Source organism: Mustela putorius, unplaced genomic scaffold, assembly GCF_011764305.1.
Source record: "Mustela putorius furo isolate JIRA1106 unplaced genomic scaffold, ASM1176430v1.1 tig00001009_pilon_pilon_pilon, whole genome shotgun sequence".
NCBI lineage: Eukaryota > Metazoa > Chordata > Mammalia > Carnivora > Mustelidae > Mustela > Mustela putorius.
In genome coordinates this window covers 2,392,804-2,464,892 of record NW_025421529.1, presented here as the reverse complement: position 1 = coordinate 2,464,892, position 72,089 = coordinate 2,392,804, and the positions used below count along the sequence as shown (strand labels likewise).

Genomic DNA, 72,089 nt, shown 5'->3' with positions numbered 1-72,089 from the left:
ATCACCCATAAAATCAGCCTGAGATCAGAATTATACATGTCTGGATCTCTACAGGGGCAGAAGACGCCAGTGGGCAGGTAAAGTGGAATGGGACAAGCAGACTGATATCAGAAGATAAACAAAAGGGGGAGGGAGCCACCAGAGGCAACCAGTTGGAAAGTAATACCCCAATCCAAAAGTGCCCTGTGTCTGGGGACCAGCGTTAACTTGGAGACTGGTTGAAAGCACTCAAAAAGAGCAAAGGATAGCAGGGGCGGGGGGGGGGGCGGTGTAGGAATCCTGGCGGCTATGGAAAGGGGCTTAAGTCCCTGGTCCAAGGATAGCCTCCCCTGGTGCTGAGCCAGAGAGTGCAGCAGAGAAACAAGGTCTTGTTCCTAACCTGCCAGCACACCCTAGAATGCATGGGTTCTGGCTCCTGTGAGGGGATGGGAGCCATGCTAGGCAGCAGAACTTGCAAGCCCTGCTACAAAGCCTGAGATATGAGCCTCATACTCCCCTGAGAGAGTTACAAAGGCCCAGCAGGTGCTCTTTGACCCGTGCCATTGTTTCAGAGCCTAAGACACAGGTCCCAATCCCTCCTCTGATAGAGGTGCAAAAAAGCCCAGCCTGGTGCTTTCAGACCTGCGCCCCGTTCTCAGTGCCTGAGAGGAGCACTTGAGACCCATAGCCTCCCCTGAAAGAGGTGCGCACAAGCTGGTCACTCTTAGACCCAGAAAGACCAGGCACTCCCAGTCCAGGCCATCAGGAAAATCTGTGTGCGATCCCTGCTTGGAATCTCTTTGGCGGTCTGGAGCTCCCAGACTGCCACTGATGCCATGGTTTTTGGTACAAGCAAAAGAACCTGCTCTGCCAGCGGCAAAGGAGAAACTCATCTGGGATCTGCAGCCAGACTAAGGCTTCTGTCTGAGAGGGAGGTCAGGGTGCAGTCTGTTTTCCTCTAAAACTACAAAAACCATCAAAAGCGGTCAAGGTGAGAGAAAAAAAAAATGAACAAACATAAAAACCGCCAGAGAACAAAAGCCTGAAAAAAAAAAAAAAGTTTCCTCAGAACATACCCCCTTGAGGGGGGCGGTGGAACTTAACTCAGGGAATATCATTGACTGAAAACCCAAGTGGCAGGCCCATCCCCCAGAAAACAAACCAAAAAAGGAAAAAAAAAAAAGCCTGCAAGAGAACAACCACCACTACTTCATACAACAACTTTTATTTTCAACTTGTTCCCACTATTCTGGTTCACTTTTTTTATATAGATAATTTTTTAACCTATTTACCATCACAGTGAGCTGTCAAGTACATCAAATTCCATAATAACCTTCTAACCTGAACTTTTTGATACATACACCTGTGGTTTTCTTTTACATTTCTATTTTTTGAATTTCTTTTTTTAAATTTTAGTTTAGTTTAGTCTAGTTTATTCCTTTTTATTTTTATTTTCTAATATTCATATAAAGTTAAACTTCAAAGTAATCCCCTTTCCCCAATCAATACTACCCCATAGGTAAACCGATTTTTAATCCCGCTTTATCTTAGAAAAATTGAGTCCTTTAACAAAGTTATCAAGATGCATCCGGGAAGAATCAAACAAATTTCCTCACCCACACTGAGAATTTATAACCACTCTCCCAACTTTTTCTTCCACAACTGTTTCTGTGTTTTTGTGTTTGTCATGATATTATATAAATCTTATACTTGGTGTTCTTTTTGATAAGGTTCTTCCTTTATTTGCATATATATTTTTTCTTCTCGTGACATATACTTTTATCAGTCTTTTTGTTTGTTTTTGTTTATATACTTCATAAATCGTACATTTGGACCCATTTGGGCTGAACCTTCTCTTCCATCTTTCCTTTCTTTCCTCTCTCTCTCTCTCTCTCTCTTTTCTTTTTTTTTCCTTTTGTCTCTTGTTCAGGTGGGGGATCCTGATTGCTCAGACGTGTTCCACAGTGCACCTTGACTGCACCATGGTCGATACATCCAGCTACATCTGTTCAGTCATCTCTCACCAAAATGACTAGGAGGAGGAATGCAAAACAGAAGAAAAACACAGAGGATGGACCTTCTGGAAAAGAGCTAACGTCTATCAACATAGACAATATGTCAGAAAGAGAATTCAGGCTAACAATTATCCAGGCAATAGCTAGGTTGGAGAAAGCCATGGATGACCAAATGGAATTGATTAGGGCCGAACTGAAAGAGACCAGACAGGATATTCACAATGTTAGAGATGAGCTGAAAGCTACCAGGGATGAACTTCACAATGCTCTCAATGAGTTCCAATCTAATTGAAATTCTCTCAAAGCTAGGGTAACTGAGAGAGAAGATGGAATTAGTGATCTGGAGGACAAACAGATAGAGATAAAGGATAAGGAGGAAGCCTGGAAAAAACAGCTTAGAAATCATGAAAGCAGATCAGGAAAATAAATGAAGCCATGAAACATTCCAAAATCAGAATTATGGAATCCCTGAAGGGGAGGAGAAAGAAAGAAGACTAGAGGATATAGTGGAACAAATTCTTCATGAAAATAGTCCCAATCTTGCAAATGGAACCAGCATTCATGTTCTAGAGGCTGAAAGGTCTCCACCCAAGATTATAAATTCCAAAAAAACATCATGACACCTGATACTCAAATTGAGGAATCATAATTGTAGGTATAATATCTTGAAAGCCGCTAGGACAAAGAGGCTCCTTACTTACAGAGGAAAGCCCATCAGAATAACGTCAGACCTGTGCACAGAGACCTGGCAGCCAGAAAGGGCTGGGAAGACATATTCAAGGTTTTAAATGAGAAGAACTTGCAGCCAAGAATACTTTATCCAGCAAGACTGACATTCAAAATGGATGGAGGAATAAAGAGTTTCCAAGACCCACAAGGCTTAAAAGACTATGCAACCACCAAGCTGACACTGCAGGAAATATTAAGGGGGGGTTCTATAAAAGAGGAAAAATTGTAAGAATAACATTGATCAGAAATATAGAGACAATCTACAGCAAGAAAGACTTCAGAGGTAACACGATGTCAATAAAAATGTATCTATCAATAATCGCTCTAAATATGAATGGTCTAAATGTGCCCATAAAATGGCACAGGGTTGCAGATTGGTTAAAACGACAGGACCCATCCATATGGTATCTACAAGAGAGCCATTTTGAACCTAAAGATACACCCAGACTGAACGTGAAGGGATGGAGAAGCATCTTTCATGCCAATGGGCCTCAAAAGAAAACTGGGGTAGCGATTCTTATATCAGATTAATTAGACTTCAAACTAGACTATAGTCAGAGATACAGAAGGACACTACACCATTCTTAAAGGGACTATCCAACAAGATGATCTAACAATTTTAATATCTATGCCCCCAATATGGGAGCAGCCAATTACATAAGAAAACTGTTAATCAAGATAAAGAGTCATATTGATATGAATACACTAATTGTTGGAGATATTAACATGCCTCTCTCAGAAGTAGACAGGTCATTGAAGTAGAAAATCAATAAAGAAACAAGAGCATTGAATGACACACTGACCAGATGGACCTCATAGATATATACAGAACATTCCACCCTAAAACAACAGAATACTCATTCTTCTAAGGTGCACATGGAACCTTCTCAAGAATAGACCACATACTGGATCAGAAATCAGGACTCAACCAATACCAAAAGACTGAGATGATTCCCTGCATATTCTCAGATCACAATACTTTGAAACTGGAGCTCAATCACAAGGAAAAGTACCAAAGGAACTCAAAGGAACAACTGGACGCTAAAGGCCACCTTGCTTAAGAATGCTTGGATCAGGCAGGAGATAAAAGGAGAACTGAAACAATTCATGGAACCCAATGAGAATGAAGACACTCGGTCCAAAACTTATGGGATACAGCAAAGGCGGTCCTAAGGGGGAAATACATAGCCATCCAAGCCTTCCAAAAAAAAAAAAAAAAAAAAAAAAAAAAAACTGAAAAATCCAGAACACAACTGTCTCTGCACCTTAATAAACCAGAGAATCAACAACAAATGAAACCAAGTCAACAGATAAGAAGGGAAATAATCAAGATAGAGCTGAGATCAATGAGGTAGAAACCAGAGATACAGTAGAACGTATCAATGAAACAAGAAGCTGGTTTTTTGAAAGATTCAACAAGATCAATAAACAATTGGCCACACTAATCCAAAAGAAAAGAGAGAAAGCCCAAATTCATAAAATTATGAATGAAAAGGGAGAGATCACAACAAACACCAAGAAAGTAGAAACAATCATCAGAAGTTATTATCAACAGTTATATGCCAATAAGCTAAGCAACCTAGATGAAATGGATGCATTCCTGGAAAACTATAAACTCCCAAAATTGAACCAAGAAGAAATCGACAACCTGAATAAACCAATAGCGAGTAACGAGATTGAAGTGATGATCAAAAACCTCCCAAAGACAAGAGCCCAGGACCTGACGGATTCCCTGGGGATTTTTACCAAACTTTCAAAGAATAAATAACAACTATTCTCCAGAAGATGTTTCAAAAAACTGAAGCAGAAGGAAAACTTCTGGTCTCTTTCTATGAAGCCAGCATTACCTTGATGCCCAAACCAGGCAAAGGCCCTACCAAAAAGGAGAATTTCAGACCAATATCACTGATGAATATGGATGCTAAGATTCTCAACAAAATCCTAGCAAACAGGATCCAACAGCACATTAAAAAGATTATCCACCATGATCAGGTGGGATTCATCCCTGGGCTACAAGGATGGTTCAACATTCACAAATCAATCAATGTGATACAACAAATTAATATGAGAAGAGAGAAGAACCACGTGGTCCTCTCAATTGATGCAGAAAAAGCATTTGGCAAAATCCAGCATCCGTTCCTGATTATAACACTTCAAAGTATAGGGATAGAGGGAACATTCCTTAACCACATGAAATCTATCTATGAAAGACCCACAGCAAATATCATCTTCAATGGGAAAAAGCTTGCAGCCTTGCCGTTCAGATCATAAACACTCTCACCGCTCTTGTTCAACATAGTATTAGAAGTCCCATCAACAGCAGTCAGACAACAAAGAGAAATAAAAGGTATCCAAATTGGCAATGAAGAAGTCAAACACTCTCTCTTCACAAATGACATGATTCTTTATATGGAAAACCCAAAAGACTCCACCCCCAAATTACTAGAACTCATACAGCAATTCAGCAGCATGGCAGGATACAAAGTCAATTGCAGAAATCAGTGGCTTTATGATACACTAACAATGAAAACACAGAAAGGGAAATTAGAGAATCGGTTCCATTTACTATAGCACCAAGAACCATAAGATCCTGAGAAAAACCTAACCAAGGAGGTAAAGGATATGTACTTGAGGAACTACAGGACACTCATGAAAGAAATTGAAGAAGACACAAATGATGGAAGACCATTCCATGCTCTTGGATTGGAAGAATAAACATTGTTGTCTATACTGCCTAGAGCAATCTATACTTTTAATGCCATTCTGTTCAAAATTCAACCAGTATTCTTCAAAGAGCTGGAGCAAATAATCCTAAAATTTGTACGGAATCAGAGGAGAACCCAAATCGCTAAGGAAATGTTGAAAAACAAAAATAAAGCTGGGGGCATCAATAAAGCTTGATTTCAAGCTTTATTACAAAGCTGTGATCACCAAGACAGCATGGTAATGACATAAAAACAGACACATAGACCAGTGGAACAGAGTAGAGAACCCAAATATGGACTCTCAACACTATGGTCAATTAATCTTCGACAAAACAGGAAAAAATATACTGTGGAAAATAGACAGTCTCTTCAATAAATGGTGCTCAGAAAACTGGACAGCTATAAGTAGAAGAATGAAACTCGACCATTCTCTTACACCATACACAAAGATAAACCAAAATGGATAAAAGACCTCAACATGAGACAGGAATCCATCAGAATCCTAGAGGAGAACATAGGCAGTAATCTTTTCGATATCGGCCACAGCAACTTCTTTCAAGATATGTCTCCAAAGGCAAAGGAAACAAAAGAGAAGATGAACTTTTTGGACTTCATCAAAATCAAAAGTTTCTGCATAGCCAAGAAAACAAAGAGGCAACCCACGGAATGGGAGAAGATATTTGCAAATGACAGTACAGACAAAAGGTTGATATCCAGGATCTATAATGAACTCCTCAAACTCAACACGCAAAAAAACAGGCCAACATATCAAAAAAATAGGCAGAAGATATGAACAGACACTTCTCCAATCAAGACATACAGATGGCTATCAGACACATGAAAAAATGTTCATCATCACTAGCCCTCAGGGACATTCAAATTAAAACCACTTTGAGATATCACCTTACACCAGTTAGAATGGCCAAAATTAACAAAACAGGAAACAACATGTGTTGGAGAGGATGTGGAGAAAGGGCAACCCTCTTCCACTGTTGGTGGGAATGCATGTTGGTGCAGCCTCTTTGGACAACAGTGTGGAGATTCCTCAAGAAATTAAAAATAGACTTTCCCTATGACTCTGCTATTGCACTCCTGGGTATTTACCCCAAAGATACAGATGTCGTGAAAAGAAGGGCCATCTGTATGCAAATGTTTATAGAAGCAATGGCCAAATGGTCGCCAAACTGTGGAAAGAACCAAGATGCCCTTCAACGGACGAACGGATGAGGAAGATATGGTCCATATACACTATGGAGAATTATGCCTCAATCAGAAAGGATGAATACCCAACTTTTGTAGCAACATGGACCGGACTGGAAGAGATTATGCTGAGTGAAATAAGTCAAGCAGAGAGAGTCAATTATCATATGGTTTCACTTATTTGTGGAGCATAACAAGTATCATGGAGGACAAGGGGTTTTAGAGAGGAGAAGGGACTTGGGGTAAATTGGAATGGGAGGTGAATCATGAGAGACTATGGACACTGAAAAACAATCTTAGGGTTTGAAGTGGCGGGGGTTGGGCGGTTGGGGTACCAGGTGGTGGGTATTATTGAGGGCACAGATTGCATGGAGCACTGGGTGTGGTGAAAAAATAATGAATACTGTTTTTCTGAAAATAAATTAATTAAGAAAATAAAATGATACAAAAAAGTCACATATATATGTATATATATATATATATGTAGATATATACGTATATACATATATACATATATATATATATCTGCAGGAACAAGAAAAAAACAGAAGGAATTCTCTCTTCCTCAGAATTAATGGATATGGACGGAAGCAAATATTAGGGATAAATTCATGGTAGCAACTATGAAGTCAACAGGAAGGCTTTAAAAAAGCATTATTATAGTCTAGAATCTCTAAGGGCAGAAATAAGATGTAATCAGGACAAACTTTAAAATGCTATGAATAAGATGAAGTCTAAACTGGATTCTCTAACTGCCAGTGTAAATGAGGCAGAAAAGTGAAACTGTGATCTAGAAAATAAGATGATAAAAAGGAAGGAAGCTGAGGAAAATAAGGATAAGAAGCTTGTAGTCCATGAAAATAGACTGAGAGAGATCAAAGATGCCATGAAATGTTCCAACGTCAGAATTATTGGGATGCCCAAGAGGGTAGATAGATAGATAGAGAGAGAGGACTAGAAGGTATATTTGAGCCAATCATAGCTGCGACATTCCCTAATCTGGGGAAGGATATAAGCATTTGTGCCCAAAGGGCAGAAAGAATCCCTCCCAAGATCAATAAAAATTGATAACATCCCGACATATAATAGTGAAGTTTGCAAATCTTACACCCAAGGAAAGTATCCTGAAAGCAGCTATGGGGAAGACATTTCTTACTTATAGAGGGAGGAATATCAGAATAATCGCAGACCTGTCCACAGAAACCTGGAAAGAGTGAAAGGGTTGGAAAGACATATTTAGGGTACTGAATGAGAACATGAATCCAAGAATAGAAGAATACTTTATCTAGCAAAGTTATCATTCAGAATCGACAGAGACAAAGAGCTTCTGGGACAGGCAGAAACTGAAATAATATGTGACCACCATGCAGGCCCTACAAGAAATATTAAGGGGGGGTTCTATAAAAATAGAAAGACCCCAAGAGTAATATAGACCAGAAATTTACAGAGACAATCCATAGAAACAAGGACTTTACTGGCAATATGATGGCAATAAATTCAAATGTTTCAATATTTACTTTCAACATGAATAGCCTAAATGCTCCCAAGAAATGGCACAGGGTTTCAAATTAGATAAAATGACAGGACCTGTCCATATGTAATTTACAAGGGCCTCATTTTAAAACTAAAGACACCTCCAGATTGAAAAACTGGGGAAGGAAAAGGCCCCAAATCAATAAAATCATGGATGGAAGGGAAGAAATCATGACTAACACCAAGGAAATAGAAACCATTATTAGAAATTATATGCCAACAAATTAAACAACCTGGAAGAAATGGAGGACTTCCTAGAAATTTAAAAATTACCAAGACTGAAACAGAGAGAAATAGACAGCCTGAATGGACCAATAACCAGTAATGAAATTGAAGCAGTGATCAAAAACCCCCCAAAATGCAAGAATCCAGGGACAAATGAATTCCCAAAGCAATTCTAGCAAATATTTAAAGAAGAAATAATATGTATTCTACTGAAGTTGTTTCAAAAAATAGAAACAGAATGAAAACATCCAAACTCTTTCTATGAGGCCACCATTAACCTGATGCCAAAACCACGCAAGACCCTGCTTTTGTAGAGAATTATACACCAATATCCTTAACATGAATTCCAAAATACTCAACAAGATTATAGCCAATATGATCCAACAATACATTAACTGGGTTATTCAACATGACCAGGTGAGATTTATTCCTGGATTCCAAGGATGGTTCTACATTTGTAAATCCATCAGTGTGATACAGTATATTAATAAAAGAAAAGATAAGAACAATACTACCCTCTCAATCAATGCAGAAAAAAGAATTTGTGAAAAGAAGGTCCATCTGTACCCCAATGTTTATAGCAGCAATGGCCAAATGGTCGCCAAATTGTGGAAAGAACCAAGATGCCCTTCAACAGACAAATGGATAAGGAAGATGTGGTCCATATACACTATGGAGTATTATGCCTCCATCAGAAAGGATGAATACCCATCTTTTGTAGCAACATGGATGGGACTGGAAGAGATGATGCTGAGTGAAATAAGTCAAGCAGAGAGAATCAATTATCATATGGTTTCACTTATTTGTGGAGCATAACATGTAACATGGAGGATATGGGGAGATGGAGCAGAGAAGGGAGTTAGGGGAAATTGGAAAGGGAGGTGAACCATGAGAGACTATGGACTCTGAAAAACAATCTGAAGCGTTTGAAATGGCAGGGGTGTGGGAGGTTGGGGGAACCAGGTATTGGGTATTATATAGGGCACAGATTGCATGGAGCACTGGGTGTGGTGCAAAAATAATGAATACTGTTATGTTGAAAATAAATTTAAAAATTAATTAATTAAAAAAAAGAACTTAGCCAAATACAATGTTGTTTCCTGATTAAAACTTTTAGGAGTATATTAATAGAGGTAACATTCCACAAAGTTATAAAGGCCATCTATGCAAAGCCCACAATGAATGTCATTCTCAGTGGGAAAAATGATAGCTTTTCCATTCAGGTCAGAAATATGACAGGGATGCTCATTTTCATCATTATTATTCAACATAATGTTAGAAGTTCTAGCATCAGCAATCAGGCATACTTTACGTGGAAAATGCAAAAGTCTCCACCCCAAAATTCCTAGAACAGAAATTCATAAATGTTGCCAAAGACAAAATTCAGTTGCATTTGTATGCACTAACAATGTAACTGTTGAAAGAGAAATTAAGGAATCAATTCCAGTTTCAGTGGCACCAAAAAACACAAGATACTTAGGAATAAACTTAACCAAAGACATAAAAGATCTATACTTTAAAAACTATAGATCACTTATGAAATTGAAGAAGACACAAAGAGATGGAAAAACATTCTATGTTCATGGATTGGAAGAAAAATCATTGATAAAATGTCTATGCTGCCCAGAGCAATCTACATTTTCAATGTCATCCCTATCAAAATACCATTGGCATTTTTCAAAGAGCTGGAACAAAGAATCCTAAAATTTTTATGGAACTAGAAAAGATCCTGAAATGCCCAGGGAATGTGGAAAAATAAAAACAAAGCTGAGAGTATCACATTGCCTGATTTCAGGCTATATTACAATGCTTTGATCCAAAGGACATCATGGTATTTCCACAAAAGCAGATACATAGATCAATGGAACAGAATAAAGTGCTTAGATATAATCTTCAACTCTATGGTCAACTGATCTTTGAAAAGGCAGGAAAAAATATCCAATGGAAAAAAGATAGTCTATTCAATAAATGTTGCTGGGAAAATTACATAGCTACATAATGAAGAATGAAACTGGATCATTCTCTTACACAAAGATAAACTTTAAATGGATGAAAGACATCCATGTGAGATAGGAATCCATCAAAATCCTAGAGGAGAACATAGGCAGTAACCTCTTTGACATCAGCAACAGCAACTTCTTTCAAGACACGTCTCCAAAAGCAACAGAAATAAAAGCAAAAAGGAACTGTTGGGACTTCATCATGAAAAAAAAAATGCTTCTGCACAGCAAAGGAAAAAGCCAACAAAACTAAAAGGCCACCCATGGAGTGGGAGAGAATATTTGCAAATGACATTAAGGCTAAATAGCTGATATCCGAGATCTATAAAGAACATCTCAAACTCAACACCCCCAAAAAACAAAGAATGCAGTCAAAAAACAGGCAGAAGACATGAAAAGACACTTCTCAAAAGAAGACATGCAAATGGCTAATAGGCACATGAAAAAATGTTCATCATCATTAGCCGTCAGGGAAATTCAAATCAAAACCACAATGAGACAACACCTTACACCAGTTAGAATGACCAAAATTAAAAAGGCAAGAAGCATTAAATGTTGGATAGGATTAGAGAAAGGAGAACTCTTTTACAATTTTGGTGGGAATGGAAGGTGGTACAGCCATTTTGGAAAAGAGTGTGGTGGTTCCTCAAGATTTTAAAAATAGAGCTACACTATGACCTAGCAATTGCACTACTGGGTATTTACCTCAAAGATACAGTTGTGGGTATTACGGAGGGTAGGCATTGCATGGAGCACTAGGTGTTGTGCATAAACAATGAAATCTAGAACACTGAAAAATGGAAAAAAATTAAAGATACAAATGTAGTGAAAAGAAGGGGAACATGGACCTTAATGTTCACTTCAGCAACGTCAAAAAAACCATACTGTGGAAGGAGCTGAGATTTCCTTCAAAGGAAGAATGGATAAAGAAGATGTTATATATATATATATATAATGGGATATTGCTCAGCCATTGGAAATAATGAATACCCACCATTTGCATCAACATGGATGGAACTGGAGGGGATCATGCTAAGTGAGATAAGTCAAGCAGAGAATGACAATTGTCTTATGATTTCACTCATATGCAGAACACATCAAATAGCACAGAGGACCATAGTGGAAGGGAGGGAAAACTAAAGAGGAAGAAATCAGAAGTGGAGACAAGCTGAGAGACTATGGACTCTGGGAAATGAAGAGGGTTTCAGAATGGAGGGGATAAGGGAACAAGGTAGCCTGGTGATGGCTATTAAGGAGGGAAAATATTGTGGTGAGTACTTGGTGTTATACACAACTAATGATTCATTGAACACCACATCAGGAAATAATGATGTACTAACTGATGACCATCAAAAAATGAAGCCCTATTTAATAATAAGAAAAAAAAATAAGAAAAGAAAAAAATGAAAATTTGAATAGATAAGGAAATTAGAATTGTTAATGGAATTTTGCCTAGAAAAACCTAGAGAAGAGAAAACCCTAGAAAGAGTTTTGCAATTAATTTGAAGTGTCTCTTCAAGGTCCACAATAGCCGAACTGTGGAAAGTGCCAAGATGCCCTTCAACAGATGAATGAATAAAGAAGATGTGGTCCATATAGAAAATGGAATAGTACTCAGCCATCAGAAAGGATGAATACCCAACTTTTGTATGAACATGGATGGAGCTGGAGGAAATTATGCTGAGTGAAATAAGTCAAACAGAGAAAGTCAATTATTGTATGGTTCACTTACTTATGGAGCATGAGGACTAACATGGAGGACATTAGGATAAGGAAAGTAAAATGGAATTGGGGTAAATTGGAGGAGAAGACAAACCATGAGAGACTGTGGACTCTGAGAATCAAATTTAGGGTTTTAGAGGAGAGGGAGGTAGGGACTTTGGTAAGCCTGGCCATGAGTATTAAGGAGGGTAGGTATTGCATGGAGCACTGGATGCAATACCTAAACAAAAAATCTTGGAACACTACAGAAAGAAGAAAGAAAGAAAGAAAGAAAGAAAGAAAGAAAGAAAGAAAGAAAGAAAGAAAGAAAGAAAGAAAGAAAGAAAGAAAGGAAGGAAGGAAGGAAGGAAGGAAGGAAGAAATCGCAGTCTCTAATTCAAAAGTTTCCTTAAGGTGGCCTTCCTTCTTTGTCTGGATAACCCCTTGAGATGGCTATCAATATCTAGAATAGAAAATGTTACTGAGCCTCAAGAGGATCCATATGTGAAATTTTGTGTTCTTCACACTGGGCCCCATTAAAGTGCTATCTTACTCATGGTACAGGAAAAACTGCCCCTGTCTCAGTTGATTAGGACAAGTCCCCAACAGATAGAATACCTCCATCTTAATCTTTAGTGAGTGCAGTTATGGTTGAATGAGACATGCAGATCTAATATCCCTTCTCTCTCCCATAGAAAGAGAAGGGACATTAGAGTAGTCTGTGTGGCTCCCACCTCATAGAGTAGTCTGTGTAACTCCCACCTCACAAACTTAACAGGTATACATGTCACAGGCAATTCCCCCTCCCAGAACTTGGCAAAATAATGGGTATTTCATTTATTGTCCAACTCCATACATAAAAATGACTGTTGTTTCAGTGTATATTATGAACCAACATTTCTCTAAATATGGAACATTCTGTTATGTTCCTCATTTATTAATCTGGACCCTGAGTTGCACAGCTGAACTCCTATACTGCAGGAACAAAATAACAAAACAAATCAAAACAAAAACCAACCAAACAAACTCTCCTAGGTACCAGCTCACTCCTGTCTAAGATGGGGACAATCAGAATGTATGGGAAAGAGATGAAAAACTTCCGGGTTATTTTGACTTTGATAGTGGCAGGCTTCTCTACCCCCATTCTTGTTTCTATCCTACATAGACTCTTCAGTTCCACTTACGGGATCTCCCCATTGGCAGAACTTGTGATCAGTTGATCCCTGTGGTAGTCAAGGATTATTACACATGGCACTGTGAATGGCCCCTTCGGATATTATTTCACTTTTTGAAGGCCAGACCTCCCTCCGTCTTCCATTTCCCTACAAATGTAACATGCTCAAATGGGTCATTAATAAGAAATTTCCAAATAATCAAAATAGTCTCTCTCCAAGAGAGACTGTCACACAAAGAAAAGTAAGGCAGGAACTCCAAAACCAGGCAGATGTTGATAAATGAAGGAAAAGCCCGGTGGCATTACTGACTCTCTGATTAACTAAATTGATCCAGGGAACTATTCTCATTATCAGGGTCCTTCAGTTCAAAAAGTTTATATAAAACTTGTCCCTGATTCTTGCTGAAGTTATTAATAACAGTTTGCCTCCAATTTTGGAGGCAAAAAGAGTGAGATTTAATTCTTTGGTCCCATGATTTTTTTAAATTTAATTTTATTTTTTCAGCATTCCTAGATTCATTGTTAATGCACCACACCCAGTGCTCCATACAGTATGTGCTCCTTAATATACACCACAAGGTTCATCCTACACCCCCCACCACCTCCCCTCAAAAACCCTCAGTTTGTTTCTCAGAGTCCACAGTCTCTCATGGTTCTTCTCCCCCTCTGATTTCCCCCAACTCACTTCTATCCTTCTCCTAATGTCCTCTATGTTATTCCTTATGCTCCACAAGTAATTGAAACCATATGATAATTGACTCTCTCTGTTTGACTTATTTCACTCAGCTTGATCTCCTTCAGTCCTGTCCATGTTGATACAAAAGTTGGGTATTCATTCTTTCTGATGGAGGTGTAATACTCTATTTATATATGGACCACATCTTCTTTATCCATTCATCTGTTTAAGGGCATCTTGGCTCTTTCCACAGTTTGGTGATTGTGGTCATTGCTTCTATGAACATTGGGGCACAGATGGCCCTTCTTTTCACTATGTAAGTATCTTTAGGGTAAATCCCCAGTAATGCAATTTCAGGGTCATAGGGCATCAGAATTTTTGAATAACCACATAGTCCTTGACTTCCTGGTGGATAGCCAAGACCTGTCTGTACAATTGCCAACACCTTCTGCTGCACTTGGATCAATGAAATGACAAAATAGAGCAGTCTATTGCGTGGCTTATAAAATAAGCCTTCAGGTTCTCTAAAGGAAAGATTTATTATGGGGTGTTTTTTCCTTGACTTGGTGATGATTGGAGCTCATGGTGCAATTCAATTCTCCAGGTCAGCCTTAGAATACTGCTTGGGGTGGACTTGATTATGACTTTCCTCACTGTGGCCTCAGACTAATCACCCAGTTTTTGTCACAGCTCTCCAAAGACAAAACTATTTGCCACAAGGTTGAGTTAACCTGTATCTCATTTGAGCCCAAGAAACTAAGCAGGTAAATTAAGGTTAACAGACTTGGCTCCAGGCCAAAATTCTATTTTTGCCCTTGCAAGCCCAGCTGTATGGTATTACAAATGCTTTGCCTGGTGGATATTATAAGAAAAAACTGCCTTCTTTCTCCAGACTCAGTGCATAGCCAGTGCACTGAAGAATATGGAGGAAGTTAGAGTTAATACTCTGGCCCTCCAGCCACCATACTCTTATAAATATCCATGTTCCTAGCACAGGTGTCTTCAATCAGAGGCCTCTTAATAAGATCCATGGCTAAATTCTTTCTCAGGTACCTCTGAGACACCTACTCATTAGGAGCTCTCACAGACCCCTCTCTCCAATGTGATTCATCATTTAGTCCCTTACAGCTCCTAACCCTTCACACAGGCTTCCCCTTGCATTAAAGCTCATGGAAAAAGAAAGCCTTTAGTTGAGAGGGAGAGTATGTTCACAACCCTCTTGGAAGCTATCTTGTTATAATCTGAAATGGGCTCCTCTAAAAAAGAGGCAGGACACTCCAGGTTGGTAAGTGACTGTTTTAATAATAACAAAGGGAACATAACAACTGAAGCTTGGCTTAAGTTGCAGCAAGATGAATGGATCCCTGTCCCCACTTTATTAATTTTAAATCTTAGAAAGAGACTTTAACTTGGCTCAGTCACATAAACAATGTAAATGTTTCCAACATCATATCATATCTCAAGTTTGTGTCTTTGTAACAGTCTGTGGGAGCCACAAGGCAAATGAAATCCACTTTCCAAGGATGGGGCAGGGAGAAAAGAGCCTCTAAGTATTCAGGTCTAACTCACTCACAAGTCAATTGATATCCATGTCTTTTTGATCATGTTCCCCAAAATGGTAGGTACTTTAGCAGTGAGATGACTCCCCCTATCCTGATCCATCCATATGACCCTCATCAAGTGCCATTCCATGGGAAAAAATGAACACTGGGACAGCTGATACCTCCTTTCTTGCCTTTGGCTAAAACTATTTCAGTAAATGAATAAAGCATCTTTGTTGTTGTTGTTGTTTTTGCTTGTTTGTTTGTTTTCCAGTTTGCACTATAGCCTTAGTGGACCAACTAGACATCTGATTCTTAGCTCATCTCAGAACTCTGATGTTATTAAAAGATTATCAGGGTTGTAGAGTACAAGATCAGTATGCAACCTTCATTTGCTCTCCTAAATACCATCCTTGAAAAGTTAGAATTTAAAAATATAGGGGATGTGGCACCTGGGTAACTCAGTGGGTTAAGCCTCTGCCTTCAGCTCAGGTCATGATCTCAGGGTCATGGGATCGAGCCCACACATCAGGCTCTCTGCTCAGTTGGGAGCCTGCTTCCTTCTCTCTCTGGCTGCCTTTCTGCCTGCTTGTGATCTCTGTCAGGTGAATGGATGGGATCTTAAAAAGCAAACACACAAACAAACAAAAAGCAAAAACAAAAGCAAAGACAAAAACAAAACCCTGGATGATTTGAACAAACTGATTTCAAGACACTATAAAGCTACAGAATTTTACATTCTACTATCTACAATGACAGAAGATGGTCTGGCATTGGTAAAGTAAAAGCATATAGGCCACTAAAACAGAATAGAGAGCCCAGTAATATACACCTACCTGTATGTTACAGTTAGCTAATTGTTAACAATGGCTTAATGGCAACTCAATGGAGGAAGGTTATTCCTTTCAACAAAATGTACTGAAGTGAAGTGATTAAATATACATATGCAATAAAACTCTGGGCACTCAATTTACATCTTTTTAAAAGTACTTAAAGCAAACAAAAAATAAATAAAAATAAATAAATAAAGTGCAACATTATAGAACTTCTAGAGAAAAAAAGATTAAATGATATTTTAAAAATTATGACTTTTTTTAGAAAAATCATTGAAAGAATGATACATGAAAGGAAAATGTTTAAAGATGGATTTTATTAAAATTAAAAACTATTGTTGTACAAAATATATTATTAAGAGAATGCAAAACTGCAAAACCAAGACAGTGACTGGAAAAAAATAATTGCAAACCATGTATTGAATAAGTTTATACCCAAACACACAAAGAACTCCTACATTTCAGCAAAAAGAAAACATAAAATTAAATTAAATTAAATTAAAATCTGTAAAATACCTGAGTGGACCTGTCAGAGAATTTTTGGAGGTGGAAAATGAGTATTAGAAAAGATGCTTGGGGTGCCTGCGTGGCTCAGTGGGTTAAGCCGCTGCCTTCGGCTCGGGTCATGATCTCAGGGTCCTGGGATCGAGTCCCGCATCGGGCTCTCTGCTCAGCGGGGAGCCTGCTTCCCTCTCTCTCTCTCTGCCTGCCTCTCCGTCTACTTGTGATTTCTCTCTGTCAAATAAATAAATAAAATCTTAAAAAAAAAAAAAAAGAAAAGAAAAGATGCTTGATGTCTGCTTTCAGCTCAGTTCATGACCCAGGGTCCTAGGATCAAGTTTTGCATCATACTTTTTGTTCAGCAGGTAGCCTGCTTCTCCCTCTTCTTCTGCCCCTCCCCTTATTTATTTTCCTTTCTCTTTCTCTCTCTATCAAATAAATAAATAAAATCTTTAAAAAAATAAAGAAGGGTCACCTGGGTGGCTCAGTGGGTTAAAGCCTCTGCCTTTGTCTCAGGTCATAATCCCAGGGTCCTGGGATCAAGCTCTGAATAGGGATCTCTGCTCAGCAGGGGGCCTGCTTTCTCCTCTCTCTCTGCCTGCCTCTCTGCCTACTTGTGATCTCTGTCACTGTCAAATAAATAAATAAAATCTAAAATAAGTAAATAAATAAATAAACAGAAGATGCTTAACATCTACGATTGCTATGTAAATGGAAATCAAAACCACCGTCCTGCAGCTCTTTTAGAATGGGTAAGATCCAAACAAAACAAACAAATGACAACAACAACAACACAAAAAAACACACTAAAAATACCTATTGCTGACGAGGATGTGGAACAACAGACACCATTCTCATTCATTGATGCTGAGAATGTAAAATGGTACAGCTATTTTGGAAAACCATCTGACAGTTTCTAAGAAATTTAAACTTAATCCTATTCAAACATTTTATCTGCAGGTTTATGTATTTCTCATCCATGAATACTAAATATCTATTAATTTTTACCTCAGTTTCCTAAAGCTTGCCCAGCACTGTGTCTGTCATCCTGCTTACAAACACCAGTGTATGCCATTATTTCAGGTATGGTCAAGATACCAAACTTATAGAGTAAATATAGGTGAGCAATCCAGCTCATGAAAATAGTCTATAAAATATTAGGTTTGTTTCATATACTTAAAATATATATAGACAAAAAGAGAATTAAAAGTGACCTAGACATACACTCTGGAATTGAAAAGTTGAGTTTTCCTCATTTGAGCTGCACCTAATTGTGTTTTTCTCTCCCTTCCTCACCCTTCCCTGCACCCAGCACATATACTTAAAGCTAACAAGGCTCGCTAGGGACTGGGAACTTAATTTTTTTTTTTGTTGACATCTTAAAATACAGAGATGTGTGAAATCCTTTGAATTCTATATGATACACAAGGAGTTCCACTTATTTCTGCATCATCTCACCCAAACCCCTACTGCACTTCAAAGGAAGAAGCGGTCAGCAAAGATGGTTCCAATATGAGGCAGAAAAAATGGAGCCCAGACATCACTGACTCCAGCATGAGCCATGGCACAGTCCTCTCTTCAGTGAAGTTTGCGCAGCGAATGGTGAAGTCAGGACATCAAGCCAATCCTGAATAAGGACATATAGGTGAATGGACTTATTAAGAAATAGATCTTTATGCATTTTTTTATTCATTATTTTTGATGGCTCACATTATCTTCTTTATGAAATATCTTTAACTAGATGTCAGGGCAGACTCTAATCTCCAAACAGTAATTTTCTTCCTAGATTTTGGACAAGTCTTTCTGATTTTTCCTCCTTCTGTAAGCATGTGAATATATATTTATTATTGTTGTTTTTGATCCTGAGGAAGGGATGAAAGCTATATGATATTGCCATTTCTAGAAATGTCATTGCTTGTATTTGTGAACAAGTGCCCATAATTCTTAAGAGTGATGTGACAGAAGAGTCAATAGTAATGATGCAGTTATTTTGCTGTGATCTCTGTTAATCTAAGTTGTATAAATGGCTCATAATCAAGAAAGCTATGGATTAAGAGTGTGAATCAAAATCATGTCCCCTTGCTTTGGCTCAGTGTCATCAACCCTAACTAGTTACGTATACTTGTATATTCTCTGCAGCACAGTATTATTTTTTTTTTTCATTACAGAATGAGGATGAACCTAAAACCCATCCCAGAAGGTCATCTCATAGTGCAGATGAAATAATCCAAATAAAACATTTATAACACTGTCCAAAATAGAAAATACAACTTTTAGATATGCTGTTATGTCATTAGTACTGTCCTTACTATACGTCAAGATGAACTGGCTTCACAAGAATGAATTTACTTTATTATATGATGAATACTTATTAGGTTATACATTCCCACATTTAAAAATACAACCTGGAGAAAGCAAGGGGAATACATGAAAACAAAGTGGGGATTGGGTGTGAGCTGGTGTGGCACATGTTCTATATTTATACAACTCTGAGAAGAGGGAAAATGAGTATGTTAAAGAAAAAAGAATAAATTGTGTACACATTTTTTTGGAGGAGAATGGATAGCCCATTATCAGAGGCATAAAGTTTTTATTCCTGCCTGAGATTCATTGCTTTAAAAATATAAACTAGTAAAAAAAAATAAACTAGTGAAGATTAATATAAATGGAAGAGCTTATTCCTCATGCCTATATTTGTGAGTTGGTGGTAGAGATCAGATCACAAATAAGTCTAAACTAATATGTAACTAAACTCTCTAAATATCAAAGCTACACAACATATCTTGATGAATGAACAAATGTGTGCATCCTAATGAGACTCACACTTCTAAATAGAAACATGAGAAGTGGCAAATATGGGGATGATAATCAGATTATCAGAATTATCCAAGTTCTACATCCATCTCTGCCACATATTGATATTGCAAATTTAATCAATATGTGCATATGTACATTTGTGTGTGTTTATACATATTTTGGAATTAAAATTGGAATTTGTTTTTCTCTGAAAAAACAATCAAATCGAAATTTATTTATTTATTCATTTATTTATTTATTTAAGATTTTATTTATTTATTTGACAGAGAGAGATCACAAGTAGGCAGAGAGGCAGGCAGAGAGAGAGAGGAGGAAGCAGGCTCCCTGATGAGCAGAGAGCCTTATGCAGGACTCGATCCCAGGACCCTGAGATAATGACCTGAGCCGAAGGCAGCAGCTTAACCCACTGAGCCACCCAGTGGCTATATTTATATAAAATTATATATATTATATTTATATAAAATAAATCTATTTTATTCTAGTATATGTGATTATGTTTTTCAAATTTCATTTAAAGAAAGTTTTCAAAAAAATGAAAAAAAAATTAGTCTGGGAAGTTACTAAATACAATCTCCTTAATAGCATTTTAATATTAAAGAACGATTATTTCTTTGATATTTGACTATGATTCTATGTCCCTAAAGAACATTATTCTTCTCCTGCTTGTATCATTAGCTTATCACTGGCACCCAACATGGCTCAGGAAAATTACAGCATCATCATTGAGTTGGTCCTTGGTGAAATTTTCTAATCATCCTCAGGCTGAGATCCCTCTATTCCTTCTCTTCTCTGGGGTCTACCTTGTCAATCTCTTTGGAAACACAGCTATTATCATCTTGGTGGTAATTGATCCCTGTCTCCAGACACCCATGTATGTTTTCCTCTGCCACTTGGCCTTTCTCAACATATTTTACACCAAAACTGTGGTACCCAAGATGCTCTTCAACCTCCTTGCTCCCAAGAAAATTATCTCTTATGAACTCTGCCTTTCCCAGATCTACATCTCCCTGTTAATGGGAGCAGCTGAGTGCATTATTCTGGCCATCATGGCTCTGGACCATTATGTGGTCGTTTATTACCCTCTACGATACCTGCTCATCATGAACTGGTTTGTGTGCATGCAGCTTGCTGTAGGGGCATGGACCATCAATTTCTTTACCTCAGTGGTGCCCCTCTACTTCACCATACTTCCCTTGTGTAGCCTTTACATTGTTGACCATATTTTTTGTGAATCACCTGTTCTTCTTATGTCCTGTGCTGATACATCCCTGCAAGAAACCCTGATGGTGATAGGTGCATCTGGTACCCTCTTGCTCCCCTTACTTCTTATTACTCTCTCCTACCTCTGGCATATTGTTTGCTTTGATGAAGATGCATTCAGCAGAGGGTAGGAAAAAGGTTTTCTCTGTCTGTAGCTCTCACCTGACTGTGGTGACCATTTATTATGGGACAAGCATATTCATGTACATGAGGCCTAAAACTCTATATTAAGCTGAGGGTGATAAATTAATCTCCTTATTTTATGCTGTAATCAATCCTGCTTTGAACCCATTAATCTACAGTCTGAGGAACAAGGAGGTGGCTGTAGCCTTGAAGAGAGTCTTAGGAAGATTGTCAGTGTCCCAAAGGCAAATGATACTATCTTGAGAAGCCAGTAGACAGAATCTTATACTTTAATGGACTGTCTAAAAACTGACATTAGTAACTTAATTAACTACAACTATATCAGAATTATTGCAAATATACAATTTCATTCACTACTGACACCCTTTTGTGACCCTCCTTTTAGTGAATAATGTTAACAGATTATATTCTTTTTTAAAAGGTTTTATTTATTTATTTGACAGAGATCACAAGCAGTCAGAGGGGGCGGGGATCAGGCTCCCTGCTAAGCAGAGAGTCTGATGCGGGACTCAATCCCAGGAGGCTGGGATAATGACCTAAGGTAGATGCTAAAGGACTGAGCCCCCCAGAGGCCCCAACAGATTATATTATTTTATGAAATATTGCTATATATAAGTTCTTTATTAAAAAATACATGTAAGTATAACTTATGAAAAAAGTGGAGTTGAAATTTCAAGGTAGGTTTTTGAATCCCATAATTTCACACAGACTCTATATTTTATAATTACTATGTGATATTTGTACACATTTTTCCTTACTGATCAAATGTCATAGCATACTCTTTGCCCTTTACTCAATCTATGAAATTATAATTTATGATTCAACTCTGCTGTAAACTGATTCCTGACACATCTGTCCAATTCTAGTGTTCTGAATACGTCACTACAGCCCCTCAAACATGTGATATTTTACAAATAATCCATTTCTCAGAAATGTGTTTTATATGAGTGTTGCAAAGCTCAAGTCAATTGCCAATTTCTACATCAATCCTTTCTTGAAAACCGTCTTACCTTGCTGTAAATTCTATTCCTTTGATGCAAGGCCTTAAAAGTTATCTCTTTTATTGTAAGTTGTATTTTATTTTCTCACATGTTTCTTGACAGTCATTAAGTAATTTATTTAAACTGTACAGAGAACATTGGCTATCCATAGAAATATCATCATCTTATTCACTAAACAGTACACACTGGGGGTGCCTGGGTGGCTCAGTCCTTAAGTATCTGCCTTTGGCTCAGGTCATGATCACAGGGTCCTGGGATCGAGCCCAGCATTGGGCTCTATGCTCAGCAGAGAGCCTGCTTCTACCTCTCACATTCCCTCTGCTTGTGTTCCCTGACTCTCTCTCTCTCTCTCAAATAAAGAAAATGTAAAAAATAAATAAATAAATAAATAAATAAACAGGACGCACTGACTTTTAACTACAGCACAGGAGAATAGAGCATAAGGGATAACTCAGAGGACACTGGGATTTGGAGAGGAGAAGTGAGTTTGGGGAAATCAGGGAGTGGAAACATGAGAGACTGTAGACTCAGAAACAAGCTGAGGGTTTTGGAGGGGAGGGTAATGGGAGAATGGGTGAGCCTGGTGGTGGATTTTAAGGAGGGCACATATTGCTTGGAGCACTGGGTGTGGTGCATTAACAATAAATCTTGGAACACTGAAAAAATAAAATAAAATTTAAATTTAAAAAAGCAAGCCTTCTTTATAAGGCTTACTTGTGCTGAGTCATGAATAATAGAGAAAATCCACCAGGTGTACATGTCAAAAAGGGAAACAAAATGAAGTTGTAGCATGGTGGGGGGGGAACAGTGAAAATAATTCATTGCATCTTTGTTGAACTCTACACTGTCCTCAAAGGATATATGCATTTTATTAATTTAATAAACAGAGCAAGTCTTAACATTTTTGGAAGGATTTATTTATTTAATTGAGAGACAGAGAAAGTGTGAGAGTGGTGGTGGGGCAGAGGAGAAAGAGTCTTATTCAATCTATCTCTATCTCGGGACTCTGAGATCATGACCTGAGCCCAAACCAACAGTCAGTTATTCTGGCACCCCAGCATTTTTCTTTTTCTTCTCTTAACATCAAGATCCCTTGTAGTCTTTATTTGTTGAAATAAATGTCATGTTTTACCTAATTGTACATTAAAATATTATGTTATGTGTCAGATTGGCAACCTAAATTTGGGGGAAATGTGTGTTTATTTATTTATTTTTTGCTTTAAGATTTATTTATTTATCTATTTATTTATCATACAAGCAATTGGGGAGGGGTGGAGAGAGAAGGATAGAATCTTTTTAAGATTATTTACTTATTTGACAGAGAGAGAAATAACAAGTAGACAGAGGCAGGCAGAAGGAGATGGGGAAGTAGGCTCTCGGCTGTGCAGAGAGCACAACGCAGGGCTCAATCCCAGGATGCCGAGATCATGACCTGAGCCAAAGGCAGAGGTTTAACCCACTGAGCCGCTCAGACACCTGGAGAAGGAGACAATTTTAAGCTCATTCTGGGTTGTTGCAAAGAGCACCACAGGGGGCGCAGTGCCATGGTCCTGAGATCATGACCTGAGCAGAAACCAAGAGTCTGAAGATGAACCAATTGAGCCATGCAGGTGACCCAGGCAAAGCTATTTTTATTCCCTAAGTGTTGTATTTTATGCTTTTTTTTGGACCAGTTGAAATTAAACTATAAAAAGGATTATGTATGCATAGTAAGAAAATAAAAAAATTATATTCAACTGATGGCTTTCCTTATCTTACTATTTTTAAATGGCAAATTCCTCATTTCATATAATGTCTACCTTTCTTATCCCAAATATCATGCCTTTGATTTTCTATTTATGTGGCAAGCATGACTATTTAAAAAAAAAAAAAAGTTCCAGATTAGCACTCTGATACTACAACTGAATGTCACTGGAACCTCATTTTCTGCATACATAATTAAAAAACAAAAATGAAAATATTTCTGATCCCTTATTGAGAGAGTTACAGGACATTGTGCATAGAATTATAATAAGTTCTTAGAAAATCAAGTACCTATTAACACCCAAGACATTAAATTTCCAAACCATTTTGTTCTGTTTCTTTAAACCAATGTGCCACAAATATATTTTGGAACTACCTTCATAATTTTTGTCACTATTTCTTACTCTAAGACTACTTAAATCTCTATCTTTCTATGTTTGAGGTGAGTTTCCTTTCTGTTGCCTGTAGGATAGTTTCTGGCTGTTGACATCATCACTTTGTAACATAGATTATAACTCCATGTATGAAAGTAGCTAATAACTGATGACTCTAAATAGGGTAAATTGTTCTATTGTCCATGTCTTCTACTTCTAGGAAATATTCTGGGGATTGGTTACTGGAACTCCAACTTTTAATGAGTAATTTTTCTTCTGAGAGCAAAGGTGATAATGGGAGATGTTCCCAAACACACACACACTCACACACACACACACACACATTGTTTGAACATACACTCTATATCTGTAAAATAATAAATTAATATGGTTTGTGCAGAACACTGATAAAACACAGTGGGAAAAAAAAGTTAAAAATGAAATATCCAATATTTTTTTTTCTTTTTAAAAAAAATTTTATTTATTACAGAGATAGTGAGTGAGAGAGAGCATGACAGGGGAGAAGCAGACTCCCTGTGGAGCTGGGAGCCCGATGCAGGACTGGATCCCAGGACTCCAGGATCATGCCTAAGCTGAAGGCAGTTGCTTAACCAACTGAGCCACCCAAGAGCCCAAACTTATTTTTTTTTCTATACGTTAATGATATAATTTATTTCCCAAACAAGGTCATGATTGATGATGGAAGTCCCAATACTAATAATTTATGTTGATAGAAAAAAGAATCCAAGACTCTCTGAGTTTGAAAAACTGAGGTTATGATATCCTACACATATTGTAATTTACAAGATAATTATAAGAAACAACATTTTTATGATTAGGTATCATAAGAGTGATACCTAATAACCACAAAATTCACTAAATCAAAGGATGTTTTCCAGTAATGCTGGCATCATGGCAACAGAATGTGTCCCTATTTCTACAATTAAAATTCAGCAACCGTTCAGAAGCCAAAATGGGATTGGGCAAGCAGTGGAATAAAACATCACATACCAGGGTACTAAGAAGGATTCTTAGTATCTGTACCCTGTACAGTGGGTAATAGGCAGACAAATTATGGTACAGGCTACCCTTAATTAGATATCTCTTTTGAAATTGTTTTTGATCATTCGGTGACTTACATTCTAATTCTTTTGATGACCTTTGTAGAACAGAAGTTTTAATTTTATTGAAGCCAGGTTATCTATCTATCTATATATTTTTTCCTTTAATGAATTATGGCTTTATTGTATCTAAAATGTCAATGCTATAGACGTTTTTTCATATGTTGTTATCTTCTGGAAGTTTTTTTTTTCTTTTTTTAGTTTTTTTTTTTTTATTTTAGGTTTATTGCTATGATCCATTTTTGAGTTAATTTTATGAAGAGTACCAAGTCTATGCAAAATTTGGTTATTCTTTGTAATTGTTTTGTGTTTTTTTCCATGTGGATTCTTAGTTTTACACTTATTTGTTTTCAAGAAATTATGTTTGCGTCACTGTATTGCCTTTTCTCCTTTGTCTAAGATCAGGTCACATAGGGGTCTCTTTCTAGGTTCCTTTTCCATTACATTGATCTATTTTTCTACTCTTTTACTAATACCACACTGTCTTGTTCACCACAGCTATATTCTAAGTCTAGAAGACAGGTGACTTTGTTTTTGTTTGTTTGTTCATTTGCTTATTTGTTTTTCTTTCAATGTTGTGTTGGCTATAATGAATCTTTTTACCTCTCTGTACAATCGTTTGAATGACATTGCTGTATTTGTTAAATATACACAAAATATACAAACTATTTTGTTGGGACCAAATTTGACTTGCTAAATCTAACGATTAAGTGGGAAAGGACAGACATCATGATATTATTTAGTCTTTCTATCCATGAACATGAAATATGTGTCCATTTATTTAATTATTTTTTAAAGATTTATCTATTTTACAGTAGGAGAGTGAGAAAAAGAGGGAGAGAGAGAGCACACACATGAGTGGGAGGGGAAGAGGGAAAGGAAGAGAGAAGACTTTATCAAGTAGACTCCACACTAAGTGCAAAGCCTGCACTTAGTAACTTGACCCTGAAATCACAACCTAAACTGAAACCAAGAGTTGGGCCACTAACCAACTATGCCACCCAGACATCCCTTATTTTTATTATTTTCATCATACTTTTGTACTTTTACTTATATAGATCCTATACATACTTTATTAGATTTATACCTAAGTATTCATTTTGAGGGATACTTATGGAAAAGGTATTGTTTAAAAAATAAAATAAAATGGTATTATTCTTAATTCCAAATTCCACTTGTTTATTGATATTATATAGGAAAGCAATTCATCTTGTGTATTGATTTGGTATCCAGTAATCTTGCTATAATCACTTTTTAAATTCAATTGTTGTTGATTCATTTAGATTTACCACATAGATGATAATATAATCTGTAAACATAAACAGTTTTGCTTCTTCCTTCCCAGTAATTATACATTTTATTTCCTTTGCTGGATTTGCTAAATTATCAAAAACTTCCAGTACAATATTAGAAATGAGTGGTGAAAGGAAATAGCTGATTTTTTATTGCTGAGTAATATTCAATTTGTAGATATATCAAAAGTCATAACAGCAATGCCCGCAATCGCCAAACTGTGGAAAGAGTCAAGATCCCTTCGACAGGTGAATGGATAAAGAAGACATGGTCCACATATATGGTGGAGTATTTATGCTTCCATCAGAAAGAATGAATACCCAATTTTTGTATCAACATGGATGGTAGTGGAGGAGAATATGCTGAGTGAAATAAGGCAAGAAGAAAGAGTCAATTATCATATGGTTTCACTTACTTGTGAAGCATAAGAAATAAGATGGAGGACATTGGGAGAAAGAGAGGAGAAATGAGTTGGGGTAAATCAGAGGTGGGAATGAACCATGAGAGACTGTGGACTCTGAGAAACAAACTGAGGGTTTTGGAAGGGATGGGGTGGGGGGATGGGTGAGCCTGGTGGTGGGTATTAAGGAGGGCATATATTGCATGGACCACTAGGTGTGGTGCATAAACAATGAATCTGGGAACACTGAAAAAATAAAATTAAATTTAAAAAATAAATTTGAGATACAATATTGTGTAAGATATAAGCATGCTACACTGGTACATTTATATACTATATTGTGATTCATGAAGTAGTCATATTTATCATATTACATAATTATAGTACAATGTTATTGTCTATATTCATTACTATTAATTCGATCTCTGTTATTTAATACTTATTACAAATTTGTACAGTTAAACACCACTAACCTAATGACCTCCACCAACCACACATTTGCACACACATCCACTGGTAATACCATTTTACTATATATATATATATATATATATATATATATATATATATATACACACACAAACACACATATTTATGCTGTTTAGATTCCACATACAAATGATATGATACACTACTTGTATTTTTCTGACTGATCTCTCATTTAATATAATATGTTCAAGGTGCATCTATGTTACTGGAAATGAAGGAATATGCTCCTTTCTCATCACTACATAATTTTTTAAACAATTTCTTCGCTGATTGTTTCTTAAGATTTTATTTATTTATTTGAGAGACAAATATCACAAGTAGGCAGATAAGAAGGCGGGGGTGGGGGGGAAGCAGGCTCCCTGCCAGCAGAGAACCCAATGCGGAGCTCAATCGCAGGACATGAGACCATGACCTAAGCCGAAGGCCAAGGCTTAAACTACTGAGCCACCCAGGTGCCCCGAACATGATTTTCTTTTTTTAAAAAAACTTTTTTTTTTATAAACATATATTTTTATCCCCAGGGGTACAGGTCTGTGAATCACTAGGTTTACACACTTCACAGCACTCAGCAAAGCACATACCCTCCCCAATGTCCATAACCCCACCCCCCTTCTGCCAACCCCCCTCCCCCCAGCAACCCTCAGTTTGTTTTGTGAGATTAAGAGTCACTTATGGTTTGTCTCCCTCCCAATCTCATCTTGTTTCATATATTCTTCTCCTATTCACTTAAGCCCCCATGTTGCATCACCACTTCTTCATATCAGTGAGATCATATGACAGTTGTCTTTCTATGCTTGACTTATTTCGCTAAGCATGATACACTCTAGTTCCATCCATGTTGTCACAAATGGCAAGATTTCATTTCTTTTGATGGCTGCATAGTATTCCATTGTGTATATATACCACATCTTCTTGATCCATTCATCTGTTGATAGACATCTAGGTTCTTTCCATAGTTTGGCTATTGTGGACATTGCTGCTATAAACATTCGGATGCACGTGACCCTTTGGATCACTACATTTGTATCTTTATGGTAAATAACCAGTAGTGCAATTGCTGGGTCATAGGGCAATTCTATTTTCAACATTTTGAGGAACCTCCATGCTGTTTTCCAGAGCGGTTGCACCAGCTTGCATTCCCAAAAACAGTGTAGGAGGGTTCCCCTTTCTCCGCATCCTCGCCAGCATCTGTGATTTCCTGACTTGTTGATTTTAGCCATTCTGACTGGTGTGAGGTGTTATCTCATTGTGGTTTTGATTTGTATTTCCCTGATGCCGAGTGATACGGAGCACTTTTTCATGTGTCTGTTGGCCATCTGGATGTCTTCCTTGCAGAAAGGTCTGTTCATGTCGTCTGCCCATTTCTTGATTGGATTATTTGTTCTTTGGGTGTTGAGTTTGCTACGTTCTTTATAGATTTTGGACACTAGTCCTTTATCTGATATGTCGTTTGCAAATATCTTCTCCTATTCTGTCAGTTGTCTTTTGATTTTGTTAACTGTTTCCTTTGCTATGCAAAAGCTTTTGATCTTGATGAAATCCCAATAGTTCATTTTTGCCCTTGCTTCCCTTGCCTTTGGCGATGTTCCTAGGAAGATGTTGCTGCGGCTGAGGTCGAAGAGGTTGCTGCTTGTGTTATCCTCAAGGATTTTGATGGATTCATTTCACACAGTGAGGTCCTTCATCCATTTTGAGTCTATTTTTGTGTGTGGTGTAAGGAAATGGTCCAATTTCATTTTTCTGCATGTGGCTGTAAAATTTTCCCAACACCCTTTATTGAAGAGGCTGTCTTTTTTCCATTGGACATTCTTTCCTGCTTTGTCGAAGATTAGTTGACTATAGAGTTGAGGGTCTATTTCTGGGCTCTCTATTCTGTTCCATTGATCTATGTGTCTGTTTTTGTGCCAGTACCATGCTGTCTTGAGGTTGACAACTTTGTAATAGAGCTTGAAGTCCGGAATTGTGATGCCACCAACGTTGGCTTTCTTTTTCAATATCCCTTTGGCTATTCAAGGTCTTTTCTGGTTCCACATAAATTTTAGAATTATTTGTTCCATTTCTTTGAAAAAGATGGATGGTACTTTGATAGGAATTGCATTAAATGTGTAGATTGATTTAGGTAGCATAGACATTTTCACAATATTTATTCTTCCAATCAAGGAGCATGGAACATTTTTCCATTTCTTTGTATCTTCCTCAATATCTTTCATGGGTACTTTATAGTTTTCTGAGTATAGATTCTGTGTCTCTTTGGTTAGGTTTATTCCTAGGTATCTTATGCTTTGGGGTGCAATTGTAAATGGGATTGACTCATTAATTTCTCTTTGTCCTGTCTTGTTCTTGGTGTAGAGAAATTCAACTGATTTCTGTTTGATTTTATATCGTGACACTTTACTGAATTCCTGTATAAGTTCTAGCAGTTTTGGAGTGGAGTCTTTTGGATTTTCCACACATAGTATCATATCATCTACAAAGAGTGATAATTTGACTTCTTCATTGCCAATTTGCATGCCTTTAATTTCCTTTTGTTGTCTGATTGCTGAGGCTAGGACTTCTAGTACTATGTTGAATAGCAGTGGTGATCATGGACATCCCTGCCGTGTTCCTGACCTTAGCGGAAAAGCTTTCAGTTTTTCTCCATTGAGAATGATATTTGCAGTGGGTTTTTAATAGATGGTTTTGATGATATTGAGGTATGTGCCCTCTATCCCTACACTTTGAAGAGTTTTGATCAGAAAGGGATGCTGTATTTGCCAAATGCTTTTTCAGCATCTCTTGAGAGTATCATTTGGTTCTTGTTCTTTCTTTTATTGATGTGTTGTATTACATTGACTGATTTTCGGATGTTGAACCAAACTTGCAGCCCTGGAATAAATCCCACTTGTTCATGGGGAATAATCCTTTTAATGTACTGTTGAATACTTTTGGCTAGTATTTTGGTGAGAATTTTTGCATCTGTGTTCATCAAGGATATTGGTGTATAGCTCTCTCTTTTTTGATGGGATCCTTGTCTGGTTTGGGGATCAAGGTGATGCTGGACTCATAAAATGAGTTTCGAAGTTTTCCTTCCATTTCTATGTTTTGGAACAGTTTCAGGAGAATAGGAATTAGTTCTTTAAATGTTTGGTACAATTCCCCCAGGAAGCCGTCTGGCCCTGGGCTTTTGTTTGTTTGGAGATTTTTGATGACTGTTTCAATCTCCTTACTGGTTATGGGTCTGTTCAGGCTTTCTATTTCTTCCTGGTTCAGTTGTGGTAGTTTATATGTCTCTAAGAATGCATCCATTTCTTCCATATTTTCATTTGTTGGCGTAGAGTTGCTCATAGTATGTTCTTATAATAGTTTGTATTTCTTTGGTGTTAGTTGTGATCTCTCCTCTTTCATTCATGATTTTATTTATTTGGGTCCTTTCTCTTTTCTTTTTGATAAGTCTGACCAGGGGTTTATCAATTTTAATAATTCTTTCAAAGAACCAACTCCTAGTTTCGTTGATTTGCTCTTTTTTTTTTTTTTTTTTTTTTCTATTTCATTGCTTTCTACTCTGTTCTTTATGAATTCTCTTCTCTTGCTGGGCTTAGGGTTTCTTTCCTGTTCTTTCTCCAGCTCCTTTAGGTGTAGGGTTAGGTTGTGTACCTGAGACCTTTCTTGTTTCTTTTTTTCTTTCTTTTTTTTTTTTAAAGATTTTATTTATTTATTTGACAGAGAGAGATCACAAGTAGGCAGAGAGGCAGGAGAGAGAGAGGAGGAAGCAGGCTCCCTGCTGAGCAGAGAGGGCGATGTGGGACTTGATCCCAGGACCCTGAGATCATGACCTGAGCCGAAGGCAGTGGCCCAACCCACTGAGCCACCCAGGTTCCCCCACCTTTCTTGTTTCTTGAGAAAGGCTTGTACCGCTATATATTTTCCTCTCAGGACTGCCTTTGTTCTGTCCCACAGATTTTGAACTGTTGTATTTTCATTATCATCTGTTTCCATGATTTTTTTTTTTCAATTCTTCTTTAATTTCCCGGTTGACCCATTCATTCTATAGGAGGATGCTGTTTAGTCTCCATGTATTTGGGTTCTTTCCAACCTTCCTTTTGTGGTTGAATTCTAGCTTCAGAACATTGTGTTCTGAAAATATGCAGGGAATGATCCCAATCGTTTGGTACTGGTTGAGTCCTGATTTAGGACTGAGGATGTGATCTATTCTGGAGAATGTTCCATGTTCACTTGAGAAGAATGTGTATTCTGTTGCTTTGGGATGAAATGTTCTGAATATATCTGTGATGTCCATCTGGTCAGTGTGTCATTAAGGCCTTTATTTACTTGTTGATCTTTAGCTTGGATGATCTGTCCATTTCAGTGACCGGAGTGTTAAAGTCCCCTACTATTATTGTATTATTGTTGATGTGTTTCCTTGATTTTGTTATTAATTGGTTTATATAGTTGGCTGCTCCCACGTTGGGGGCATAGATATTTAAATTGTTAAATATTCTTGTTGGACAGACCCTTTGAGTATGATATAGTGTCCTTCCTCATCTCTTATTATAGTCTTTGGCTTAAAATCTAATGGATCTGATATAGGGATTGCCTCTCCTGCTTTCTTCTGATGTCCATTAGCATGGTAAATTCTTTTCCACACCCTCACTTTAAATCTGGAGGTGTCTTCACGTCTAAAATGATTTTCTTGTAGGCAACACATAGATGGGTTTTGGTTTTTTAATCCATTTTAATACCCTGTGTCTTTTGATTGGGGCATTTAGCCCATTGACATTCAGGGTAACTAATGAGAGATGTGAATTTAGTGCCATTGTATTGCCTGTAAGGTGACTGTTGCTGTATATGGTCTCTGTTCCTTTCTGATCTACCACTTGTAGGCTCTCTCTTTGCTTAGAGGACCCCTTTCAATATTTCCTGTAGGGCTGGTTCGGTATTCGCAAATTCTTTCAGTTTTTGTTTGTCCTGGAAGCTTTTAATCTCTCCTTCTATTTTCAATGATGGCCTAGCTGGATATAGTATTCTTGGCTGCATGTTTTTCTCGTTTAGTGCTCTGAAAATATCATGCCAGCTCTTTCTGGCCTGCCAGGTCTCTGTGGATAAGTCAGCTGCCAATCTAATATTTTTACCATTGTATGTTACAGACTTCTTTTCCCGGGCTGCTTTCAGGATTTTCTCTTTGCCACTAAGACTTGTAACTTTTACTATTAGGTGATGGGGTGTGGGCCTATTCTTATTGATTTTGAGGGGCATTCTCTGAACCTCCTGAATTTTGATGCTTGTTCCCTTTGCCATATTGAGGATATTCTCCCCAATAATTCTCTCCAGTATACCTTCTGCTCCCCTCTCTCTTTCTTCTTCTTCTGGAATCCCAATTATTCTAATGTTGTTTTGTCTTATGGTGTCACTTATCTCTCGAATTCTCCCCTCGTGGTCGAGTAGCTGTTTGTCCCTCTTTTGCTCAGCTTCTTTATTCTCTGTCATTTGGTCTTCTATATCACTAATTCTTTCTTCTGCCTCATTTATCCTAGAAGTGAGACCCTCCATCTTTGATTGCACCTCATTAATAGCTTTTTTTATTTCAACTTGGTTATATTTTAGTTCTTTTATTGCTCCAGAAAATTCTGTTATATCTCCAGAGAGGGTTTCTCTAATATCTTCCATGCCTTCTTTGAGCCCAGCTAGAACCTTGAGAATTGTCATTCTGAACTCTAGATCTGACATATTATCAATGTAAGTATTGATTAGGTCCCTAGCCTTTGTTACTGCCTCTTGTTCTTTTTTTTTGTGGTGAATTTTTCTGCCTTGTCATTTTTGTCCAGATAAGAGCATATGAAGAATCAAATAAAATACTCTAAGTGTGGCAAGAACCCCAGGAAAATATGCTTTAACCAAATCAGAAGAGATTCCAATTTGTGAGGGGTATAAAGGGGATTAAAAATAAGGTTCAAAAAGACAGAAAGAAAAAAAAAGAAAAGAATGAAAAAAAGAAAATGAATAAAGAAAAATATTAAAAAGAAAATGTATACATATTAGATAAACTAGTTAAAAAACGTTAAAAAAAGGGTAAAAGTTAAAAAAAAATTTTAGCAGAAGAAGAGAAAAAAAAATGAAAAAGAAAAAATTAAATTAACTGCAAGACTAAAAAATCACAGGGAGAAAGCCATGAGTTCCGTGCTTTGCTTTCTCCTCCTCTGGAATTCTGCTGCTCTCCTTGGTATTGAAACTGCACTCCTTGGTAGGTGAACTTGGTCTTGGATGGATTTCTTGTTGATCTTCTGGGGGAGGGGCCTTATGTAGTGATTCTCAAGTGTCTTTGACCCAGGTGGAATTGCACCGCCCTTACCAGGGGCCGGGCTGAGTAATCCGTTCAGGTTTGTTTTCAAGAGCTTTTGTTCCCTGAGCACTTTCCATAGAGTTCTGGAGGACAGGAATTTAAATGGCAGCCTCCTGGTCTCTGGCCCGGAGGAGCAGAGATCCCGGGGCCCCACTCCTCAATGCGCCCTCAAAGAACAGTGCTCAGTAACTCCCTTCTGCCAGACCTCCAGACATGTTCTGATCTCACCGAACCTGCTACCGGTTCAAGGTAACCCCGAGCTGTGAGCTTACCATCAGCTCTGTCTCTGTAGCCAGCTTTCCCGTTCCAATACCCACAAGCTCTGTGACACTCAGACAACCCCGATCCTTCTGTGACCCTGCAGGTCCTGAGGCCATGCTGACCCCATGTGGGCTTCGCCCCAGTTTAGCCTCTGGAGCGATGTCCCTCAGCAGAACAGACTTTTAAAAGTCCTGATTTTGTGCGCCGTTGCTCCGCCGCTTGCCGGGAGCCGGCCCCTCCCCCTGGGGTCTATCTTCCCATCGCTTTGGATTCACTTCTCCACCAGTCCTACCTTTCAGAAAGTGGTTGTTTTTCTGTTTCTAGAATTGCTGTTCTTCCTCTCTTCAATTGCCAATGGATTTGCAGGTGTTTGCAATCTTTAGATAAGCTATCTAGCTGATCTCCTGCTAGCTGAAGTAGTCTCAGCCTGCTACCTCTCCGCCATCTTGACTCCTTCCCTGACTACATGATTTTTTAATTCATTCATCCACTGATGAGCATTTGGATTTTCCCATAGCCTGGTAATGGTGAATAAGTCTGTGATAAACATGGTAATGTATATCTCTTTGAAACTTTGTTTTCATTTTTTTTTTTTTACCATCTTCACCAGCACTTGTTTCTTGTCTCCTTGATAGCCATTCTGATAGCAGTTGAGTGGTATCACATTGCGGTTTTGATTTGAATTTCCCTTATGATATGTAATGTTGACTCTTTTTCTGTATTTGTTGACCATTTTGCTCTCTGCCTTAGAAAAATGTCTATTAAGTTTTTCTCCATTAAAAATGATTTATTTTATTTTAGAGAGGCAAAGAGAGAGAGAGAAAGAAAGAGAGCACCTGAGCAGGGAGAAGTTTAGAGGAAGAAGGAAGAAGGACAAAGCAAATTTTGTGCTAAGTGTGGAGCTGTTGTAGGAGATTAGGACCTGAACCAAAAATGAGTCAGATGTGTAACCGACTGAGCCACCCAGGCATCCCCAGATTTCCTTTTGTGTTCTGCCCCTATGTCATCATTATTTTCTACTTCACTTTTTTATTATATTCAGTTAGCCAACATATAGTACATCATTAGTTTTTGACGTAGTGTTCAACCATTCATTAGTTGCCTGTAACACCCAGTGCTCATCATAATAGGTGCCCTCCTTAATGACCATCACCTGGCCACCCCACTCCCCTCTGAAACCCTGTTTGTTTCCCAGAGGGCACAGTGTTCCATGGTTTGTCTCCCTATCTGACTTCTTCCCAGTTTTCTGCCCCTTCCCCCATGGTCCTCTGTGCTATTTCTTATATTCCACATATGAGTGAAACCATATGATAATTTTATTTCTGTGCTGTTCTTATTTCACTCAGCATAATCTGTAACCATCCCTCAGAATAATGTACTGACCAAACATGGTTAAGCTTTTACTAGCAACAGGCCTCTGTGGGACAGGATGATATATGCCCTTGAAGCCCAGCAGCTGGGAATGCTGGGCCCACTCAAGGTGGAACCCTAACTGCTTCTTTTTCCTGTTACCTCCTCTTCTCCAGAGATCACCATAGTTAATTAGATGATCCCTTTAAATGTGTTTACTCAACCACAAATCCTATACTGCTTGACCTTGCTTATCTATAATCTCCTTTGACTCCTTTGTTGATTTTTATCTTGTATCTAATAAATAAGAGACTGAGGAGTTGTTTTGGGTGGCAGTCTTCTCAACTTCTAACCCTGGCTCCCTTTCTTTTGCAGCTGAATTATTTGCTCCACATTCTTCTCCTGTGCACCATCAGGAAGCTGCAAGTGATGCCAGAACAAGGACCTGAAACAAAATGGAGAAGCCCCAACATGTTCATCTGCATGGCCATTTCTTTTTCCTGTTGGTGACTTGTGGGTGCATATAGCAGGGTATGGTAACATAAAGAGCACAAACAAATATCACTCTTATGTATGCTTATTGAGATGGCTCCTAAAGGTGGGAGGAGCAAAAGTCAGCAAGGGTCAACTTTTGGAGCTTTTGAAAATAATTAAAGAACATTGCTCCTGGTTCCCTACATTAGGGACTTTAGACCTACAGAAATGAGAAAGTGGGTCATGAGTTACAACTTTTGCATGCTAAAGGAAAAACCGAATTCTGATTAGTATATGGTCTACTTGGACTCTCATTCATTATGTTTTGGAGCCTTTACAGTCATCTGATTCGGATAGTGATAATGAATGTTAAGGAGAAACTAAAGACGAACCTAAACATGCCATCTCAGAGGGAAAAGAAATTACTAAAGTCACCCTAAAGGAATATATAAAAGAGGAATCCCCCTGCTCATAACAGAACAAAAGAAGGGAACAATTGCTAAATTGACACAGCAAGTATCACTGTCACCATCAGCTCTGCCAACCTATGAGAAGATGCCAATTAGTGAAAAGGATGAAAAATCCATGCTATCAGCCATTCAAAAGGGCCTCACAGAAGCAAATTGAACAGGAGACCTAGTTGCCTTACATTTCATTTCCTGGTTATTATCAGAAAACATGTCACTCCAGGACATGATCCCAACAACCCATATTGTATCTATGAGACCATACATGAGTCATTCCCCTTCAAATTACTGAAGGTGTTAAAACACGCAGTGCAACATTATGGAGTTAATTCTCCATTTACAATGGGAATCATTCAAGGTATCACAGAAGGCAAATGACAAATTCTGATTGATTGGTCATTATTAGCAAAAACAGTTCTATCCTTGAATGATTTTTGACAATTTAAAACATGGTAGCAAGATCAAGCAGAAACAGCCACTGCACATAAAAACTAATAATGTTCCTATTCCCATGGGGCAGCTCATGGGCATTGGACCATGGACCTGAGTGCAAGATCAGTTACAAATGAATGATCAAGCTATTGAGAAGCTCTGGTGTTGTTGTTTGAGAGCCTGGAGGAGAATAGAATCTCAAGGAGAGAATTGTTCTTTTCAAAATGTGGTGCAGTGTCCAAAAGAACCCTATACTGATTTTATTGCAAGATTACATGAAGCTATTAAAATACAGGTAAATAATCTTGAGGCTTCTGATACTATTCTTCAGCTGTTGGCATATGAAAAATGCCAAAACAGTTTGTAATAAATTGGTAGCACCCTTTAAAGGCAAGGGAGCATTGACAGATTATATTAAACTATGCCAAGGAGCAGGGACAGAGACCTTTAAAGCTGATTTGTTATATCAAGCAATGGTTGCTCTGACCACAGGAAAATTTAAAGGACAATGCTTCAACTGTGGGCAGACAGGGTATATTAAAGCTCAATGTAGGCAAAAAGGAAAACTCCCTCCGTGAAATGCAAGAAATAAGTTACCACATCTCTGTCCTAAATATAAGGAAGGAAACCACTAGGCAAAATTATCCTTACCACACGCAGAGACACTTCTTTACTCTCAGCTGCCTCCATATATTGTAACTCCCCTACACACTCCCCAACTGCCCAATGTTGACCTGAGTAGGTAGGGACAACTCTATACCACTATTCAGGAAAATGTTACAAAAAATGAGACCTTCCACCTTCAAAAATCTCAAAAGATTTTAGGATCAAAATTGTTTAGATGAGGGTGATGAGGGAGCAGAGACTTAAAAAATTTGTTAGCCCAATGATGGCTGCTTTAAAAACAGGCAAATTTAAAGGCCAGTGCTTTAATTCTTAGCACAGAAATAAGAATTAATGCCAGTAATTACATTATTTCAAGGTGTTTCTTCTGCACTTAATTTTTATCTGACTCTGTGTGTGTGTGTGTGTATATATATATATATACAGTGTATGTTTTACAGCATATTGAAACTGCTACTTTTTCTAATATCTGATCTGCTATGCTGGCCTTCATCATGGTAGCCATAAGTATTCCTGGATTTTATGTACAAATAGACAACTTTATTGGGATTATATACCTAATCCTCCCCTGCAATTGCAGTAGAATGGGGAGAAAGTATAATACCAATTTATTTGAATGCTTCAAGATGGATATCTGAAATTTTGGATCCTAGATTGCCATTTTGGTCCCAAGAGGAGGGTACAAACATTAATCCTATCTTGGGATATCAAAATAAACCAATATGTATTAGTAATCATTCCAGTTATCTTATCCTTGATGATCAAAGATGGTTGGTGGCTCTTCCTACTAACAATAGTCTGCCTAAAGTCCAGTTATCTAATTCTCCACTAAAAGATCCTAAGCCAATGAATATCAGGATCTTAGCTATAGCACAGCAGCACCCTCTATTCCCAAATGCAAACTGACATAGATATGGTCTGATGAAGGAATTAGCCCCTTGTGGGAGGACTGTCAAGCTTCTTAACCCCATGTCATTATTAATGATGCCTATGGGATTGTATGGGACTGGTCCCCTAAGAGGATGACAGTAACCAATTGCACTGGGAGACCCTGCTCCTGTTATACCCAAGTTCTCACGTCCGAGAGATCACCAAGGAGCCAACACTGATGCAATCACATGAGGGTTTATTTAACAAGTTTAAGCTTGGGCCCAAGTATACCCGACACAGCAGAGTAGGGACTTGGACCCCAAGCTTAGTTAAGACAGGGATATTTATGGGTTCCTGTTACTAAATCAGAGTGGGGGGTTCTGGAACCAAAGCAGGGTGGGAGTTATTGTTACTAAAGCATGGTGGGGGTTCTTAGAACTAAAGTAAAGTAGAGGAAAGTTCAGCCCTTGGGCACAGGGGTCTGAAATGGCTGCTGGAGCTAAGATGGCTGTACTTATGCTAAGGCTAAACCTGAGGTGGGATAGCCTTAATTTTTCTTGGCCTCCACACTCCTCTCATCAAAATTTAAAATGGTAAGTTTTTTTTTTAACTGAAAGAAGAGATCTATTTATTATTATTATTTTTATAAACATATATTTTTATCCCCAGGGGTACAGGTCTGTTAATCACCAGGTTTACACACTTCACAGCACTCACCAAAGCACACACCCTCACCAATGTCCATAACCCCACCCCCTTCTCCCAACCCCCCTTCCCCAGCAACCCTCAGTTTGTTTTGTGAGATTAAGAGTCTCTTATGGTTTGTCTCCCTCCCAATCCCATCTTGTTTCATTGATTCTTCTCCTACCCACTTAAGCCCCCATGTTGCATCACCACTTCCTCATATCAGGGAGATCATATGATAGTTGTCTTTCTCTGCTTGACTTATTTCGCTAAGCATGATACACTCTAGTTCCATCCACATTGTCACAAAAGGCATGATTTCATTTCTTTTGATGGCTGCATAGTATTCCATTGTGTATATATACCACGTCTTCTTTATCCATTCATCTGTTGATGGACATCTAGGTTCTTTCCATAGTTTGGCTATTGTGGACATTGCTACTATAAACATTGGAGTGCACGTGCCCCTTCGGATCACTATGTTTGTATCTTTAGGTAAAATGTTAAGTTTTTGATCACCTCATTTTACCACAAACCTTAACTTGGGAAGATGCACCTCTGGTCTGGCATGGGTGAGGACCTTTGTCAACATTCCCTTTTGTTGATTATCATAAAGCACAAAAGAATTTATGGAAGGTCACGGATGATTTAAATCACCTAAAAGTTTGGAAATACCGTGGAACAAGATTCACTGTCATATTACCAGTTAACTTTAGATATTAAGCAGCTTCAAGATATTATTCAAGACATTACTCACTTGTAATTACAATTAGTTCCAGGATTAGTTTTGCACAAAGGATTGATGATATTCTATCTGATCTGAACCCTTTTACTTGTATCAAGCAAACTAGTCTTGGCATTATGGTGGAATGATAATTATTTTTATTGCTATAATAATTGTATGCTTTGTCCTCAGATAGTGTGAAAATCCTTCTGAACGACTGAAGGATCAAGAAGTTGCAAAATCAACTTCCCTGCTTCTGCATAAACAGAGGGGAAATATAACTGACCCTCAGAACAATGTACTGACCAAACATGCTTAAGCTTGTACTAGCAACAGGCCACTGGGGGACAGGATGATAAACGTCCTTAAAGCCAAGCAACTGGGAATGCCTGGCTGGCTTAGAGTGGAACACTGCCTGCTGCTTTTTCTGTTATCTCCCCTTCTCAAGAGATAACCTGTAGTTAATTAGATGATCCCTTTTAATGTGTTTACTCAACCACAAATCCTATACTGCCTGATCAGGGATAACTTTCTTATCCATAATTTCCTTTGACTCCTTTGTTGACTGTTATCTTGTATCTAATGAATATGGGACTGAGGAGTTGTTCAGGGTGCCAGTATTCTCAACTGCCCACATTGCTCCCTTTCTCTTGCAGCTGATCTTTTTGTGCCTTATTCTTGTTCTGTGTATCTTGGGGAAGTAGCAATAATCCCCTCCAGTTCCACCCATGTCAGTGCAAAAGTTAGGTGTTCATCCTTTCTGATGGCTAATAGTCCATTGTATATATTAACCACATCTTCTTTTTTTAATTTTTTCAATGTATTTATTTTCAGAAAAACAGTATTCATGATTTTTTCACCACACCCAGTGTTCCATGCAATCCATTCCCCCTATAATACCCACCACCTGGGACCCCAACATCCCACACCCCCGCCACTTCAAACCCCTCAGATTGTTTTTCAGAGTCCATAGTCTCTCATGACTCACCTCCCCTTCCAATTTACCCCAAGTCCCTTCTCCTCTCTAAAACCCCTTGTCCTCCATGATACTTGTTATGCTCCACAAATAAGGGAAACCATATAATAATTGACTCTCTCTGTTTGACTTATTTCACTCAGCATAATCTCTTCCAGTCCCTTCCATGTTGCTACAAAAGTTGGGTATTCATCCTTTCTGATGGAGGCATAATACCCTATAGTGTATGTGGACCACATCTTCCTTATCCATTCGTCCGTTGAAGGGCATCTTGGTTCTTTCCATAGTTTGGCGACCATGGCCATTGCTGCTATAAACACTGGGGTACAGATGGCCCTTCTTTTCACTACATCTGTATCTTTGGGGTAAATACCCAAAAGTTCAATGGCAGGGTCCTAGGGAAGTTCTATTTTTAATTTCTTGAGGAATCTCCACACTGTTCTCCAAAGAGGCTGCACCAACTTGCATTCCCACCAACAGTGGAAGAGGGTTCCCCTTTCTCCACATCCTCCCCAACACATGTTGTTTCCTGTTTTGTTAATTTTGGCCATTCTAACTGGTGTAAGGTGGTATCTCAATGTGATTTTAATTTCAATCTCCCTGAGGGCTAATGATGATGAACATTTTTTTTTTTATGTGTCTGATAGCCATTTGTGTGTCTTGATTGGAGAAGTGTCTGTTCATATTTGCTTCCCATTTTTTGATATGTTTGCCTGTTTCGTGTGTGTTGAGTTTGAGGAGATTATTATAGATCCTGGATATCAACCTTTTGTCTGTACTGTCATTTGCAAATATCTTCTCCCATTCCGTGGGTTGCCTCTTTGTTTTTTTTGACTGTTTGCTTTGCTGTGCAGAAGCTTTTGATTTTGATGAAGTCCCAAAAGTTGATTTTTGCTTTTGTTTCCTTTGCCTTTGGAGACATATCTTGAAAGAAGTTTCTGTGGCTGATATCGAAGAGATTACTGCCTATGTTCTCCTCTAGGATTCTGATGAACTCCTGTCTCACATTGAGGTCTTTTATCCATTTCGAGTTTATCTTTGTGTATGGTGTAAGAGAATTAACCACATATTCTTTATCCACCTATTGAAGGACAGGTGGTTCCTTCCACAATTTGGCTATTGTGGGTAATGCTGCTATTTAGTTTTATACATTTTTAAATATGTTTGTTAGATAAAAAAGTAAAAAGGTGAAGGAAAAGCAGAATCAGACCTGTTAATACATAGAAAAAACTGAAGATTGCCAGAGGGAAAAGGATGGAGGGATAAGAAAGAATGGGTGAAAAGGAGAGGGAGGTACAGGCTCCAGTTATGGAATTAACAAGTCACAGAGATAAAAGCATAAGGGTATAGGATATAGTCAATAGAATTGTAATAGCATTTGATGGTAACAAATGGTAACTACACTTGTGATCAACATATATAGTTGTCAGATCACTGTGTTTTATACCTGATCCTAATGTAATATCGTGTTACAGCAATATTCGAATTAACTTAAATGAGTAAAAAAATTAATTCCAGGGAGGGAGGAGTCAAGATGGCGGAGAAGTAGCAAGCTGAGACTGCTTCAGCTAGCCGGAGATCAGCTAGATAGCTTATCTAAAGATAGCAAACACCTGAAAATCCATCGGCAGATCGAAGAGAAGAAGAACAGCAATTCTGGAAACAGAAAAACAACCACTTTCTGAAAGGTAGGACCGGCGGAGAAGTGAATCCAAAGCGACAGGAAGATAGACCCCGGGGGGAGGGGCCGGCTCCCCGCAAGCGGCGGAGCAACCGCGCACAAAATCGGGACTTTTAAAAGTCTGTTCCGCTGAGGGACATCGCTCCAGAGGCTACCCGGGCAAAGCCCACACGGGGTCAGCGTGGCCTCAGGTCCCGCAGGGTCACAGAAGGATCGGGGGTGTCTGAGTGTCGCAGAGCTTGCGGGTATTGGAACGGGAAAGCCGGCTGCAGAGACAGAGCTGACAGTAAGCTCGCAGCTCCGTGTTACCTTGAACCGGTTGCAGGCTCGGTGAGCTCGGAGCGCGGCCGGAGGTCAGGCAGACAGGAGTAACTGGGCGCTGTTCTCTGAGGGCGCACTGAGGAGTGGGGCCCTGGGCTCTCGGCTCCTCCGGGCCGGAGACCAGGAGGCCGCCATTTGTATTCCCGTCCTCTGGAACTCTACGGAAAGCGCTCAGGGAACAAAAGCTCCTGAAAGCAAACCCGAGCGGATTACTCACCCCAGCCCTGGGTAAGGGCGGTGTAATTCCGCCTGGGGCAAAGACACTTGAGAATCACTACAACAGGCCCCTCCCCCAGAAGATCAACAAGAAATCCAGCCGAGACCAAGTTCACCTACCAAGGAGTGCGGTTTCAATACCAAGGAGAGCAGCAGAATTCCAGAGGAGGAGAAAGCCAAGCACGGAACTCATGGCTTTTTTCCTGTGATTTTTTTTAGTCTTGCAGTTAATTTAATTTTTTCTTTTTCATTTTTTTTTTTCTCGCCTTCGGGTAAAATTATTTTTTTAACTGTTACCTTTTTCTTTTTTAACGATTTTTACTAGTTTATCTAATATATATATATATTTTTTTACATTTTTCTTAGTTGTTTTCTTTTTTTAAAAATTCTTTTCTTTTCTTTTCTTTTTTTTTTTCTCTTTCTTTTCCTTTTGTTTTTTTTTTTTTCTTTCTTCCTTTTTGAACCTCTTTTTATCCCCTTTCTCCCCACTCACGATTTTGGATCTCTTCTAATTTGGTTAAAGCATATTTTCCTGGGGTTGTTGCCACCCTTTTAGTATTTTACTTGCCCCTTCATTTACTCTTATCTGGACAAAATGACAAGACGTAAAAATTCAACACAAAAAAAAAGAACAAGAGGCAGTACCGAAGGCTAGGGACCTAATCAATACAGACATCGGTAATATGTCAGATCTAGAGTTCAGAATGACAATTCTCAAGGTTCTAGCCGGGCTCGAAAAAGGCATGGAAGATATTAGAGAAACCCTCTCAAGAGATATAAAAGCCCTTTCTGGAGAAATAAAAGAACTAAAATCTAACCAAGGTGAAATCAAAAAAGCTATTAATGAGGTGCAATCAAAAATGGAGGCTCTAACTGCTAGGATAAATGAGGCAGAAGAAAGAATTAGTGATATAGAAGACCAAATGACAGAGAATAAAGAAGCTGAGCAAAAGAGGGACAAACAGCTACTGGACCACGAGGGGAGAATTCGAGAGATAAGTGACACCATAAGACGAAACAACATTAGAATAATTGGGATTCCAGAAGAAGAAGAAAGTGAGAGGGGAGCAGAAGGTATACTGGAGAGAATTATTGGGGAGAATTTCCCCAATATGGCAAAGGGAACGAGCATCAAAATTCAGGAGGTTCAGAGAATGCCCCTCAAAATTAATAAGAATAGGCCCACACCCCGTCACCTAATAGTAAAATTTACAAGTCTCAATGACAAAGAGAAAATCCTGAAAGCAGCCCGGGAAAAAGAAGTCTGTAACATACAATGGTAAAAATATTAGATTGGCAGCTGACTTATCCACAGAGACCTGGCAGGCCAGAAAGAGCTGGCATGATATTTTCAGAGCACTAAACGAGAAAAACATGCAGCCAAGAATACTATATCCAGCTAGGCTATCATTGAAAATAGAAGGAGAGATTAAAAGCTTCCAGGACAAACAAAAACTGAAAGAATTTGCAAATACCAAACCAGCTCTACAGGAAATCTTGAAAGGGGTCCTCTAAGCAAAGAGAGAGCCTACAAGTGGTAGATCAGAAAGGAACAGAGACCATATACAGTAACAGTCACCTTACAGGCAATACAATGGCACTAAATTCATATCTCTCAATAGTTACCCTGAATGTGAATGGGCTAAATGCCCCTGTCAAAAGACACAGGGTATCAGAATGGATAAAAAAAAAAAACCCATCTATATGTTGCCTCCAAGAAACACATTTTAAGCCCGAAGACACCTCCAGATTTAAAGTGAGGGGGTGGAAAAGAATTTACCATGCTAATGGACATCAGAAGAAAGCAGGAGTGGCAATCCTTATATCAGATCAATTAGATTTTAAGCCAAAGACTATAATAAGAGATGAGGAAGGACACTATATCATACTCAATGGGTCTGTCCAACAAGAAGATTTAACAATTTTAAATATCTATGCCCCCAATGTGGGAGCAGCCAACTATATAAGCCAATTAATAACAAAATCAAAGAAACACATCAACAATAATACAATAATAGTAGGGGACTTTAACACTCCCCTCACTGAAATGGACAGGTCATCCAAGCAAAAGATCAGCAAGGAAATAAAGGCCTTAAATGACACACTGGACCAGATGGACATCACAGATATATTCAGAATATTTCATCCCAAAGCAACAGAATACACATTCTTCTCTAGTGCACATGGAACATTCTCCAGAATAGATCACATCCTCGGTCCTAAATCAGGACTCAACCGGTATCAAAAGATTGGGATCATTCCCTGCATATTTTCAGACCACAATGCTCTAAAGCTAGAACTCAACCACAAAAGGAAGTTTGGAAAGAACCCAAATACATGGAGACTAAACAGTATCCTTCTAAAGAATGAATGGGTCAACCGGGAAATTAAAGAAGAATTGAAAAAAATCATGGAAACAAATGATAATGAAAATACAACGGTTCAAAATCTGTGGGACACAACAAAGGCAGTCCTGAGAGGAAAATATATAGCGGTACAAGCCTTTCTCAAGAAACAAGAAAGGTCTCAGGTACACAACCTAACCCTACACCTAAAGGAGCTGGAGAAAGAACAAGAAAGAAACCCTAAGCCCAGCAGGAGAAGAGAAATCATAAAGATCAGAGCAGAAATCAATGAAATAGAAACCAAAAAAAAACAAATAGAACAAATCAACGAAACTAGGAGCTGGTTCTTTGAAAGAATTAATAAAATTGATAAACCCCTGGCCCGACTTATCAAAAAGAAAAGAGAAAGGACCCAAATAAATAAAATCATGAATGAAAGAGGAGAGATCACAACTAACACCAAAGAAATACAAACTATTATAAGAATATACTATGAGCAACTCTACGGCAATAAATTTGACAATCTGGAAGAAATGGATGCATTCCTAGAAACATATAAACTACCACAACTGAACCAGGAAGAAATAGAAAGCCTGAACAGACCCATAACCAGTAAGGAGATTGAAACAGTCATTAAAAATCTCCAAACAAACAAAAGCCCAGGGCCAGACGGCTTCCCGGGGGAATTCTACCAAACATTTAAAGAAGAACTAATTCCTATTCTCCTGAAACTGTTCCAAAAAATAGAAATGGAAGGAAAACTTCCAAACTCATTTTATGAGGCCAGCATCACCTTGATCCCAAAACCAGACAAGGATCCCACCAAAAAAGAGAGCTATAGACCAATATCCTTGATGAACACAGATGCGAAAATACTCAACAAAATACTAGCCAATAGGATTCAACAGTACATTAAAAAGATTATTCACCACGACCAAGTGGGATTTATTCCAGGGCTGCAAGGTTGGTTCAACATCCGCAAATCAGTCAATGTGATACAACACATCAATAAAAGAACAAACAAGAACCATATGATACTCTCAATAGATGCTGAAAAAGCATTTGACAAAGTACAGGATCCCTTCCTGATCAAAACTCTTCAAAGTGTAGGGATAGAGGGCACATACCTCAATATCATCAAAGCCATCTATGAAAAACCCACCGCAAATATCATTCTCAATGGAGAAAAACTGAAAGCTTTTCCGCTAAGGTCAGGAACACGGCAGGGATGTCCATTATCACCACTGCTATTCAACATCGTACTAGAGGTCCTAGCCTCAGCAATCAGACAACAAAAGGAAATTAAAGGCATCCAAATTGGCAAAGAAGAAGTCAAATTATCACTCTTCGCCGATGATATGATACTATATGTAGAAAACCCAAAAGACTCCACTCCAAAACTGCTAGAACTTATACAGGAATTCAGTAAAGTGTCAGGATATAAAATCAATGCACAGAAATCAGTTGCATTTCTCTACACCAACAGCAAGACAGAAGAAAGAGATATTAAGGAGTCAATCCCATTTACAATTGCATCCAAAACCATAAGATACCTAGGAATAAACCTAACCAAAGAGACACAGAATCTATACTCAGAAAACTATAAAGTACTCATGAAAGAAATTGAGGAAGACACAAAGAAATGGAAAAATGTTCCATGCTCCTGGATTGGAAGAATAAATATTGTGAAAATGTCTATGCTACCTAAAGCAATCTACACATTTAATGCAATTCCTATCAAAGTACCATCCATATTTTTCAAAGAAATGGAACAAATAATTCTAAAATTTATATGGAACCAGAAAAGACCTCGAATAGCCAAAGGGATATTGAAAAAGAAAGCCAACATTGGTGGCATCACAATTCCGGACTTCAAGCTCTATTACAAAGCTGTCATCATCAAGACAGCATGGTACTGGCACAAAAACAGACACATAGATCAATGGAACAGAATAGAGAGCCCAGAAATAGACCCTCAACTCTATGGTCAACTAATCTTCGACAAAGCAGGAAAGAATGTCCAATGGAAAAAAGACAGCCTTTTCAATAAATGGTGCTGGGAAAATTGGACAGCCACATGCAGAAAAATGAAATTGGACCATTTCCTTACACCACACACAAAAATAGACTCAAAATGGATGAAGGACCTCAATGTATGAAAGGAATCCATCAAAATCCTTGAGGAGAACACAGGCAGCAACCTCTTCGACCTCAGCCGCAGCAACATCTTCCTACGAACAACGCAAAAGGCAAGGGAAGCAAGGGAAAAAATGAACTACTGGGATTTCATCAAGATCAAAAGCTTTTGCACAGCAAAGGAAACAGTTAACAAAATCAAAAGACAACTGACAGAATGGGAGAAGATATTTGCAAACGACATATCAGATAAAGGACTAGTGTCCAGAATCTATAAAGAACTTAGCAAACTCAACACCCAAAGAACAAATAATCCAATCAAGAAATGGGCAGAAGACATGAACAGACATTTCTGCAAAGAAGACATCCAGATGGCCAACAGACACATGAAAAAGTGCTCCATATCACTTGGCATCAGGGAAATACAAATCAAAACCACAATGAGATATCACCTCACACCAGTCAGAATGGCTAAAATCAACAAGTCAGGAAATGACAGATGCTGGCGAGGATGCGGAGAAAGGGGAACACTCCTACACTGTTGGTGGGAATGCAAGCTGGTGCAGCCACTCTGGAAAACAGCATGGAGGTTCCTCAAAATGTTGAAAATAGAACTGCCCTATGACCCAGCAATTGCACTATTGGGTATTTACCCTAAAGATACAAATGTAGTGATCCAAAGGGAAACATGCACCCGAATGTTTATAGCAGCAATGTCCACAATAGCCAAACTATGGAAAGAACCTAGATGTCCATCAACAGATGAATGGATCAAGAAGATGTGGTATATATACACAATGGAATACTATGCAGCCATCAAAAGAAATGAAATCTTGCCATTTGCAACAACATGGATGGAACTAGAGCGTATCATGCTTAGCGAAATAAGTCAAGCAGAGAAAGACAACTATCATATGATCTCCCTGATATGAGGTAGTGGTGATGCAACATGGAGGCTTACTTGGGTAGAAGAAGAATAAATGAAACAAGATGGGATTGGGAGGGAGACAAACCATAAGTGACTCTTAATCTCACAAAACAAACTGAGGGTTGCCGGGGGGAGGGGGTTTGGGAGAAGGGCGTGGGATTATGGACATTGGGGAGGGTATGTGATTTGGTGAGTGCTGTGAAGTGTGTAAACCTGGTGATTCACAGACCTGTACCCCTGGGGATAAAAATATATGTTTATAAAAAATAAAAAATTAAAAAAAAAAATTAATTCCAGAGGTCTTAAACTTTGAAATATGATATTTCCATAGTTATCTAAATAAGCAATAATAGGATAAAAAACAGAATAGTATAGATATTATTGAAAGTTAAAGACTTTAATGCTAATAAACAAAATATAATAAAAATAAAATGAATAATGGTAAAAATTGTTTCTGTTGTTTTTCAGTTGACTGAATTCCTTATATGTTTTGTATATTAGCCCTTAATTAAATAATGCTTTGCAAAATATTTTCCCATTCTGTAGGTTGACTATTTGGCTACTTTATTTATTTTTCTGTTGTGTGCTGAAGCTTTCAAGTTTGAGGTAGTCCTCCCCCCACCTTTTGTTTTTTTAAATTTTATTGCTTATACTTTGGGCATCATGTCCAGGAATTCATTGCCATTACTAAAGTCAAGAAGCAACTTCCCTGCATTTTCCTCTAGGAGTTTTATGCTTATTAGGTCACATGTTTAAGTCTTTGATCCACTTTGGGTTAATTTTTGTGAGTGGGATGAATCATGGTTCTGCATGTATTTTTCCAGTATCCCCAGCACCAGTTATTAAAGAGACTATCCCTTCTCATTGGATATTCATGCATTCATGCTCCGCTCCCCATATATTAGTTAACTGTTCATCATGGGATTTAATTATGAGCTGTCTCATACGTTTTTTTGGTCAATGTGTCTATTTTTATGTCAGGACCATGCCATTTTTATTACTATGTCTTTGTAGCATACTTCCAAATCAAGAAGTATGATATTCTGGTTTTGTTCTTTTTTCTCAGGATATCTTTGATTATTCAGGATCTTTTGTGGTTCCACAAAAATTTTAGAATTGTTTCTTCTATTTTTGTGAAGAAGATCATTGGTTATTTTGATGGGGATTTTGTTGAATATTTATGTGGTTTTGTGTAGTATGGCCATGTTAACAATAATTATTCTGATATGTGAACATGGTATGTTTTTACATTTGCTGGTGTCTTCTTTAATTCTTTTATAGTACTATAATTTTCATTGTACATGTAACTCACTTCCTTCGTTAAATTTATTCCTCAGTTCTTTTTATTTATTTATTTTTTTCAGCGTAACAGTACTCATTGTTTTGGCACCACACCCAGTGCTCCATGCAATCTGTGCCCTCTCTAATACCCACCACCTGGTTCCCTCAACCTCCCACCACCCCACCCCTTCAAAACCCTCAGATTGTTCTTCAGAGTCCATAGTCTCTCATAATTCACCTCCCCTTCCAATTTCCCTCAACTCCCTTCTCTTCTCAATCTCACCTTGTCCTCCATGCTATTTGTTATGCTCCACAAATAAGTGAAACCATATGGTAATTGACTCTCTTTGCTTGACTTATTTCACTTAGCATAATCTCTTCCAGTCCTGCCCATGTTGCTAAAAAAGTTGGGTATTCATCCTTTCCGATGGAGGCATAATACTCCATAGTGTATGTGGACCACATCTTCTTTATCCATTCGTCTGTTGAAGGGCATCTTGGTTCTTTATTGTTTTTGAGGCTATCATGAATGGTATAGATTTATTTTTTTTAAATATTTTATTTATTTATTTGACAGAGAGAGAGAGATCACACGTAGGCAGAGAGACAGGCAGGTGGGGGGAAAGCAGGCTCCCTGCTGAGCAGAGAGCCCTTTGAGGGACTTGATCCCAGGACCCTGAGATCATGACCTGAGCTGAAGGCAGAGGCTTAACCCACTGAGCAACCCAGGTGCCCCTGAGATAGATTTAATTATTTTTGAGATGCTTCATCATAGGTTAAAAAGAAAGCAATTTTTTTAAAGATTTTATTTATTTGACAATGGTGGGGGAGACAGAGAGAGAGCACAAGCAGAGGGTTCAGGAAACGGACAGGAAGAAGCAGGCTCCCTGGTGAACAAGGAGCCTGATGTGGGGTTTGACCTCAAGACCCTGGGATCATGACCCAAGACAAAGGCAGCTGCTTAATCAACTGATTCACCCAGGCACCCCAAAATCAATTAATTTTCATGTTAATATTGTATCTTACAACTCTACTGGAATTGTTGATGAATTACATTTTTTGGTTAATCCTTTAACTTTTATCTATATTATATCATATCATAAGAAAATAGCAAGAACTTTACTTTTTCCTTTCTAATTTGAATACTTTTATTTATTGCAATATTGCTCTAGTTAGTACTGTCAGTACTACATTGAATAGGAGCACTGTAAGTGGGCATCCTTATCCTGTCCCTAGTCTTACAAGAACTATTTTCAACTTTTATCCATTGAGAATAATGTTATCCGTGGTTTTGTTGTATATGATCTTTTTTATGTTGAGCTATGTTTCTTCTATACCCACTCTGATAAGGGATTTTACATAAAAGAATTAATAATTGTGTCAAACTTTATTTCTCTGGATCTATTGAGATGTACATATGCTTTTCCTTTTCATTATGTTGATGTGATATGTTACATTTTATTGTATTTTATATATAGACTTATCCTTGTATCTTAGGGATAAATGGCACTTAGTCATGGAGTATAATACTTTAATGTGTTCTTGAAATTAGTTTACTAATATTGTGTTTAGAATTTTTGCAACTGCATTCCTCCAGTATGTAGGTTGGTAGTTTTCTTTTTCTTGTTATATCATTTTTTAAAAAATTTTATTTAAATAATCTCAGCGTCCAACGTGGGGCTCAAACCCACAGCACTGAATATTAAGAGACATTCTACCAACTAAGCCAGAGAAGTGCTCCTGTAACAATTCTTTTTTTGTTCCCCAATTTTTTTATATTTCTTTTTAATTTTTTTAAATTTATATTCAGCATAATAGTATTTATTATATTTTCACCACACCCAGTGCTCCATGCATTCTGTGCCCTCTATATTACCCACCACATGGTATCCAAACCTCCCACCCCCGCCACTTCAAACACATCAGATTGTTTTTCAGAGTCCATAGGCTCTCATGGTACACATCCCCTTCCAATTTCCCCCAACTCCCTTCTCCTCTCTAACTCCCCATGTCCCCCATGCTATTTGTTATGCTGCACAAATAAGTGAAACCATAGGATAATTCACTCTCTCTACTTGACTTATTTCACTCAGCACAATCTCTTCCAGTCCCTTCCATGTTGCTACAAAAGTTGGGTATTCATCCTTTCTGATGGAGGCATAATACTCCATAGTGTATATGGACCATATCTTCCATATCCATTTGTCCTTTGAAGGGCATCTTGGTTCTTTCCACAGTTTGGCGACCGTGGCCATTGCTACTATAAACATTGGAGTACAGATGGCCCTTCTTTTCACTACATCTGTATCGTTGGGGTAAATACCCAGGAGTGCAAGGGCAGGGTCATAGGGAAGTTCTAATTTTCATTTCTTGAGGAATCTACACATTGTTCTCCAAAGAGGCTGCACCAACTTGCATTCCCACCAACAGTGAAAGAGGGTTCTCCTTTCTCCACAGCCCCCCCAACACATGTTGTTTCCTGTCTTGTTAATTTTGGCCATTCTAACTGTGGTAAGGTGGTATCTCAATGTGGTTTTAATTTGAATCTCCCTGATGGCTAGTGATAATGAACATTTTTTCATGTGTCTGATATCCATTTGTATGTCTTCATTGGAAAAGTGTCTGTTCATATCTTCTGCCCATTTTTGATATGATTTTGTTTTGTGTGTGTTGAGTTTGAGGAGTTTATTATAGATCCTGGATATCAACCTGTTGTCTGTACTGTCATTTGCAAATATCTTCTCCCATTCCGTGTGTTGACTCTTTCTTTTTTGTTGTTGTTGTTGTTTGTTTGTTTGTTTGTTTTTTACTGTTTCCTATGCTGTGCAGAAGCTTTTGATTTTAATAAGTCAAAATTTCATCTTCGCTTTTGTTTCCTTTTCCTTTGGAGACATATCTTGAAAGAAGTTGTTGTGGCTGATATGGAAGAATTTACTGCCTATGATCTCCTCTAGGATTCTGATGGATTTCAGTCTCATGTTGAGGTCTTTATCCATTTTGAGTTTATCTTTGTGTACGGTGTAAGAGAATGGTCGACTTTCATTCTTCTACATATAGCTGCCCAGTTTTCCAAGCACCCTTTATTGAAGAGACTGTCTTTTTTCCACTGTATATTTTTTCCTGTTTTGTTGAAGATTAATTGAACATAGAGTTGAGGGTCCATATCTGGGCTCTATACTCTATTCCACTGGTCTATGTGTCTGTTTTTATGCCAGTACCATGCGGTCTTGCTGATCACAGCTTTGTAGTAAAGCTTGAAATCAGGTAACGTGATGCCCCCAGTGTTATTTGTGTTTTTCAACATTTCCTTAGCGATTCAGGGTCTCTTATGATGCCATACAAATTTTTGGTTATTTTCTCCAGCTCCTTGAAGAATACCGGTGGAATTGTGATCAGAATGGCATTAAAAGTATAGATTGCTCTAGGCAGTATAGACATTTTAACAATGTTTATTCTTCCAATTATAGAACATGGAATGGTCTTCCATTTTTTTGTGTCTTCTTCAACTTTATTCATGAGTGTTCTGTAGTTCCTTGAGTACAGATCCTTTACCTCTTTGGTTAGGTTTATTCCAAGGTATCTTATGGTTCTGGGTGCTATAGTAAATGAAATCGATTCTCTAATTTCCCTTTCTGTATTTTCATTGTTAGTGTATAAGAAAGCTACTGATTTCTGTACATTGACTTTGTCCCCTGCCACGTTGCTGAATTGTTGTATGAGTTCTAGTAGTTTGGGGTTGGAGTCTTTTGGGTTTTCCATATAAAGAATCATGTCATCTGCAGAGAGAGAGAGTTTGTCTTCTTCATTGTCAATTTGGATACCTTTTATTTCTCTTCATTGTCTTATTGTTGTTGCTAGGACTTCTAATACTATGTTGAACAAGAGTAGTGAGAGTGGGCTTCCTTGTCGTGTTCCTGATCTCAACGGGAAGGCTGAAAGCTTTTTCCCATTGAGGATGATATTTGCTGTGAGTCTTTCATAGATAGATTTTATGAACTTCAGAAATGTTCCCTCTATCCCTATACTTTGAAGTGTTTTAATCAGGAATGCATGCTGGATTTTGTCAAATACTCTTTCTGCATCGATTGAGAGGACCATGTGGTTCTTCTCTTTTCTCTTATTAATTTGCTCTATCACATTGATTGATTTGCGATTGTTGAACCATCCTCGTAGCCCAGGGATGAATCCCACCTGCTCATGGTGGATAATCTTTTTAATGTCCTGTTGGTTCCTGTTTGCTAGGATCTTGTTGAGAATCTTAGCATCCATATTCACCAGTGATATTGGTCTGAAATTCTCCTTTTTCATAGGGTCTTTGCCTGGTTTGGGGAACAGGGTAATGCTGGCTTCATAGAAAGTGTCTGGAAGTTTTCCTTCTGCTTCATTTTTTTGAAACAGTTTCAGGAGAATAGTTGTTATTTCTTCTTTGAATGTTTGGGAGAATTCCCCAGGGAATCCGTCAGGTAATGGGCTCATGATTTTTCGGAGGTTTTTGATCATTGCTTCAATCTCATGACTTTATATCAATCTATTAATGTTGTCGATTTCTTCCTGGATCAATTTAGGGAGTTTATAGCTTTCCAGGAATGCATCCATTTCATCTAGGTTGCTTAGCTTATTGGCATATAACTGTTGATAGTAACTTCTGTAGATTGTTTCTACTTCCTTGGTTTTCATTGTGATCTCTCCCTTTTCATTCATAATTTTATGAATTTGGGCTTTCTCTCTTTTCTTTTGGATTAGTGTGGGCAATGGTTTATTCATCTTTTTGATTCTTTCAAAAAACCACCTTCTAGTTTCATTGATACGTTCTACTGTATCTCTGGTTTCTACCTCATTGATCTCAGCTCTAATCTGGATTATTTCCCTTCTTATGTGTGGAGTTGGTTTAATTTGTTGTTGATTCTCCAGTTCTTTAAGGAGTAGAGAAAGCTGCTGTGTTCTGGATTTTTCAATTTTTTTGAGGGAGGCTTGGATGGCTATGTATTTTCCCCTTAGGACCGCCTTTGCTGTATCCCTTAGGTTTTGGATCAAATTGTCTTCATTCTCATTGGTTTTCAGGAGTTGTTTCAGTTCTTCTTTGATCTCCTGGTTGATCCAAACATTCTTAAGCAAGGTGGTCTTTAGCTTCCACGTGTTTAAGTTCCTTCAGAACTTTTCCTTGTGATTGAGCTCCAGTTTCAAAGCATTGTGATCTGAGAATATGCAGGGAATAATCTCAGTCTTTTGGTATTGGTTAAGTCCTGATTTGTGACCCAGTATGTGGTCTATTCTGGAGAAGGTTCCGTGTGCACTTGAGAAGAATGAGTATTCTGTTGTTTTAGGGTGGAATGTTCTGTATATATCTATGAGGTCCATCTGGTCCAGTGTGTCATTCAAAACTCTTGTTTCTTGAGGAGTCAAGATGGCGGAGAAGTAGCAAGCTGAGACTGCTTCAGCTAGCCGGAGATCAGCTAGATAGCTTATCTAAAGATTGCAAACACCTGAAAATCCATCGGCAGATCGAAGAGAAGAAGAACAGCAATTCTGGAAACAGAAAATCAACCACTTTCTGAAAGGTAGGACCGGCGGAGAAGTGAATCCAAAGCGACGGGAAAATAGACCCCGGGGGGAGGGGCCGGCTCCCGGCAAGCGGCGGAGCAACCGCGCACAAAATCAGGACTTTTAAAAGTCTGTTCCGCTGAGGGACATCGCTCCAGAGGCTAAACCGGGGCGAAGCCCACGCGGGGTCAGCGTGGCCTCAGGTCCCGCAGGGTCACAGAAGGATCGGGGGTGTCTGAGTGTCGCAGAGCTTGCGGGTATTGGAACGGGAAAGCCGGCTACAGAGACAGAGCTGACAGTAAGCTCGCAGCTCCGTGTTACCTTGAACCGGTCGCAGGCTCGGTGAGCTCGGAGCGCGGCCGGAGGTCAGGCAGACGGGAGTGACTGGGCGCTGTTCTCTGAGGGCGCACTGAGGAGTGGGGCCCTGGGCTCTCGGCTCCTCCGGGCCGGAGACCAGGAGGCCGCCATTTGTATTCCCGTCCTCCGGAACTCTACGGAAAGCGCTCAGGGAACAAAAGCTCCTGAAGCAAACCCGAGCGGATTACTCACCCCGGCCCCGGGTAAGGGCGGTGGCGGTGTAATTCCGCCTGGGGCAAAGACACTTGAGAATCACTACAACAGGCCCCTCCCCCAGAAGATCAACAAGAAATCCAGCCGAAACCAAGTTCACCTACCAAGGAGTGCGGTTTCAATACCAAGGAGAGCAGCAGAATTCCAGAGGAGGAGAAAGCCAAGCACGGAACTCATGGCTTTTTTCCTGTGATTTTTTTTAGTCTTGCAGTTAATTTAATTTTTTCGTTTTCATTTTTTTTTTCTTTTTTTTTTTTTTTTTCTCGCCTTCGGGTAAAATTTTTTTTTTTTTAACTGTTACCTTTTTCTTTTTTAACGATTTTTTACTAGTTTATCTAATATATATATATATATATATTTTTTTTTTTTTTTTTACATTTTTCTTAGGTGTTTTCTTTTTTTAAAATTCTTTTCTTTTCTTTTCTTTTTTTTTTTTTTTTTTTTTTTTCTCTCTTCCTTTTTGAACCTCTTTTTATCCCCTTTCTCCCCACTCACGATTTTGGATCTCTTCTAATTTGGTTAAAGCATATTTTCCTGGGGTTGTTGCCACCCTTTTAGTATTTTACTTGCCCCTTCATTTACGCTTATCTGGACAAAATGACAAGACGTAAAAATTCAACACAAAAAAAAGAACAAGAGGCAGTACCGAAGGCTAGGGACCTAATCAATACAGACATCGGTAATATGTCAGATCTAGAGTTCAGAATGACAATTATCAAGGTTCTAGCCGGGCTCGAAAAAGGCATGGAAGATATTAGAGAAACCCTCTCGAGAGATCTAAAAGCCCTTTCTGGAGAAATAAAAGAACTAAAATCTAACCAAGTTGAAATCAAAAAAGCTATTAATGAGGTGCAATCAAAAATGGAGGCTCTCACTGCTAGGATAAATGAGGCAGAAGAAAGAATTAGTGATATAGAAGACCAAATGACAGAGAATAAAGAAGCTGATCAAAAGAGGGACAAACAGCTACTGGACCACGAGGGGAGAATTCGAGAGATAAGTGACACCATAAGACGAAACAACATTAGAATAATTGGGATTCCAGAAGAAGAAGAAAGTGAGAGGGGAGCAGAAGGTATACTGGAGAGAATTATTGGGGAGAATTTCCCCAATATGGCAAAGGGAACGAGCATCAAAATTCAGGAGGTTCAGAGAATGCCCCTCAAAATCAATAAGAATAGGCCCACACCCCGTCACCTAATAGTAAAATTTACAAGTCTCAATGACAAAGAGAAAATCCTGAAAGCAGCCCGGGAAAAGAAGTCTGTAACATACAATGGTAAAAATATTAGATTGGCAGCTGACTTATCCACAGAGACCTGGCAGGCCAGAAAGAGCTGGCATGATATTTTCAGAGCACTAAACGAGAAAAACACATGCAGCCAAGAATACTATATCCAGCTAGGCTATCATTGAAAATAGAAGGAGAGATTAAAAGCTTCCAGGACAAACAACAACTGAAAGAATTTGCAAATACCAAACCAGCTCTACAGGAAATCTTGAAAGGGGTCCTCTAAGCAAAGAGAGAGCCTACAAGTGGTAGATCAGAAAGGAACAGAGACCATATACAGTAACAGTCACCTTACAGGCAATACAATGGCACTAAATTCATATCTCTCAATAGTTACCCTGAATGTGAATGGGCTAAATGCCCCTGTCAAAAGACACAGGGTATCAGAATGGATAAAAAAAAACAAAACCCATCTATATGTTGCCTCCAAGAAACACATTTTAAGCCCGAAGACACCTCCAGATTTAAAGTGAGGGGGTGGAAAAGAATTTACCATGCTAATGGACATCAGAAGAAAGCAGGAGTGGCAATCCTTATATCAGATCAATTAGATTTTAAGCCAAAGACTATAATAAGAGATGAGGAAGGACACTATATCATACTCAAAGGGTCTGTCCAACAAGAAGATTTAACAATTTTAAATATCTATGCCCCCAATGTGGGAGCAGCCAACTATATAAACCAATTAATAACAAAATCAAAGAAACACATCAACAATAATACAATGATAGTAGGGGACTTTAACACTCCCCTCACTGAAATGGACAGGTCATCCAAGCAAAAGATCAGCAAGGATATAAAGGCCTTAAATGACACACTGGACCAGATGGACATCACAGATATATTCAGAATATTTCATCCCAAAGCAACAGAATACACATTCTTCTCTAGTGCACATGGAACATTCTCCAGAATAGATCACATCCTCGGTCCTAAATCAGGACTCAACCGGTATCAAAAGATTGGGATCATTCCCTGCATATTTTCAGACCACAATGCTCTAAAGCTAGAACTCAACCACAAAAGGAAGTTTGGAAAGAACCCAAATACATGGAGACTAAACAGTATCCTTCTAAAGAATGAATGGGTCAACCGGGGAAATTAAAGAAGAATTGAAAAAAATCATGGAAACAAATGATAATGAAAACACAACGGTTCAAAATCTGTGGGACACAACAAAGGCAGTCCTGAGAGGAAAATATATAGCGGTACAAGCCTTTCTCAAGAAACAAGAAAGGTCTCAGGTACACAACCTAACCCTACACCTAAAGGAGCTGGAGAAAGAACAAGAAAGAAACCCTAAGCCCAGCAGGAGAAGAGAAATCGTAAAGATCAGAGCAGAAATCAATGAAATAGAAACCAAAAAAACAATAGAACAAATCAACGAAACTAGGAGCTGGTTCTTTGAAAGAATTAATAAAATTGATAAACCCCTGGCCCGACTTATCAAAAAGAAAAGAGAAAGGACCCAAATAAATAAAATCATGAATGAAAGAGGAGAGATCACAACTAACACCAAAGAAATACAAACTATTATAAGAACATACTATGAGCAACTCTACGGCAATAAATTTGACAATCTGGAAGAAATGGATGCATTCCTAGAAACATATAAACTACCACAACTGAACCAGGAAGAAATAGAAAGCCTGAACAGACCCATAACCAGTAAGGAGATTGAAACAGTCATTAAAAATCTCCAAACAAACAAAAGCCCAGGGCCAGACGGCTTCCCGGGGGAATTCTACCAAACATTTAAAGAAGAACTAATTCCTATTCTCCTGAAACTGTTCCAAAAAATAGAAATGGAAGGAAAACTTCCAAACTCATTTTATGAGGCCAGCATCACCTTGATCCCAAAACCAGACAAGGATCCCACCAAAAAAGAGAGCTATAGACCGATATCCTTGATGAACACAGATGCGAAAATACTCAACAAAATACTAGCCAATAGGATTCAACAGTACATTAAAAAGATTATTCACCACGACCAAGTGGGATTTATTCCAGGGCTGCAAGGTTGGTTCAACATCCGCAAATCAGTCAATGTGATACAACACATCAATAAAAGTAAGAACAAGAACCATATGATACTCTCAATAGATGCTGAAAAAGCATTTGACAAAGTACAACATCCCTTCCTGATCAAAACTCTTCAAAGTGTAGGGATAGAGGGCACATACCTCAATATCATCAAAGCCATCTATGAAAAACCCACCGCAAATATCATTCTCAATGGAGAAAAACTGAAAGCTTTTCCGCTAAGGTCAGGAACACGGCAGGGATGTCCATTATCACCACTGCTATTCAACATCGTACTAGAGGTCCTAGCCTCAGCAATCAGACAACAAAAGGAAATTAAAGGCATCCAAATCGGCAAAGAAGAAGTCAAATTATCACTCTTCGCAGATGATATGATACTATATGTGGAAAACCCAAAAGACTGCACTCCAAAACTGCTAGAACTTATACAGGAATTCAGTAAAGTGTCAGGATATAAAATCAATGCACAGAAATCAGTTGCATTTCTCTACACCAACAGCAAGACAGAAGAAAGAGATATTAAGGAGTCAATCCCATTTACAATTGCATCCAAAACCATAAGATACCTAGGAATAAACCTAACCAAAGAGACACAGAATCTATACTCAGAAAACTATAAAGTACTCATGAAAGAAATTGAGGATGACACAAAGAAATGGAAAAATGTTCCATGCTCCTGGATTGGAAGAATAAATATTGTGAAAATGTCTATGCTACCTAAAGCAATCTACACATTTAATGCAATTCCTATCAAAGTACCATCCATCTTTTTCAAAGAAATGGAACAAATAATTCTAAAATTTATATGGAACCAGAAAAGACCTCGAATAGCCAAAGGGATATTGAAAAAGAAAGCCAACGTTGGTGGCATCACAATTCCGGACTTCAGGCTCTATTACAAAGCTGTCATCATCAAGACAGCATGGTACTGGCACAAAAAACAGACACATAGATCAATGGAACAGAATAGAGAGCCCAGAAATAGACCCTCAAATCTATGGTCAACTAATCTTCGACAAAGCAGGAAAGAATGTCCAATGGAAAAAAAAGACAGCCTTTTCAATAAATGGTGCTGGGAAAATTGGACAGCCACATGCAGAAAAATGAAATTGGACCATTTCCTTACACCACACACACAAAAATAGACTCAAAATGGATGAAGGACCTCAATGTACGAAAGGAATCCATCAAAATCCTTGAGGAGAACACGGGCAGCAACCTCTTCGACCTCTGCCGCAGCAACATCTTCCTAGGAACAACGCAAAAGGCAAGGGAAGCAAGGGCAAAAATGAACTATTGGGATTTCATCAAGATCAAAAGCTTTTGCACAGCAAAGGAAAAACAGTTAACAAAATCAAAAGACAACTGACAGAATGGGAGAAGATATTTGCAAACGACATATCATATAGATAAAGGACTAGTGTCCAGAATCTATAAAGAACTTAGCAAACTCAACACCCCAAAGAACAAATAATCCAATCAAGAAATGGGCAGAAGACATGAACAGACATTTCTGCAAAGAAGACATCCAGATGGCCAACAGACACATGAAAAAGTGCTCCATATCACTCGGCATCAGGGAAATACAAATCAAAACCACAATGAGATATCACCTCACACCAGTCAGAATGGCTAAAATCAACAAGTCAGGAAATGACAGATGCTGGCGAGGATGCGGAGAAAGGGGAACCCTCCTACACTGTTGGTGGGAATGCAAGCTGGTGCAACCACTCTGGAAAACAGCATGGAGGTTCCTCAAAATGTTGAAAATAGAACTGCCCTATGACCCAGCAATTGCACTATTGGGTATTTACCCTAAAGATACAAATGTAGTGATCCAAAGGGACACATGCACCCGAATGTTTATAGCAGCAATGTCCACAATAGCCAAACTATGGAAAGAACCTAGATGTCCATCAACAGATGAATGGATCAAGAAGATGTGGTATATATACACAATGGAATACTATGCAGCCATCAAAAGAAATGAAATCTTGCCATTTGCAACAACATGGATGGAACTAGAGCGTATCATGCTTAGCGAAATAAGTCAAGCAGAGAAAGACAACTATCATATGATCTCCCTGATATGAGGAAGTGGTGATGCAACATGGAGGCTTAAGTGGGTAGAAGAATAAATGAAACAAGATGGGATTGGGAGGGAGACAAACCATAAGTGACTCTTAATCTCACAACAAACTGAGGGTTGCCGGGGGGAGGGGTTTTGGGAGAAGGGGGTGGGATTATGGACATTGGGGAGGGTATGTGATTTGGTGAGTGCTGTGAAGTGTGTAAACCTGGTGATTCACAGACCTGTACCCCTGGGGATAAAAATATATGTTTATAAAAAATAAAAAATTAAAAAAAAAAAAAAAAAAAAAAAAAAACTCTTGTTTCTTTATTGATTTTCTGCTTCGATGATCTGTGTATTTCTGAGAGAGATGTGTTAAGTTCTCCTATTATTAATGTATTCATATCAATAAGATTCTTTATCTTGATTAACAATTTACTTATATAGTTGGCTGCTCCCATATTGGGGACATAGGTATTTACAATTGTTAGATCATTTTGGTGGATAGTCCCTTTAAGGATTATGTAGTGTTCTTCTGTATCTCTGACTACAGTCTATAGTTTAAAATCTAATTTATCTGATATGAGAATTGCTTCCCAAGCCTTCTTTTGAAGCCCATTGGCATGAAAGATGCTTCTCCATCCCCTCACTTCCAGTCTTGGTGTATCTTTAGGTTCAAAATGGGTCTCTTGTACACAACATATGGATGGGTCCTGTAATTTTATCCAATCTGCAACCTTGTGCTATTTTGGGGGCGCATTTAGGTCATTCACATTGAGAGTGATTATTGATAGATACGTTTTTATTGACATCGTGTTACTTTTGAAGTCTTTCTTTCTGTAGACCATCTCTATATTTCTATTCAATGCTATTCTTAGGATTTTCCCTGTTTTATAGAAGCCCCCTTAATATTTCTTGCAGTGTCAGCTTTGTGGTTGTATAGTCTTTTAAGCCTTGCCAGTCTTGGAAACTATCTCTCCATCCATTTTGAATGTCAGTCTTGCTGGATAAAGTATTCTTGGCTGCAAATTCTTCTCATTTAATGCCCTGAATATGTCTTGCCAGCCCTTTCTGGCTTGCCAGATCTCTGTGGACAGGTATGACGTTCTTCTGGTGGGCTTTCCTCTGTAAGTAAGGAGTCATTTTTTCCTAGCGTCTTTCAAAAGATTATACCTACAATTATGACTCCTCAATTTGATTATCAGGTGTCGTGATTTTTTTTTTTTTTTTGTAAAGTGTGATCTGGGGTGGAGACCTTTCAGCCTCTAGTTACATGATTGCTGGTTCCATTCGTGATATTGGCAAAATTTTCATGAAGAACTTGTTCCACTATATCTTCTTGACTTCTTTCTTTCTCTTCCCCTTCAGGGATTCCAATAATTCTGACTTTGGAACATTTCATGGCATCATTTATTTCCCTGATTCTGTTTTCGTGGTTTCTAAGCTGTTTGATCCAGGATTCCTCCTGATCCTTTCTATCTGTTTGTCTTCCAGATCACTAATTCTATCATCTGTCTCAGTTACCCTAGCTTTGAGAGAATTTAGATTAGATTTGAATTCATTTAGAGAATTGTGAAGCTTTTCCCTGGTAGCTTTCAGCTCTTCCCTAACATTGAAAATATGATTTCTGATAATTTTCAGTTCAGCCCTAATCAGTTCCATTTGGTCATCCATGGCTTTCTTTAACCTAGCTATTGCCTGGATAATTTTTACCCTGAATTCTCTTTCCAACATATTGTTTATGTTGATAGCCGTTAGCTCTGTTGCAGAAGGTCCATCCTCTGTATTTTTCTTCTGTTGGGCATTACTCTTCCTAGTCATTTTTGTGGGAGATTACTGAACAGATGTAGCTGGATGTACTGACGGTGATGCAGTCAAGGTGCACCCTGGAACACTTCTGAGCAATCAGGATTCCCCACCTAAACGAGAGACAAAAGAGAAGACAAAGAAAAAGAGAGAGAGAGAGAGAGAGAGAGACAGGAAAGAAAGGAAAGATGAAAGAGAAGGTTCAGCCCAAATGGGCCCCAAGGTAAGATTTATGAAGTATACAAACAAAAACAAACATAAAGACTGATAAAAGTATATGACAAGAGAAAAAAATTATATATATATGCAAATAAAGGAAGAACCTCGTCAAAAAGAACTCCAAGTGTAAGATTTATATAATATCAGGACAAATACAAAAATACAGAAACAGTAGTGGAAGAAAAAGACGGGAGAGTGGTTATAAATTCTCAGTGTGGCAAGGAAGGTTGTTTTGATTCTTCCTGGATGTATCTTGATATCTTTGTTAAAGAACTCAACTTTCCTAAGATAAGTGGGTATTAAAAATTGGTTTACTTATAGGGGTACTATTAATTGGGCAGAGGGTATTACTTTGAAGTTTAACTCTCTATGAATATTGGAAAATAAAAATAAAAAGGAATAAACTAGACTAAACTAAACTAAAATTAAAAAAGATAAATTCAAAAAATAGAAATATGAAAGAAAAACATAAGTGTATGTATCAAAAAGTTCAGGTTTGAAGGTTATTATGGAATTTTATGTACTGGACAACTCACTGTGATGGTAAATAGGTTTAAAAAATTATCTATATATCAAAAATAAAAAAAGAACCAGAATAGAGGGAACGAGTAAAAAATAAAGGTCTTCCTATGAAGTAGTGGTGGTTGTTCTCTTGTTCTCTTGTAGACTTTTTTTTTTCCTTTCTTGGTTTGTTTTCTGGGGGAGGGACCTGCCATGTGGGTTTTCAGTCAATGATGTTCCCTGAGTTAAGTCCTCCCGCCCCCCTCAAGGTGGTGGGCTCTGAGGAAACTGGTTTTTTTTCAGGCTTTTGTTCTCTGGCTGTTTTTATGTTTGTTCACTTTTTATTTCTCTCACCTTGACCGCTTTTGATGTTTTTTGTAATTTTAGAGGAAAACAAACTGCACTTTAACCTCCCTCTCAGACAGAAGCCTCAGTCTGGCTGCAGAGCCCAAATAAGTTCCCCCTTGGTTCCTGGCAGAGCAGGTTCTGAGTCGCGGTCCCTGGGGATGCAGAATCTTTTGCTTGTACCCAAAGCCACAGTAGTGGCGGCTCTCTGGGCAGCTCCAGACTGCCAGAGAGGTTCCACGAAGAAATCGCACACAGATTTTCCTGCTGGCCTGGGCTGGGAGTGCCTGGTCGTCCTGGGTCTAAGAGCGCCTGGCTTGTGAGCACCTCTTTCAGGGGAGGCTGTGGGTCGCGCGCAGGTCTCAGGCTCTGAGAACAGAGCACAGTTCTGAAAGCACCAGGCTGCGCCTTCAGGCACCTCTCTGGGGTTAGAGTTTGGTGCACAAGTTAGGTTCTGAAACAATGGCGTGTATCAAAGGGCGCCAGCTGGCCTTTGTACCTCTCTCAGGGGAGGATAAGGGGCACGCACATCTCAGTTTCTATAGCAGTGCTCACGTGTTCTGTCATTGGGCATGGCTTCCATCCCCTCACAGGAGCTGGACCCCACACGTTCTTGGGCAAGCTGGCAGCTTAGGGACCAAGACCTGGTTTCTCCACCACACTCTCTGACTCAGTGCCAGGGCAGGCTGTCCTGGGACCAGGGACTTAAGCGCCTGTCCCTAGCCACCCCATTTCCCACAATCCCCCCACCCCCGCGATCCTTTGCTCTTTTGGAGTGCTTTCAACCAGTCTCCAAGTTAATGCTGGTCCCCAGACACAGGGCACTCTAGTATTGGGGGTATTACTTTCCAATCTGTAGCCTTTGGTGGCTCCCTCCCCTTTTGTTTTTCTTCCAATATCAGTCCCCCATTCCCACACTGCTTTACCTGCCCACTGGCGTCTTCTGCCCCCCTAGAGATCCAGACATGTATAATTCTGATCTCAGGCTGATTTCATGGGTGATCAGAGTTCTTTGGTAGATAATCAGCTCACTTCAGGGTACAAGGTGAAAAGCCTTCTCCTCCTACTTCCCTGCCATCTTGTTCTCCCTCTTGTTATATCCTTATCTGATTTTTATATCAAAGTTATGTTGGCTCCCTATAATGATTCCTTCTAGGTATTTTGCAAGATTTTGAGGAAGAATGGTACTAATTCTACTTTAAATGTTTGAAAGACGTCTCCATTGAAGTTGTCTGCTGTGGAATTTTCTGAGTTGATTACTGATTAAATCTCTAGCTCTTTTCCATGGTTCACCACTGAAGATCCTGGTGTACCATGGTGTACCATAGGTCAACCTCCTGCCTGGTGTTACCAGTATTGTAATAACAAGGTGTATCCAAAGTCTTGCTTCTGCAGAGGTTTTTTGTTGTTGTTTTGTTTTTGTTTTTGTTTTTGTTTTTGTTTTTGTTTTAATGCCCCAAATCTGCATCTCTTACCTGGAGTGGAAGAAGGCAGATGTAGATGTGTTCCCACTAAGTGGCCACAGGTGTCAGAGGAATATGACCTCTCTTCTGAAGCCCTGGAGGCTGTCTGTATTTGTGCCATAAAGTACATGGTGAAAAGCTGTAGCAAAGCTGGTCTTCACATCTTAGTGCAACTTCACCCCCTCCGTGTCATCTCTAGCAACAAGATATCCAATGCTGTGGCTGATACGCTCCATACAGATATGTGGGGTGCCTTTAGAAAATCTCAGGGCACAGTGACCTGTGTTCACATAAACCATGTCATGATGTCCATCTGTAGGAAGCTGCAGAACAAGGTGCATGTGACTAAGCCCTACACAAAGCCAAGTTCAAGTTACCTGGCTTCCAGAACATCCACATTTCCAAAAAAAGTGAGGTTGTACTAAGTTTAATGAAGATAAATTTGAATACATTATGGCTGAAAATTAGCTCATCCCACAAGGCTATGGGGTCAAATATGTCCTTAATTGTGGCCCCCTGGACAAATGGTGAACTCTGAGCTCATAAAAGCTTCTGCAGTGCCCCTACTTCTTCATGTGCACCAATAACTCTTATTTTCTGTCAAAAAAGAATCTCTTTATTATTGGTTTGTTCAGATGATATATTTCTTCCTGATTCAGTTCTGGTAGGTTGTATATCTCTAGAAATGTATCTGTATATTTCACATTATGTATTTTGCTGGTAAAAAATTGTTCATGGTAATCTCTTATGCTTATATATAATTACATAATGTCAGTTTTAATGTCTCCTCTTTCATTTCCAATTTTATTTGAGTTTACTTTTTTTTTCTTAATCTAACTTATTTTTTTGAAGAACCAGCTCTTGCTTTCACTGATCCTTTCCATTGTTTCTATGGTCTCTATTTATTTCTGTTCTGATATTTATTATTTCCTTCCTGCTCTAAATTTTAGCTTAATTTTGTTCTTATTTTCAAGTTACTTGAGATGTAAAGTTATTTTTTATTTGAGATATAAATTTTTAACATGCAGTAATTGCAATAAAACTTCTCAAAACTGACCACTTTATCATTAAATAATGATCATTGCCTTTTGTTGCCATTTTTTACTTAAAGTCTATTTTGCATGGCTATCCTTTTCTTCTGTAGTCTTCATTCACTTATTTTCTATTCTATTTGCTTGAAATGTCATCTTTTTTTTTTTTTTTGAGCTTATGTGTGTGATATATGTCTCCTATGGGCAGTACATAATGGGATTTTTCTTCCCTCAGCCATTCTATGTGTTGGGTCCATTATCAAAGGAATAAGACTGAGACAAAGTTAAACAAAGCCTTATTCTATGCGAAGCATTAGAAGTTAGACTGATCAGCCAGGGAAACGTGCCTGAGACAAAGTAAAAGTTATGTAAAGCTTTATTCTATGCCAAGCATTAGAAGTCAGACTGACCGGCCAGGGCTGCCTCCGAAGAGAGCGACACCCCTTGGTCTTACAGGCTAGTTTTTATAGGGCACAATCGCAGACATCTGCATATGTGGCTTTGGCTGATTGGATGTCTCCTACAGGTGTGTTTTAGTAACGGTTACCTGGAACCAATACTAGTAACTGTTGAGGTGTTTATTAAACAACAAATTGGCCTTGTTTTAGGTATGTGTTTTAGTAATAGTTACCTGGAACTGGCCTTGTTTTAGGTGTGTGTTTTAGTAACAGTTATCTTGTTTTAGGTGTTGTGTTTTAGTAACAGTTACCTGGAACCTAGAGCAGTAACTGCTGAGGCTTTTATTAAACAACAAAATGTCTACCTAGGCAACATGGAGTCACTATGGCTAAGTAGGCCCAGGCAGGCCCTAGGGGGTTAACATATTTTAACATGGAATCGACCCCAACATATGCTTTGTGACTAGAAAGTTTAATACATTTGCAACTTATGCAATTATTAATATGTACTACAACGATTACTATCATTTTATTTTTTGTCTTCTGTTTATTTTTTGGTCCCCATTGTTTCTTTCTCTCTCTCTTCTTTTGTAAGCCAATAGTTTTCCATGGTGATTTACTCAGTTTCACATGTTTGTTTGTTCAAGTTTTGCATCCAATGTAGGCATTTGTTCGGTGGTTACCATAAAGTTTACACAATCATTTTTATAGATAAAATAATTTTATTGTTTCTGCTGATAGCAATTTATCTTTACTTGCCTGTAGATGTCTCATCCTTTTATTATTCTCCTTTTATATTTTAATGTTACAATTTATCTTTTTTTAATTTTTTTTTAATTTTTTAACTTTATTTTATTTTTTCAGTGTTCCAAGATTCATTGTTTGTGTACCACATCTGGTGCTCCATGCAATACATGCCCTCCTTAGTACCCACCACCAGGCTCACCCATCCCCCCACCTTCTCCCCTCCAAAACCCTCATTTTGTTTCTCAGAGTCTACAGTCTCTCATGGTTTGTCTCTCCCTCTGATTTCCCCCAATTCACTTTTCATTTCCTTCCCCTAATGTCCTCCAAGTTATTCTTTATGCTCCACAAGTAAGTAAAACATGGGAAAATTGACTCTCTCTGCTTGACTTATTTCACTCAGCATAATCTCCTCCAGTCCCCTACATGTCTTTTTTTTTTAACTTGAGTATAGTTGGCACACTATATATATAACACAGTGATTCAAAATTTCTATGTTATGCTAAGCTAAGCATGGGTGTAGCTATCATTTTTCACCATACAATATTAGTATATTATTGACTATATTCCTTATATTATGCCTTTATTTCCCATTATTTATTTATTCTGTAACTGGAAATTTGTTTTCCCCATTCTCCACATTCTTATTTCTGAGATTCCTTTTAAATTACCATCTTTTTTTTTTTTTTTGCTCTTTTCAAAATTCTTTGTCATTGGCTTTTGCAACTTTAATATACTATATCTTAAAAGAAGGTGTTTTTACATTGAGATAGTAGGGCATTTTATTAGCTTCTTGGACTGCATGTTCAGTTCATCCCACAGACTGGGGAGTTCTCAACTAATTTTTCTTTAAATAAACTCTCTGTCCCCTCCTCCTTTTCTTTTCCTCCTGGTTTTTATGTTCACTTTTTCTAATGGAGTCTGATAAATCTTGTCAAATTATTTCAATTAGACAGAAACTTATTTTTATCTCCTTTTTCACCCGAATCATTTCTACCTTTTTATTTTCTAGATCACTAATTATCTCTTCCATCTAATATGCTCTATTTCCAATGTTTTCTATTGCATTTTTTATTTTATTTATTGAGTTCTTCAGCTTCAGACTTTCTGTTGACTTCATCTTTAGAATTTCAATCTTTTTAGTAAAGTATTCCTTCTGTTTATTAATTTTATTCTTGAGGTCATTATATTACCTTGTTGAGTTTTCATGTAGCTGGTGGAACTCCTTTGTAATAGCCACTTTGAATTTATCAGTTAGATTGCAAACTCGATAACTTTGGATTCGGTTGCTGAAAAACTTTCTTTTTTTGTGATATATTACTACAAATTTTTGTCGTGTTTGATAAAATGTTCAATTTTTGTTGCATTTAAAGTATCAAATGTCTTTATTATTTAGGGAAGGCTTTGTTTTCTTTTATTTTAACAGTTCACAGATTGACAGTTATGAACCTCTGTGTTTTCCACAAGGTGGCACACATTTTTTTTTTTTTTCTCCTACCAGAGCTGACTTGCTACTGAAGTTGGGAGCAAAAGCAGCATTATTATTATTTAAAGCTGACAGGAAAAAGAGAGTGAGAGACAAACTAAATAAAAGGCTCTTTTGTACAACTGAAACTAGTTTAACACTGTATGTTAATTTTTCTTATTTAATTTAAGTTAAAAAATCTGGCAGAAAAGTAAAGGGAATCTTGTGGTACAGTGGGGGAAAATATATACTTAACACCCCAGGACCCCTGAGTAGTGTTGGGAGTCCCAGAAGTCGATGGTCCAGAATTTCAGGGCAAAGAGCAGGAGACATTATCCTTCAGATTTCATTGCCTATTTCCCTTTCCTCAGTCATTGCAGTCTCTCCTCAAAGAGAGCAGCAAGGCCCTCTAGCTGCGAATTGCTGGGCAGAATCTTGCTCACTGCCTTTACCCTCCACCTGTTTTGTCAGAAAGATCTCTATGTCACACTACTGGAATTTGCACCACTTTTTCTACCACTACTACTCCTGCTGCCTCCAACTTTGCTAACACTCTTCTTGGCTCCACACCATCTTCTGATGTGCAATCCATCAAGTTTCAGGTGCACAAATATATGGATCTTTCAGGCATCCTGCTACACTATTCATAGTTTGTTGTTGTTGTTGTTCCCTTTTGGTTATGGATGCTGAATTGTTTGTTAATCAAAGGGAAGAGAAAAAAGTGATGAGAAACAAAATGGCGGGGAAGTAGGAGGAGGAGGAGACACCCTTTAAACCTGTAACCTAAAGTGAGCTGATTACCTTCCAAAGAACTCCGATCACCCACAAAATCAGCCTGAGATCAGAATTATACATGTCTGGATCTCTACTGGAGCAGAAGACGCCAGTGGGCAGGTAAAGCGAGGTGGGAAAGTTGGACTGATATCCGAAGATAAACAAAAGGGGGAGGGAGCCACCAGAGGCGACCCATTTGAAAGTAATATCCCAATTAGAGAGAGGCCTGCGCCTGGAGACCAGCATTAACTCAGGAGTCTGGTAGAAAGCACTCAAAAAGAGCAAAAGATCCCTGCGGGCAGGGAATTGTGGGAATAGGAGTGTTAGGAACAGGGGCTTAAGTCCCCCGACCCAGGACAGCCACCCCTGGCACAGAGCCAGAGAGAGTGTGGCAGAGAAACCAGGTCTTGGTCCCTGAGACAGGAGCACCTGAGAGTGCCTGGGGCCCAGCTCCCCATGAGGGGCTGTGAGCCTCACCAGCCAACAGAAGCACAACCTTCTTGCAGTCCCATGAGTGCCCTGACCTGCTATCAGAGCCCGAGTCCCGCCCCATGACCTCCACTGAGAGAGGTGAGCACAGGTGCCAGCACAGTACTCTCAGACCCCGAAAGACCAGGCACTCCCAGCCAGGGCCAGTGGGAAAATCTCAGTGTGCAATCACTGCTTAGAACCTATCTAGCAGTCTAGAGCTGCCCAGACAGCAGTCTCTGCCCTGGTTTTGGGTAAAAGCAAAAAATCCTGCGTCCCCAGGGACCGCGACTCAGAAACTGTGCTGCCAGAGGCCAAGGGGGGATTTATTTGGGCTCTGCAGCCAGACTGAGTCTTCTCTCTCAGAGAGAGGTCAGAGTGCAGTTTGATTTCCTCTAAAACTACAAAAAATATCAAAAGAGGTCAAGGTGAGAGGGAAAAAACAAAAGTGAACAAAAATAAAAATCTCAAGAGAACAAAAGTCTGAAAAAAACAGTGTCCTCAGAGTGCATCCCCTTGAGGGGGGCAGGAGGACTTAATTCAGAGAATATCATTGACTGGATGGAACTCAATTACAAGGAAAAGTTCTGAAGGAACTCAAACTCCTGGAAGCTAAAGACCACCTTGCTTAAAAATGCTTTGATCAACCAGGAGATCAAGGAGGAACTGAAACAATTCATGGAAACAAATGACAATGTAGACACTTTGATCCAAAATCTGTGGGATACAGAAAAGGCAGTCCAAAGGGGAAAATACATAGTCATCCAAACCTCCCTCAAAAACATTGAAAAATCCAGAACACAGCAGCTGTCTCTACACCTTAAAGAACTGGAGAATCAACAACAAATCAAACCAACTCCACACATAAGAAAATAAATCATAAAGATTAGAGCTGAGATCGATGAGGTAGAAACCATAGATACAGTAGAACGTATCAATGAAACTACAAGCTATTTTTTTGAAAGAATCAATAAGATCGAAAACCATTGGCCACACTAATCCAAAAGAAAAGAGAGAAAGCTCAAACATAAAATTATGAATGAAAAGGGAGAGATCACAACGAACACCAAGGAAGTAGAAACAATCATCAGAAGTTATTATCAACAGTTATATGCCAATAAGCTAAGCAACCTAGATAAAATGGATGCATTCCTGGAAAACTATAAACTCCCAGAATTGAATCAGGAAGAAATTGACAACCTGAATAGACCAATATCTACTAACGAGATTGAAGTGGTGATCAAAAACCTCCAAAAAACAAGAGCCCAGGACCTGATAGATTCCATGGGGAATTCTAAAAAACTTTCAAAGAAGAAATAACACCTATTCTCCTGAAGCTGTTTCAAAAAATTGAAGCAGAAGGAGATCTTCCTGACTCTTTCTATGAAGTCAGCATTACCCTGATATCCAAACCAGGCAAAGGAGATCACCTACCAAAAAGGAGAATTTCAGACAAATATTACTGATGAATATGGATGCTGAGATTCTCAACAAGATCCTAGCCAACAGGATCCAACAGCACATTAAAAAGTTTATCCACCATGATCAGGTGGGATTCATCCCTGGGCAACGAGGATGGTTCAACATTTGCAAATCAATCAATGTGTTACAACAAATTAATATGAGAAGAGAAAAGAATCACATGGTACTCTCAATTCATGCAGAAAAAGCATTTGACAAAATCCATCATCAGTTCCTGATTAAAACACTTCAAAGTATAGGGATAGAGGGAACATTCCTGAACCTCATCAAATCTATCTATGAAAGACCCACAGCAAATATCATCCTCAATGGGAAAAGCTTGCAGCCTTCCCGTTGA

At 38.5% G+C, this 72,089-nt stretch overlaps 2 pseudogenes; both read left to right on the top strand.

The window, feature by feature from the left end:
* Positions 1-20,323: 20,323 nt before the first annotated feature.
* LOC101675736 lies at positions 20,324-24,931 on the top strand (annotated as a pseudogene).
* Positions 24,932-33,930: 8,999 nt separating this feature from the next.
* Positions 33,931-65,921, top strand: LOC101674531 (annotated as a pseudogene).
* The last annotated feature ends 6,168 nt before the right edge of the window (positions 65,922-72,089 follow it).